General features: G+C 42.7%; 3 protein-coding genes across 4 annotated transcripts; all 3 read right to left on the minus strand.

The window, feature by feature from the left end:
• Nucleotides 1-1,052: 1,052 nt before the first annotated feature.
• LOC121860101 (acid-sensing ion channel 2-like) lies at nt 1,053-9,402 on the minus strand. Its single transcript, XM_042357136.1, has 4 exons — nt 9,193-9,402; nt 8,651-8,780; nt 2,348-2,544; nt 1,053-1,967 (listed from the first exon to the last, which is right to left on the minus strand). Exons 1-4 carry the CDS (start codon nt 9,400-9,402, stop codon nt 1,803-1,805), a joined length of 702 nt encoding a protein of 233 aa, XP_042213070.1. The 3' UTR covers nt 1,053-1,802.
• Nucleotides 9,403-10,297: 895 nt separating this feature from the next.
• LOC121860102 lies at nt 10,298-25,705 on the minus strand. The gene is made up of 5 exons (XM_042357137.1): nt 25,610-25,705; nt 22,119-22,482; nt 11,726-12,088; nt 10,983-11,155; nt 10,298-10,567 (listed from the first exon to the last, which is right to left on the minus strand). The coding sequence occupies exons 1-5, from the start codon at nt 25,703-25,705 to the stop codon at nt 10,298-10,300; spliced, it is 1,266 nt and encodes a 421-aa protein (XP_042213071.1).
• Nucleotides 25,706-26,164: 459 nt separating this feature from the next.
• LOC121860099 (glutamate receptor-like) lies at nt 26,165-32,978 on the minus strand. 2 transcript variants are annotated; one of them, XM_042357133.1, is made up of 11 exons: nt 32,900-32,978; nt 32,540-32,640; nt 32,046-32,136; nt 31,649-31,807; nt 31,375-31,457; nt 30,065-30,171; nt 29,531-29,745; nt 28,466-28,621; nt 27,970-28,076; nt 27,314-27,477; nt 26,165-26,521 (listed from the first exon to the last, which is right to left on the minus strand). In XM_042357133.1, exons 1-11 carry the CDS (start codon nt 32,957-32,959, stop codon nt 26,436-26,438), a joined length of 1,329 nt encoding a protein of 442 aa, XP_042213067.1. In that variant the 5' UTR covers nt 32,960-32,978; the 3' UTR covers nt 26,165-26,435. The 2 variants fall into 2 exon arrangements, with proteins under 2 accessions (XP_042213067.1, XP_042213066.1); XM_042357132.1 differs by having other exon boundaries at nt 30,065-30,174.
• Between the last annotated feature and the right edge of the window lie 39,111 nt (nt 32,979-72,089).

The raw sequence follows: 72,089 nt of genomic DNA on the forward strand, positions 1-72,089 counted from the left end.
AAGCAGAGACTGGGATGGACAAATTAAATTGAAAACTGGGAGGATTGGTATAAATATTGTAGTTTGTATTAACATTTCTACCTATTGTGTAAAATATATCAAGATAAAATATATATAGAGAATAGAATAGATGTTCCAATGATTTTTTTTATAAGGGTTACATGAGTGACAGGTTATTCTCAGCACGACGCTTACATAAGTACATTGCTTAGTACAGTACCTAATGCATATAGTTCCCGCGTAAATGAAAATTCCACCAAGCGCCAGAGCCATAACAGCACTAGGCTTCATAGTGTCGTACAAGAGTTTAAGAATGATAGTGTGTGACTGTGAGGTTTACGTAGTACAATTATTGATTAAACCTTCATCGATTTTTGGCTCAGCTCTTCTTTGTGTTACTGGGCGGGTGAGAATTTTAGTCGATTTTATTTTTTTTTGCTTGTATATTTTAAGGATGTTTATAGATAATATTAGGATGTGTTTCTGTTTTATCATTCTTGAGGAAAATACACACTGTTTGTTTGATAATTTCAATACATATTGGTAATTGAGAATATGGATACACGGTAGTCGTTCATACATAAGCATAAACATTCGCCCGTAATTATTCAACTCGGTCATACATGATTATATAATTTACAATTATTTACACTCATCTATTATTCTCTCCAATATAAACACAGAGCGTTATTGGCGGTGATACTGAATTTTAACAATGAGTTTAATAACAAAAGCCACAATCATAAATATACTGTATATATACAAAACAGAAAAAAGCGCGCGCACACACACACACACACACCGCAAAAAACACAAATGATAATGACATTGTGAACCAATGACAAAACAGCTGGCTTGCCAATAAGAACACACTGTAGTCGGGCACACTACAAGGAGTTCCACTTGACGGGTACGAGCACCCACTTCAGCTCCTTGTACTACCATGAAATGAGGGATTGAACGTAGGGTAGGGTAGGGTCGAGTAGGGTAGGGTAGGGTAGGGTCGAGTAGGGTAGGGTAGGGTCGAGTAGGGTAGGGTAGGGTCGGGTCGAGTAGGGTAGGGTAGGGTCGGGTCGAGTAGGGTAGGGTAGGGTAGGGTCGAGTAGGGTAGGGTAGGGTCGGGTCCCGTGGGCAACTAAACACAGATACAACAGGATAGTAGCGATAGACGGTACAGCAGCTAGACTAATGGACAGATGATGGGACTACTAGTAGCCTCAAGAGTTCCTGGGATCAACTGGCAAGCGAATACGGAGTCAGTGAGGTAGGAAGACCCACTACACGTCCCAGAGAGCGGCAGCCGAGCGAACCATACGCGGCCATAGCACCCCAGACCCTAGATCAAACTGGACTGAAGCTCTGGGTGGTGCGGGGAATAATAGGCGCCACACACACTCAGCTGTAGGATAATAAAGAAAGTGGCACACAGGTACTTATACGTTCACTGAGGATTGAATTGAACGACCTCTGGCTAATGAGTGTATACCAGTTTTGGTCTGATGGAATGAGATCACTTCACACAAAACTTCTCCTCCATCTCTCGAACGTCCATGACCCAAATACACAGAACTAATCCATTATAATGAATACGAATTTCCTGACAATATTCATGTAACACATACGTACAGACAGAAACAGACAGACAGACACACACACACACACACACGTATGTACCCTTTCTTTGTTGTCATGTAAATACAAGGCTTTTTATGAGGAGCCTGACACCGTATGCGTTTAAAACCAACTTATGACTCTCTCTCTCTCTCTCTCTCTCTCTCTCTCTCTCTCTCTCTCTCTCTCTCCTAGGCCCGCCAACGTCGCAGGAGCTTCATCCACAGGACCTCTAGGAATTCTATGAAGGTGAGGACAGAGGCCCCCAGCAGTAGGCCCAGCGTCCCGCCAATGTCACACAGCAGAGCGATGGCGTCGTAAGCTATCTCCTCCGACACCTCATCGTAAGTCAGGTCCTGTAAGATAACCGGGAGGACGATTAAGAGAGTAGACTTGTAGATAATCCCATATAATCATCCTTATTATTATTAGTAGTAGTAGTAGTAATAATAGTAGTAGTAGTAGTAGTAGTAGTAGTAGTAGTAGTAGTAGTAGTATTGAAGGAATGGATAGAATAGATATAGCTCTCACATCCTGTTCTAAAAGTCGGTGGTTCGATCCCGGGCTATAACTGGGTACCTAACTTTACCAAACAATGCAAGTGAAGGCGGTTTGAGTACAATGTCGGCCCCATTGTCTACTTGTGCACCAAGGGTTTAGTATACAATGCACTGTATCCACACTGACCCTAATGGAACAGTTCAGTATCACAGTCACTTAAAACAGTTTACATTACCTGGAAGAAAACCCTGAGCTTAGCGGAGGTGTTGAAGGCCATGGCCGCCTCAGTAAACACGGAGTAGATGTCTTCATTACACTGTTTCAGACACACACACTGGTTATGGGTCCAGCCGCCGTGGAATAACAACTTCTGTTCTCCAATCAGCGAGTTCTTGTATTGGTCCGGCGTCGTGCAAGGCTTACCGCTGATCCCTGAGGGTTCACGGAGGAGAGAAAGAAGGATGGATGGAGGAGTGTTGATACTTGATGCACGTAGAGGAAGAAAAGAGAAGAGGGAATTTTTAACAGGGAGATGACTGAGGGAAAGAAGACAGAGATTGGCAAGTCTTTGAGACGTATATGCATGCAGGGATTGGTACTATAAACAAAACTGAGTGTGACCGAGGACAGACAGACAGACAGACTTTCAGGTGGACAGACTTACTATGCATATAGGGCATGAGACGACTGGTGTGGTTGTGGTCAGAGAAACTTAACAGACAGAGAGGAGAAACGCGCATGCGTGCGTAGTGTCAACAAAGGCTGTAAGAGACTGCTCCTTAAAATTCGTATTTCTGACGAATTCAGAGAGTCTACCAATCCCAGCCTGTGTAGACAACTACAGTAAGACCCAGTTATCAGCACAGTGGCATATATTTTTTTGTTACTTTTGGACTTTGTCATTTTTTGGGGATAAAACATCTGGTCCTACCACCCGATCCCTCTGAGCAAAGTTTTCAAGTTTGCGCATGCGCAGTGTGATAGTGTGACGTCATTACCACTCCACCTGACTGCAGTGTTGCCAACGTGTCCTATGCCCGCCGTTAAACGCTCCCGTTCGTTGGAAACGGCGGCAGTAGGTGACAGTGATGCTGACGACTTTCTTCTTGAAGACACGTCAAAGAAGAAGCAGAAACCTCAGAAGTCAGGGTCTCCAGCAGGGGCCACGGCTCCCCCTTGCACCCCTTCTGGGGCTGTAGAGGGTGGACTCCTGTCATCGGGGTCCCCAAGTGAGCCTACATGTGGCTCAATGACCGACCCTCCGCCGACGATGGACATAGGGGATTCCCTTTGTCTCCCTGCCCCGTCGCGCCTTCGTCGTCTCGCCTTCCCTCGGGACTTGCCTCTGAGCACACGGACGACCTGGTTCTTCCGTCACTGCTCTCCACTTCAGGACTCAACACTTCGCCTCCGCCGAGGTCCCACAGCCGTGATAGTCACCACACAAATGGACGAGACGGTACGCCTGCTCACTCAGGTGGGCTTTCCTGCTCCCCAGGGGGAGGTGATGCTGAAGTTCACCATCATCACCCCAGAAACTCGTCGTACCAAGGTAATGGTTCGCCACGTACCCTGGGAGATCCCTATCGACGATCTTCGCCCTCTTCTCCCACAACTACTGGACATGGAGCGCCGCATCAACCCGGTCTCCAAACATCCATCCAACGAACTCATCGGCTGGTGGGTGGGCCCCCTCCCCCCGAAGGTGAATGTAGGACCAATTCACAACTGTCCTCTCGACCGATTTATCGGAACCCCGAAAATCTGTGGTCGTTGCCAATCGTGGAAACACCGCACCTGGGAGTGCACGAGGATGGTCGCCTGCGGTTTCTGTGCAGGTCCTCACGACACAGTGGAATGCAAATCGAAAATTCAGAACAAAATCCCAGTTATTCCACGGTGCGTCAATTGCCATGGCAGTCACCACGCCTGGAATGCCAATTGCCCACAGCGTCCTGGCACTCGCCCGGGGAAAACTTACCTTGTACCACCGCCCTCGTCTCTGACGAAGCCCCTGTCAACCAAACCTCAATCCTATCCACCACCGCCTCTTCCATCCACCAAGGATTTCCCATTGATCTCCTCTCCTCTACCACCCCCTCCATCACCCCTACCACCCATCCTTTCTCCCCTCCCTCCCTCTCCCTACCGTTCTTGGAACAAGGTCGTTGCCGGCCCTGCCACACAGTCACCACCATCTCCTGCCCACCCGGACCCCCGCTGTCTCTCACCAGCACCACCACCTCTTACTCAACTGAACCCTCACCGTCCCTCTCCGTCGCTACCACCACCACATGCCCAGTCGGGCCCTCGGCAATCCTCGCCGCCACCTCCAGCTCATGCACAGGTACACCAAGTTGGTTCTATGGAAACAATCACTCTCCGTCTGGATCGCCACTCCAAGCAAATCAACCTTCTCTCAACCCAACTCGACTTGTTTGTGAAAACAATTGCGACATTGCAGAAGCAACAACAACTCATTCTGGACACCCTGACCCAACAGGGGCGCGCTTTGCAAGCCCTGATGACCCGCCTCCTTCCATCTCCCGAGATGGAGGATCCATCCCTCGCTCTCCCACTCCTCCCTCTCCATTTCTCTCAACAGAATTTGGTACCTCCTCTGGAGCCCTGTCTAGCCCCTCCGACTCATCTCACACCGGAGGCCGTTCCCTCCTCTTCTTACAATGGAACATCCAGGGACTTAGACCTCGCCGGACAGACCTCGCCCAGTTTGTGCTCTCCCATCAAGTAGATGTTGCTCTACTTCAGGAAACCATCACAGACGATGTTACTCCACTCCGCCTCTCTGGCTATTCTGTTTACACCCTGCCTCGGTACCGTGGGCAGGCTCGTGGCCTCCTCACCCTTGTGCGTAACACCATTCCATCTGTTCGTCTCCCTTCACCTGACTCACATGGACCCCCGTCTGAATTACTTTCTGTCTCCCTTACTCTTGGTGACCGGACCCTTCGTGTAGTCAATGTTCATTTCAAGAGTGATTCTCTGGACCCCCAGGTTCTTCACGACCTCCATGATGGGGTTCCCACTATTGTTCTTGGCGACTTTAATGCCCGCCATCCCACTCTTACTCCGGATCATCCCACTCCATGTACCCTTAATGGATCACATCTCTCACAGTTTCTTAATGGGGATGATGATGTTCGCTTTCTTTGTCCTGACGATCCTACTCGCCTCCCCCATAGTTTCCTTGATGTTGGCTTACTATTGAACGGTCATACTTCCTTTCATCCTACCGTCTGCACCGAGCCTGCTCTGTATAGTGACCATCTTGCCGTTACTACCCATCTCAGGCTCTCCTTCTCTGCCCCGACATCAACTCCTTATCGATCCCCTCGCCTTCGTCTCACACAAGATGCTGTTCCTTCCTTTACCCAATACCTTTCTACCTGGGCGGATTCCTATGTTGTCCCTCAGTCCCTTGACTCTTACAGCGCTGATTTTGTTGATGCCGTGTATGACTCTGTCAATCGCGCTACCCCTCCACGCCCTCCCCGTCACCCCAGAAGTGCCACCAACTACTGGTATCGTATCCCTGCCATGAGACATCTCCGGCAGGTAACCCGTGATCTCCACTCTGCCATACGGAGGTCTCGGTCTCCAGAGGACTGGGAAGACTTTCAAAAATTGGTGCTCCTTTGCAACTCAGGAGCGCCGTCGGATACGTGAGGCGGACTGGCTATCCTTCACGGGGTCTCTATCGTTCCAGTCGTCACCCTCTTATGTATGGAATCGGATTAATGCTATACGGGGTACTCGACGGAGGCCTCCTCCCCACCCTGATCCCGCCTCCCTTGCCTGCTCTTTAATGGAGGACTGGGCACGAGCTTCCTCCCCAGAGGCACTTCCAGATCCAATGCAGGAGGCAGTGCAGGCCCGCATCGATGCGTCTGAGCCTGTTGTTCGTGCTGCTCTTACCTCCCCTGCCCCCACTGATCATCCCATCACACAGTTCGAGCTTGACAGTGCTCGTCGCTCTAGAAAAGACACCTCTCCTGGGGATGATCAGATAACCTACTCCGTCCTCAACGCCTGTACTAATATTCTTAACGGCCCCTTGCTTGCTCTCTACAATATGTCTTATGAACATGGGGTTCTCCCGTCCAACTGGAAAAATGCCACTATTATCCCCATCCCTAAGCCGGGAGATCCTGGGAAATATCGACCCATTAGTCTTACCTCCTGTGTTTGCAAGATGATGGAGAGGATACTCCATCGTCGCCTTCTTCACACCATAGGCGGCTTCCACAACTCCCTCAATGGTTTCATTCAACATCGCAGCACAGCACACTCCATTGCTTCCTTTTATTGCAATCAGACTGCCCGCGTCTCCGTCTTCCTTGATATCAAGGGAGCCTTTGATACGGCTCAGCCTGCCCTCATTTTAGCTGAACTTGCACGGTTAGGGGTTAAAGGGAGACTTCTACAATGGATCGCCTCTTACCTCACTGGACGTCAGGCCCGGGTTCGCGTAGAAGGCTCTATGTCTCCTGTTCAAGAAATGAACCTCGGCACCCCTCAAGGTGGAGTCCTGAGTCCCACCTTGTTTAACACTCTCATGCACTCCATTGCATCACTCCCGTGGCCGACAGAAGTTGTCCACTCAGGATATGCCGACGATGTCCTCCTCCAAGCCCCTGACTACCTCAGCATGCAGGAAGCCCTTGATCTGGTCTCCAGAGAGTGTGATTCACTTGGTTTCCTTCTTTCAACTGCGAAAACAAAAGCCATGTGGCACGGTCGTGTTGTACCTCCACCCCTTTTCTTATCAGGAACGCCCTTGGACTGGGTTAATGAGACAAAATACCTGGGTGTGTATGTAACTCGCACACGTTGTCAGATCCCTGAAGTCCGCTATCTTCGAGACATATGTTTTCGGCGTCTCGCTCCCCTCTCTACCATGTGCAGGGGTTCCCTTGGTGCCAGCATCCCTGTACTTCTCACCATGTACAAGTCTTTTGTCCGTTCCTGTGTCGACTACGCCGCCCCTGCCCTCGTCAACATTAGTCGGACTGCTGTCAACCGTCTCGAAGTTATCCAGAGGAAAGCTGCTCGTATCATCCTTGGGGCTCCTCAGTGGACACGCTCTACTTCTCTATATAACGAACTTGGTCTTTCCCCCTTACAGGATCGTGTCCAGGAGTTTTACCTAAAAACTGCCGTTTCCATTCTACGGGATCCTAGGGGCAACTATGTCCAAACCAACTTGACTACTGCTGTCCGAGACCGACCTCCATCTAGAAGACAGTGGCGAGGGTCACTCATCCGAGCCCTTCAGGAACACGACCTCCTGCCTGATATTGTTGTCACCCCTGCTGTTGGTTCGTCTCCTTCTCCCTGGCTGGATTTTCAACCTGAAGTGATTGCCCTCGGTGGACCGCTCCCGAAATCCCAGGTGAACCCTGTTATTCTCTGCAAATACCACCTCTCCAGGATCGCTCACTGGTCCCCAGGTAGGGTCGTCCTCTACACTGATGGTTCTGTTGACCCCGCTACAGGTAGGGCCGGGGCTGGTGTCTACATCTCCCGTCCTCATGCCCCTGAGCCTATCAAACTGTCTCTCAGAGTTTCTGACGGGGCATCCTCCACTCAGGCTGAACTAATAGCCCTCCTTGCTGCCCTTCTCGCTGAGGAAGAAGCAGATGGTTTCTGCCCCTTGCTTGTCTGCTGCGATTCCAGGTCTGCTCTCGACGGGATCGCATTTGGATCTGGGGAAAATAAGGACCTCATCCTCCGAATACGAGGGTTAACATCCACACTTCAGGATGAAGGCCGTCCTGTGACATTCCTATGGATACCTAGTCATGTCGGTATCTTGGGGAATGAGGCAGCAGATGACCTTGCCAAGACTGGCTGCAACAAGGCCACACCTGACTACGTTGTTCCTCGAACACTCTTACAGATTAGGACCCAAATCCGCCGCAAACAGAGAGAAGCTCGGGAAGCAGCCATCCCCCTGGACTCCCCGCCCACATGGTACGATGTCCTCCGTAAACTTCCTGACTTCTCGTACGTCTACGGGAAAGGGTCGCGGAAGGGGGACGTGATTGCTGCCCGTATCATCATCGGGTATGACTTTGCTTGGGAGATTGGTATCCCCACATCCCCTGAGCAACGCTCTTGTGCGTTATGCAGAAGACCCGACAGCCGCACCCTTATCCACTACCTCCTAAGATGTCCCCACACACAACGCTTCCGTGACGCCTGCTGGACCACCACTCCACGACCCCCTGACGGAGACACGATGATCCTCCCAATACTGGCCAGATATTTTGTAAATAATATTAATTATGTGTTAAAGGAACATCCTTCCTTCCTTAGGCTTTAGTAAGCCCCTTTATAATATTTATACTGTATATACTTTTCACACTTGCCAGATGATTCTGGTGTCATTGTACAGGGGTACCTAGTGACAGCACTAGGATCCCGCTTCCTCTATCAAGGAATAAACAATTGAAATTGAAATTGAAAGACAGACAGAGATAGACCTACAGCTAGACAGACTTCCAGAGAGACTCACCGTGCATATAGGGCATGAGGCAGCTGGTGTGGTTGTAGAGGGCCTGGATGAAGCACTGGGAGATGCACTGGGAGGAGGAGTAGCTGGTGTTACGGATACACGGCCAGCGTTGAGTTGGTATCGTCTTGAACTGACTCCAGACGCGCCGTGTACCATAGGGATAAGCATATCTCAGTTATATTATGAAGCTTTGAGGATCACATGAATTATAGCCCCCTCCCCTCAACTTCTTTCATCTTAAGGTTATTTACCTAAACTCTAACCTAACCTAACCTAAATTACATAACCTAACCTAACCTAACTCATCGTAACCTGATCTAACCTAACCTATTTTGGCTATTACAGTTAGGGCTCAACAAGACTAAGCTCTAATTAGTTGTGTTAGGATAATTTGAATTAGATTAGGTTAAGTTAGGTAAGGTTCAGTTAGATTAGGTTAGGTTAGGTAGGGATAAATTTCCTTAGGTTAGGTTAGGTTAGGTTAGGTTAGGTTGGGACCCATTAAGACTGAAACCCCCGATGAACACTGAACTTGGCCTCACCTCCCTAACAGCCACTCTGACGTCTTTGCCCCATCCCTCCTCCAGTGTAGTGCCGTGGGTCCTTAGGTCAATAACAGGGTCATCTCGGGGGTCATGGATAAGGATCTTGAAGCCTCGATCATCGTTATACGCCTCCTGTTCTGTGTCCTTCAGCCGTAAGTACATGTTGTTGAAGATCCCAGAGGTTCCTACTGGCTTGTCTTGCAACATGCATTAGTATTCATAAAATGTAAAGCTATAATAGTGGTGATAATGTGACTGATAATGAGACGAATAATGAAGATGATAATGACGATGATGGTAATAAGGATGAAAACTTAATAATAATAATATTATTAATAATAATAATAAGGGCCAAGTTAATTTAAACCTTATGCTAATTATAACTCATATAATTCACACGTGCAAGTTGTTAATAAGAATGGAACAGAATGTTTTATACTGTACTGTGTATGTAGGTTCAGGTATTTCAGATACTGTCAGCTTAGGTGTCTGGGATAGAAGTCGGATAGTGTGGATGAGTGTGGAAGCTTACTGTGGATAATTATTGCATTTGGATAATATTGTGGGTATTTCAGATATAGTGGATGGGAGGGTTGGTGAACTGTGGGTAACTGATGTGTTTAGATAGCTTTGTTGATGGAGTAGTATAATGTGGATTATAACAGGTGTTGAGGATAGTCGGATGGTGTGGATAAGTAGGTTACTCACGGACTCTGTACTGGTAACAGATGCCAAGGACTGTGTGGACAGTTGACCAAGCGCCCACCTCCTCACACCTGCCGCCTCGCGTGAACCAACACTACTCGGGGTGGAGGAGAGAGACCTGCAGTTAATCATGCTATGGAAGACACGTGTTACCGTCTTTAAGAATATTACCAGTATATAGCCTCACCAGGGACACTACTTGGCCAATATCTTTCTCAGTAGATGTCTTTAGGGACGTTAGGTTAGGTTAGGAAACGTCTTTAAGAACATCGTCTTTTTAGGAAAGTATTTTTTAAGGACATCTCTTTAGGTAGGTTTCTGTAGGTATGGCCTCTGGGACTCCTTAACGAGACCTGATTAGAAATGATTCTGGCTATACCACCTTAGAGAGACTTCCTCAAGGATACCTATCGAAGAAGACTTCCCCACACAGACGGGACCACACACATACTATACCCACCTCTTCCACCATCAGCTCGAGTTTGTGCTTGATATAGACCCACAGTTGGCTGGCGTCCATGCCGTTTGTGCCCACCAGTTGAGAGATGTCCCACGAAGAGATCACGGATGCATTGGTCTCTCCTAGGAGGGCGGCACGCTGTTCCTGAAGCTCCTTTACCGCTGTCATGTTGAACTGGTTCTTGTTACAGAAGGAGACGATGGGGAACTGTGTGTGTGTGTGTGGGAGGAAAGAACATCAGTGTTTGGTTGTGTTTATTTTTACGGCTAAAACTAGAACTTGTTCCTTGGGATAGTGATTGTAGTTCTCGTCTGTGTGTTGTGGATAAGTTTAAGACATATAATGGGGAACCTGTACTGTGGTGGTGGTAGTATTGTAAAGATGATAGTAGGAGTGATAGTAGTAGTGGTAGTGGTAGTGATAGTAGTAGTAGTGGTAATGGTAGTAGTAGTGGTAGTATTATAAGGATTATAGCAATAGTGATAGTAGTAATGGTGGTAGTAGTGGTGGTGGTAGTATTGTAAGGATGATATTAATAGTGGTAGTAGTAGTAGCAGTAGTAGTGGTGGTGGTAGTAATAAATGTCAACACGGGGTGGACTTGGTAGTGGCGCAGTACTAACCCTAAGTGTCTGGTTTCTGGTGACTCGCACGTTGACGGTAACAGGTGTAGACAGGTAGTAGGTGAGACGGTCCCACACCTGAGCCGACATGAGGGCCGTACAGGTGAGCAGTACCAGCGACCACGCCCACCTCTGCCAGCGAGGACACCCCGCTCCACACACACGAGACATACCTGAAACACACATATACCATACGTAAACACCGACACACACACACACACACATAATCTGTACATGGCGACTCTAGACACGTACAAGTACATCTCCAGTGATGTTCAACTCGGTGACCTGATCCTCGACTAAGTTACAACTCAGATACACCAACAGACGGATCTTTGGGTCCCCTTCACCTTGTTTATCCAGCGGTCAAACACCAACACCACACTCGGCTAGAGAGCGCCCTTCAGCCAGGTTCTGAATGGTTGGATCGTTGACATGACTTTCTGACAATAATTCAGGGATGACGCAGCAGACTCTACGTAAACTAATCAAACTTGACTTAAATGCTGTAGGTCTGGTGAGGTTACATGAATCTAGGTGAGCTTCGGTTAACTTTTGGAGAGACTGGTTATGTTTGGGGAGCTTTGGTTGTTAGGTCTTATCTTGAATCATGACGTCTTAACTAATCAGTCTCTCTAGTTGCATACCCACTAATAGGTAACAGGTGACCCCAGGTAAATCAGTAGGCTACACTTAGGTCAGTAAGCTCCAGGTAGGTCAGTAGGCTCCAGTACGTCACTCACCTGCGATAGAGACGTCTGCTAGCCGTCTTCCCGGAACACTGTGTTGGGCTGTCATAGGGGCGGCCTTCTTCGTCTTCTCCCCTCCATCTAGATAGTCCCGCAACTCCATTACCTTGCTCCTTGCCTCCCTCACACCCATACCCGCTTCCTTCACGCCCACGCCTTCTCCTTTCACGCTGGTGTCTGTGAAGCTAGGGGCGATGCCATTAAAGGGCTCCTCTTCACCCAGGAAGTCCCTCAGCTCCATTAACTCTCTGTCTCCTTCAGATGTACTTATCGTTCTCTCACTTCCTCGTCTGCTTTCTTCACGTCTTCGACCTCTTCTTTCAAACACACAAATACTTCCTTCATGAATACCTGCACCTGAAAAGCACAACAGGTGTTTTTGCCTCAGACGCCAAGGAATGATAGTGACTAAAGTCTTCATTTGGAATATTAACCTGAGACACCCCAATCCCTAGCACCTGAGATGAGGGACCGGGGTGTGGTGGGGTAGGGGGAGAAGCGGTGAGTAATTTTTTTTTATGGGATATCCCACCCGGGCACAGGACACTGACCCACATCAGGGCCTGGGAGGCAAAAATGTAATGATGATAATAATAATAATAATAATAATAATAATAATACTAATAATAATAATAATAATAATAATAATAATAATTCAGATAAGTAAAATTAATAATAAAAAAAAATAAATAAAAATAACAAAATGATAATGATAACAATAATAATAATAATAATAATAATAATAATAATAATAATAATAATAATAATAATAATAATAAAGAACCATAAAGAAATAAAAAAAAATAAAAAAAAAGATCAAGAGTGAGAAACAATATATTTATGTTGTGTTGTCAATGGTAAGAAAAACAATTGAGACCCTGCAATTGTGTGTAAAAAAGGCAAAAAGTCAGATCAGCAACCTGGGACTTGGTTAAAAATTTCGTGATGCCATATGGCAGCAGGGTCTACCATTAGACAACACATTATGCTTCCAATATCTTCCCAGGCGGTAGTACCTCCCTGTTTGGTAGCTGCCTACTACCTGTGTGTGTTATGTACTGTATGGCTTTAAAAATTTGTTAAGACTACCATATCATCAATGCCGTGCTTTCTAATACACGTTTACTTGAAACACCAAGTTGTTGACATAAATCTAACTTGTCGTCTCCTCCTAGTGAGTTTATCTACAGTCTGTATAACACATTAGTACAACATTAAAGTGAATCACAAGAATATAAGGATAATATTGTATAGTTTGTTTTGTTGTTTTGGTGGTGAGCTGTGTTGGTAGCCCTGCCTGGTGGACGTCTTCGAAAGCGTTAATTTGACGAAAAATGGCTTCTTTTGTCACTTGTTAACGATATAAATTATGAAGATGATGTTATTGTGTATTGTGTTTTATCTCATTATGTGTTTATGTTTTATTTTCATTTATTGAGTTAATAAACTCACCTAAGCAAAATAAGAACCAAATTGTCAAAGTTTCTTCACAGTTGACTGATATTTTGAGACACCGATGACGACAGAGTTCGAAAGTGTTGTTTCAGTGGTTCATGACCAGCCGTTTCGTATGGGTCAGAATTTGGCCATTTATATGAAGACGCCAGTGGTCCTGAGGGAAACCTCCCTGGATATGCCCCTAGAGAGAGAGAGAGAGAGAGAGAGAGAACTGAAGTCTTCTCACAGTAAAGCGACAGATTTATTGAGTCCCATGATCCGACACATGCTTCGAGATGTTTTATGAATCAGTGTCATAAACTACAACAGCATATCAGTGTACCTGTTGTCGTGTTAAGAAGTGTTACAGTGTGATCATTGTAAGAGATTATAATATCAAGAGGTAAGTGATGGTTAACACGGGTTGTATCTGTTTGGGGGTTAATGTGTTAGATAAGAGGATGTACAGCACACTAGGCTACACGGTGGTGGGCGAGGATGTAGTTGTTGTGGACCGGACCTGACTCGACCCATAAGCCAATCAACTGCTAAAACCATATAACATTACTTTATTCCCCTTCACTGAAAACTCTTACCAATCACCCAGCAAAAACCGCATATAGCACCTCGCATGGACTTAGTTGGCGGTGTATAGATATATTGTTATAATTAAATGGGAAATAAGTAAATTTGTTTGCCTGTGTTTACAATATGGCGTCTCGGTCCATCCACTGGTTGCGAAAACATAAGAAAAGGATTGTAGATGTTTCTTTACAATAGGTTAAATTGTTTTAAATACGATTCAAATATTATCTTTTTTAGGAATTATGCAGAAGGGAGTGTTTGAATCATTAACTTTTTCACATCTGAAATTACCCTCCCCCCTCCTTATATTCACATTGTTAACTGACGGGGTAAGAGGCGAAAATATTATAAACAGGAATTGAAAAACAGTTTGTGAATAGTTTAGAAGGACACGTAGCATATTTTTAGCATGGACCCAAAGAAACCTAACCAAGTAGCTGTATTATAAATTTTAGTTAGGTAGGTCAGGTCAGGTTAGGTTTGGTTCGTTTGTCGTCATTAATGGTTTCATCAGATATGACCACAAACACGACTTCCTAACAATCGGGTTGGACACTACGAGACTAAATAATTTCAAACAATAGAAAAATATCTATTTGATCTTAATCTAATCTAACATAACTTATCCTAACCTAACCATGCTGACCCACCATTAAGGACTGACTTGTATTACTTTGAAGTTAGTGTTAGATTTGTTACTTTCTTCAGTAAAGTTGTAGGAGACTCCCGCTTAGTTTAAGCTTTGCAGGAAAATTAAGCTATATTTTGTGTTGAGTTTCGTCCGTAAACCAACTTTATCCAGCTGATTATATATTGAAGACAACTTCCCCCTAACTTCAAGAACAAGCAAATTGGTTGTAGGAATTGCAGTATTTTTATTTTGTTTTTCCAAATAAATATATTTTTTTCACTATAAATAATGGACTTAGAAACATAAGGTGAACCAAGCTAACCTAACATTCTCCGGATAAAATTATATTATATTTTTGCTGTAAGCGTTTGGCCATTGGTAAACATTCATATGTAAAGAAACAATCAGTGATGGACGGACGTGACTCGTGTCTTAAAGTAAAAATTTACCAACTTTTTGTACTTCGCTGTGCCAAGTTATATCGAGGAGCTGTACTGATCCTTGTTGAGGGATGGAAGTATCCACCATCTCTTATGTTATATGTTATTTTATATATAATTTTGGTTTAAATACAAATGAAGTTGTATATTATTATAGGAATAAAAGCAGATCTGTGGCCTCATTCATGAATGTTGTTTCAGGCAGGATGGTCCCTGGCCCAAGACAAGACTGGTGATGCCAAGGCTTCCTCTACCACCAGGGCAAAGTAAGTAATACTACTCCTGCCTTTATTAGGACACATATCTATTAGTTTTTGGTGTTAACTAAGAACATTCTGGTTGTTCCTGTTAATTGAAGAATACAGGTAAAGGGCTATGATAGGGTCGCTATCTTATCATGAAAATTCCCCCAGGAAGGTTAAAAACATTAACTCTAAACCATTAATGATGACAGCAAATGCTAACCAACTAAACCAAACTTAATGATCTTCCGTAATTTAGTGATATTGTTAGGTTAGGTTAGGTTTTAATTCCTTTACGCCATTGTTTCATGCTCTTTTAAGTCATTTTTCCATCGAACATCATGCATAGTCTTAGAACTGGCATGTTTCCCAGTGTTTCTTGTGATTACCAAAGATCGGATCTAGATTGAATCACAATATGTACAATAAGTTTTTCATTGTACTTATTGCAATACGGGATTGAATATTGGTTCAGTCAGATCTTGGTGATCCTTCCTGGAATGAGGAGGACGCCTCTTAGTTATCCAGTTCTTCCTTTAAGATATCCATCCAGTGCTGGTAGTTATTGGGGCCAATTGCAAGATCAGCCGTGGTGTATACCATGTTGTAGTAGCCCCATGTTTGTTGTGCAAGAAGCGTTTTTGGATAAAAAAAAAATATGTACGATTCGTTATTGGAACGTGAGGAAATTTCGTGGTACACATACCCCCCCCGCCCGATGATCACTACGATGGAACTATTTTTGGAACCAAAAGAAAGAAAATTGATTTGGATGCACATAAAATGTATAAATCTGCAAAGGAATAATATTTTTTATACGATGTACTCCCTATAGAACAGCACATGCAGAATTGTATTGTTCTTTTTAAAAGCGGTCCATGTTTGTATACGAAAAATGCCGCCAGCCTCTACTTGTCTCATCGCCGTTTATATCCTCCAAATTCGCCTAACCATCATAAAAGGTAAGCCTTTAAGATAATTAATACAACTAATTTATGTGTAGACATGTATGGAAATCAAATTAAGCTAAAAAAAAGTCGTAAATGGTCTATTTGAAGAGTGGTGAGAACAGCTTCCTCTGGGATGGTGAATGACGTCCTTTATCAGAATTAATATCGACCCAATTTTCGTAATGAGCGCAATTAATAACAGTCCAGCACTACCAAAATAATTATTTCCTTAGTATAATTACTTATTTGCCTAGATTTCATATTTTAATAAGTCCAAATATGCCAGGTAACTAGTGCTAGGTACTTTCCAGGCATGTTTCATTTGTGTATCAGTTTAACCACAATTTGCTACTAATAAGATAAATTCAGTGACCTAAATTCATGTTTTATTTTTTTTATTCCCTTAGTGACTCGATGTATTACAAGAACTACTACTTTACGACTTGTTTGGGCCAACAGTTGGAATGGTGATATTAATTAACTTTGCCATTGACAGTGGTGGAATCAAATGTAGATATATTGGCTTTGTATGTCCATGATTTCAACGAAAATGAATAAGTCCTTCTAAAGTAAATGGAATTGGTGGTATTATTATCTTTTTGGCCATCCAGCGAATTGAATGATTTTGAGTTGACCGATTTTTACCAGTTAAGTTAGGTTACGTTAGATTAGTTAAATTGGGTTAGGTTACGTTTGGTGACATTGAAATTATGTTTTTTCAAATGCCAAGTAGGTGGATAACCTAAACATTCATTTTACCAAATTGATTATGAGTAGATCAAAAACATTAGTTTTGTTTCTTTTACAAATTCAGACTCCGTACAGTTCAAATGACAATCACTTCATGATAGATGTTTCACCCTATACACTAAAGCTACTTTATGTAAGAGGAAAAATTAGCACCAAATTGTATTGTTTAATACCAAAAGAAGTCATTGATGAAAATATTTAATAACAATATTTCAGGTATTACGACCTGGTCGTCGGGACGGAACACCGTCGTAAGTCGAGAAGAGACACTACAATTTCATCTTTAAACTCCTTGTATCTTACCCAACTCACCTTGCTGCTGTAAACCCAGCTATCCTGGGTGCAGCTCTCTTCTGGGTGCTGGACGTGTAAGGCTCTTGTAAACCAATTACATCAATGTTAAAAACTTTAACAAACCATTGTAGGTCATTAATTCTGCGGTTAACACTCCGGATGTTCCATGAAATGAACCTAAGCGTTCGTGTTACTCGTTCCATCTTGAATTGAGCAGAGAGAGTTGTGCGGGGGAAGGAGCAGAAGGGCGGGGAAGAGAGGTAGAGAGGAGAGATGGTGGTCACAGGAGACAGCGATTATGTCTTGTGTTTGTCTCAACTTTTACCACAGAGAGAAAACTTTTTTTATCAGAGAGAGAGAGAGAGAGAGAGAGTAACTTTCCATGGTATCTATATGTAGAGTCCTCTTTGTACAGAAATAAGTGACAGTTGCCTCTTGATATTGAAAACTTTGTAGGTCACGCCCAGCTCACTCCTGGGTGGCGAGGGAAGGATTGGGTGTCAGTGTTTGTTCCTGCCTAGACAAGGTTGACGGAAGCTCTGGTAACATTTTGGTGTGAATATTTTTTTGTTTGGTTGGACAAATTCATCTCCAACCAAAACCCGAGGAACATTATATAAAGAAAATCCTGGAGCTGACGAGATTGCTGGTTTTATTATCGTTTTGGTTGGATTTTCCTCTGTGGAAATAACGTCTGTTGGGTTTTGTCAAATCACTTTATTAACGGGATTTTGTTCAGCAGGGAATCGTGTGTAGACATTTTCTTAGGATTTTATTTATTGAACAAAACTCAAATGGGATTTTATCAATTAAAAAAATCTGGTGAAATGTGAAAAAATCGATAGGTTTTTTATTGTCAATGGAAAAAAATCCAGTGTTTTTTAATTGAAAATAAAATGTGTAATGGGATTTTATTAACTTAAGTAAAGCAAGTAGCGGCATTTGAGGACCACAAGGGCATAGAGAAGGTGAGTCAGGTAATAGCCAGAAGTAATTACCGAGACAAAAGAAATTAACGGAATTGTATATTACACAAAATAGCGCTGACCTCAGGGGATATTATCTCTCACTTATAATGGTGGTAGAATGTTGGCGGTTCAAACTGGTGAATGTTGGTGGTTCAAACTGATGAATGTTGGTGGCTCAAACTGATGAATGTTGGTGGTTCAAACTGATGAATGTTGGTGGTTCAAACTGGTGAATGTTGGTGGTTCAAACTGGTGAATGTTGGTGGTTCAAACTGGTGAATGTTGGTGGCTCAAACTGATGAATGTTGGTGGTTCAAACTGGTGAATGTTGGTGGTTCAAACTGGTGAATGTTGGTGGTTCAAACTGATGAATGTTGGTGGCTCAAACTGATGAATGTTGGTGGTTCAAACTGGTGAATGTTGGTGGTTCAAACTGGTGAATGTTGGTGGTTCAAACTGGTGAATGTTGGTGGTTCAAACTGGTGAATGTTGGTGGTTCAAACTGATGAATGTTGGTGGTTCAAACTGGTGAATGTTGGTGGTTCAAACTGATGAATGTTGGTGGTTCAAACTGATGAATGTTGGTGGTTCAAACTGATGAATGTTGGTGGTTCAAACTGATGACCATGCTACTTTGAATTAACTACATAACAGTAACAGGGGCAGTACTTTAACGGCCTAATGAGCTATGACAATACATCATGAAAACAGTGACATATACCCGTACAGCAATATGTCATCGTGTAGTATGCAATTTTGTATACAACTGTGGGAATACGAGCGAAGGTGTGAGTTATACAGAAGTGTTCATGCGAAGAAATGAGATGAGTGAGTGAGGGCGTCAGTGGGGCGGGGTCGTGGGGGACAGCTGGGTGATGCGGGTGGGTGGGTGGGTGGGTGTTATTGTCTGACGTCACCGATATATTCCCGCCCAAAAATATCCCTCTACGTAATTTTCCCCTTTAACGAAATATATTCTCACCTCCACCAACTGTCTCTTTACCACATCACATTGAGACTCCAGACACAAGTATTCGTGAAGTGTAAATGTTGACGTATTTCGTAATTTGATATGAATTGTATTTTACGTTAGGTGAGATCGATAAAATATTGAATTCCTTCCTTTTTGTCTTTTAACCCAAGGATGGCATTTATCTGGAGTTAATTTTCTGCGTAAAGAGGAGGCGGTGTAGAGAATTTTATAGAAACACATAGAGATACTTGTTATGTCTATACAATGTTTGTTTTCAGTGTTATATTTGAAGTTTGTTTTATAAGCAGTTAAGTTAGTGGATGTTTGTTATGACTAAGGTACCTGGAAGTAATTGTGTTATAGTGGAGAGGTAGCTTGTGGTGGTGGGAGGGGGGTGATGTCCTGCGTACCTGAAAACTATGTTGACTCATTAAGTATGTATGTACTGTATGTATGTATGTATGACAACAAAATGTTAATCGTCTAAGTTTATTAACATTTGCCTTTATGTAGAAGAGTCGCCTGAGAGGAAGAGATTAATCAGTAGAACACTTAAGCCAGGTAATAATGACTGCTGGGACAACAAGGCGCCGTGATGAGCTGTGAACACGGGGTAAAAATTCTGGACGTTGATAATTTGTTTTATTTCTTGTTTATTTACTTTTTTTTTTATTTTATTTTATCTTGATGCGAAATGTTACGCTTTTTAATATTTCTATGTATCTTATCTTTTATAAATATGTTGCTCTGTCGGGAAAGGTGTTGATCAAGAACTATTGAAAACGACTGCATGAATTACTGTTTGCTGTGATGTACAAATGTCTTATATTTGATTTACACAGCCTCTGGACTAGCTGCCCCTCACCCAAGCCTCCACCGCCATTAAATAATATTATCACGTGCAGTTTATGGACTAAGTAATGGTTTTGTAATTTGAGCTAAAAGCCTTCAGGGGAACCTCCCATTTTCCACTCAGGCGGCGCGACAATAACAAATTAATCTAGGCACCTCTCACCATGATATACTCCAATGGGGAGTGACAGTCTGGCATAGCCTATGGAGCTCTTCCTGCCACCCGGCCCCGTAGTCTGTTGTTACTACCTGGTTCACGCCCTAGTTTGTCCTTGTGATGATGACTGACGGTTAGTACGCCCTGTGAGGTCTCACCCAAGTCTGTAGTGGTATTCATTATGGCTTTTAACTTACTTCTTGGGCGGCTGTTCTTCATTATAACTTTATCGTTTTTGAAACATTTGAGTGAGCAGCTGGTGGATTTTGTACTGTCTAGACGAAGTGAGTAGGCAGGTATGGTGGTAAGACTAGACTGAACAGCACAAGATCAATGAAACAAGAGGTCAATACACAGCAACAAGTGGGTAAGCGTTTGTTGTCCAGACACTGTGAACTTTTTACTGTTGTCAGCTCGTGGCCGAGACTCAGGGTGGTGGCACCCACTCAACAGGTGTCATGTTACACAGCTGACGGTATTCTTAAAATAAACGATAAGTTTTTTTAGTTTGAATGACTATATAAATAAAGTACACTACTGTATATCTGTCTTGAAACTGTGCTGTCATCATACTGCACTGTTGATAATGCAGACAATTTGTTTTGAAGGGAAGCTTCTGCTTTGTTGCGTGTTTTAACTGCATTTTAATCCATCTTGGAATGCAAAAAATATAACGTCCATAAGTGGCGCCCCACACACGGATCAATTAATAATAACTGCAGTTTTAATGTGTTTATACTGTAAGATAAAGCCCAAATTAGTACCGATAAAAGGAATGTCAGCCATCACAATTAATCAAAGTTATTTGTAGGTATACATGTACTAACGGCCCTCTTAACTCGGTGATTTGTGTGATATAATTTTCAAAGACTAATTACCTACAAGAGGAAAACACTCGGAGGTAAACATGGTGTCATAATTATCGCCTCTAAACATTGTTAATGATCTTGTATGTGGACTCTGACACAAAGTAAATATTTTCTCGCCCTTGTGTGGTAGTGTTGCTGGTAAACGAAAGTAAGAAACTTGATCACTCCCCAGCGGTGTTTTTACAGACACCAATAGCACAGTAAGTAACTCTAATATACGAATGAATTAAACCTAACAACTGCGTCACCAACCGGCCGTACAGCTGGCGGGTGGTCTAGTAGTAATGACAGTCATCATCAACGACATAATGACACATGCTGGGGTGTTATGCATGGTGCCTTTATAGTCCCCATCAAACTGTTGGCTGCAGAGAACAGACAGACACACGCTCAGGTGGTTAACACGAGAATAGAAGATTACATTATTGTCTCCCTCACAAGTTTTCTCTGCTGCCTGTAATCCTCACGTCAAAATTAACCGTGAACCTGTGAACACCGGTCACTGTAGACCTTTAGGCTAGACCAAAGGTGGCCTCATTTTGCAGTAATTACCAAGATTAGCCTTAGCTCTCACGCACATGTGTACGTTAGGCGTGTATGTATGTGCGTGCGTGTTTGATAGTCATCACCACACCCACACATGTGCGTCATTCGTGTAGTGCCACACCTACAGGCTAATTGGCGGGTGTTCCGTCTCCGCGATGGTGGATAAGAATCTCTCTCTCTCGCTAAACTTTTGTGGTAGGCCCTGCTTTAATCAGGGTAATCTCTTATGGACACCCTGTATGTTAGGTTCCATTAAGCGTCCTTATGTGTAATTCGGTTTAGTTTGGTTTATTAGCTGCCTCCTGTCCATTCCGGTGTCAAGATTTGTAATGTCTCAACGTTCAGGGAAGCCCGGAGCGTTAGTCACACATTTACTCTCTCTCTCTCTCTCTGTTACGTAGCATGTAACATAGGGCATACAGGCATATAACAATGCATACAGATGCTTACTAACATACGACATACAGGCATATAACAAGGCATACAGATGCTTACTAACATAAGACATACAGGCATATTTACACCTTGTTATGGTTTGGAGGAAGATCTTGTATGAGACAGCAGACAACACTGATCCTTTATTGAAATACCCAAGAGACTAACCGGCGCGTCTTGGTGACGGCTGTGTGTGTGTGTGTGTGTGTGTGTGTGTGTGTGTGTGCTTAGTTCTGGTAGACCCCAGTTCTGGTAGACCCCAATTCTTGTAGACCCCAATTCTTGTAGACCCCAGTTCTGGTAGACCCCAGTCCTCGTAGGCCCCAGTCCCCGTAGACCCCAGTCCTCGTAGACCCCAGTTCTGGTGGACTCCCAGTTCTGGTAAACCCCCAGTTACGGTGGAACCCAGTTCTGGTAGACCCCACTGCTGGTAGACCCTAGAGACCCCAGTCTCCCCCAGTTCTGGTGGACTCAGTTCTGGTAGACCCCAGTTCTGGTAGACCCCAATTCTTGTAGACCCCAATTCTTGTAGACCCCAGTTCTGGTAGACCCCAGTCCTCGTAGGCCCCAGTCCCCGTAGACCCCAGTCCTCGTAGACCCCAGTTCTGGTGGACTCCCAGTTCTGGTAAACCCCCAGTTACGGTGGAACCCAGTTCTGGTAGACCCCACTGCTGGTAGACCCTAGTTCTGGTAGACCCCAGTCTTCGTAGACTGAGGTCTAGGCAGCAGTGCAATCCGATCCTGTCTGTGCGACTGAGCAGCCCTTTCGGGGAGCCTCTTTGCTCACCCCACATGGGGAGGGGACTAGAAAAGGTGCCCTAAACATAGCCTGCCTAAAGACCCAACCTGACTGGGAAGCCCTCTGATGGACCCTCAGCCGTTTTGGCTGCCCACCAAAATTCATCGCCATTGTGAGGCAACTCCACGATGGCATGAACGGCAGTGTCCTGCACAACGGCACCCAGTCTGAGTTCTTCCCCATCCAAACGGGGGTTAAACAAGGGTGTGTACTGGCACCAATTCTCTTCTCCATCTTCTTGGCTACCTTCCTTACTTATGCCAGTGCCAATTTAGCTAGCGTGGTGAACATCAAGTACCGGGTGAAGGGGGGTCTTTTCAACATAAGACGACTCCAGGCAAGAACAAAGGTGTCGGCAGCTTCCATTACTGAACTTCAGTATGCAGACGACCTTACGCTTGTTGCTCACACTGAACACGACCTACAGGAGATCCTGAACACCCACGCTGACGCGTATGCACACTTTTGCCTTGAGGTGAATGTACGTAAGACTCAGATTCTCTTTCAACCTGCCCCTGGTTCAGACACACCTCCACCATCCATCCAGCTTAACGGTACTGCCCTCTCTAATGTTGCTCACTTTCGTTATCTCGGCTCCCACCTGTCCACCACCGCGGACATCGATGAAGAGATTCAGCATCGGATCAGATGTGCATCTCAAGCCTTTGGCAGACTCCGAAATCGTGTCTTCAGCTGTAGGGAGCTGAAATTATCTACAAAACTGCACGTATATCGAGCAGTGGTCCTCCCCACCCTGCTATACGGCAGTGAGACGGGTCACATACAGGAGGCACCTCAAGGCACTTGAAAACTTTCACCAAAGTAGTCTACGTTCCATCCTCCGAGTTCGCTGGGAAGACAAGAGAACAATTGCCAGTATTCTCGCTGACACCAACTGTAGGAGCATCGAGGCTACCATTATCCATGAACAACTACGTTGGATTGGCCATGTTACCCGCATGGACGACAGTAGACTGCCAAAGCAGCTACTTTGCAGTCACATAACGAATAGTAAATGTAACGCCGGCGGGCAATTGAAAAGGTATAAGGATAGTCTTAAGATAAACCCTGAAAAAGTGCCAAATCGACCCCCTCACCTGGGAGTCGATTACTCCACATCGTAACGCTTGTAGGAGCACCGCACGAGTAGGTGTCAATGCTTTCGAGTTAGCCCGACTGCAAACCGAGGCAGACAAGCGCCAACGCCGGAAAGACGCTGCCACCGCCTCTCCCGCAGTAGATGGAGTCCTCCACATGTCAACGAATGTGGACGACGCTGCAGGTCCCGTATCGGCCTCTTTAGTCACCTCAAAACTCATAAACCAAGGTGACATCTCCTAATAACTCATTTTATTGTATCATAGCTGGATGATCGTCATGCTCAATTCCGAGTGACAGCAAAGTAGTAGTGTGTATGTGTTTGTGTGTTTGTTTGTTTGTTCGTGTAGACTGTAGAGGGTGTAGACTTGTGTGTGTTTGTGTAGAGGGTGTAGACGCGTGTGTGTGGTGGCGCACCTCAGCTCTTTATAGGCAGTTTAATGTGCCTGGTAACGACCGCCGCCTGCTGTTACCTTGAACCTCTCAATTATCATCAAGCACTCGGGCCTGATGACATCCCTACCCTCTAACTGCACAATCTTCAGTGAATCACCTTAAAATGATTGTCAATGATTGGTAGCTGGGTGCAATAAACCAGTTATAATTGTAAAGATTGCAAATTCTTCAGCATACATATCACAAAGTACGGGAAAAAACTGTCGTGGTGTTTGTTATGACAGGAAATAGACTACTAAGACGGGTTTAATTTCCTTCGTAAGCATTAAACCTAGACTCCCCCGCCATCATTAGTTGGCAAGACGGCCTCCAGGGGGATATCTCAACACAATACGCAACACCCTTTAGGAGAAATACTCGCAGCCATTGTAAATTTATTATACTTAATATTATATACAATTACAGGACTATTTCTTCAACTGCTATACCTTTTCTTGTAAAAATAACATAAAACAAGATACAGGATAATACCTTCTTAATCAGTAGTGCTAATTATTTTTATTTTCAGTTCGAGGAAATTTGTCATCACAACTACGTATAAAATTAAAACATGCTGAAGATATTTAACTCTTTGTTGGATATGTTTTTACCGAGTGTCGAATTGTAGCACTTTTATGTCACCTGAAGATTAATCACCCTGACTCTACCTTGGGCGTGGGGGGGGGGGGGTAATCTTAAGGTGGTACAAGTTAGGTTGTTTAATATTCGATTAATCCGAGTTTTTCTTACCTTTGTTGTGTTGACGGTCCCATGTTGTGAGTTAGTGTGTGTGTTGTTTCAAGTGGCACAATTATTTACACTGTTTTTAATGGTTCAATCACCTGGTTATTTCTTTTCTTTCCAGTTTTAGGTTTAATTGTGTTCAGTGTCACTTTTTTTGTTTTAGATTATTGTAATATGTAACAGTAACTAATGGCAGCTGTGGAAATGGGTTTAACTAGTAACAAAATCTACTCCCGGTATAATTGGCTTATGATATTCTTATAAGGTTCAATGTTTTTGGTTAATCGATTCTGAAACTGTCAAACAAGGTAATTGGTTTTATGGTTTCCACGCGAGGTTTCGGTTACGCGTAGATAATGAAGTACATCTGTATTAGGGAGACGAGGTTGTACAAGAGTGGCGTTATGGAGTATAAATATCACTGTGGGGAAGCTTGTATCAGAGGGTCGCTGTAGTGTGGAGAGTTCAAGCTTGCAACAGGTGCTTGAGGTGTGGTCACTGGAGACGGGAGGGAGGCCACCACGAGGCCGGTGTGCGGGGCGCGGCCACCCTGGACACTGTGGCCGGGAACTACTACTCCACACGCCTCCCCCCCCCCCTTATACGCCTGCGTGTTTATATCTCTGTCACCATATCTCTTCCCTCCCACCCCCCTCCCCTACGATTCGTACACCGAGGGCGCTTGCTCCCGCAAAGGACTCCACTCCGTCTCCTCGACTGGTGGTGCTGACGCCGCTGGGTATCGGCCCGAGGGTTCACACAAACGCATATCGACGAGCCACCACCCTCCTCGGAAAGGTTGTCACCGCCTTGATACCACTGCCAACTCGCCTGGTCACACCGCCAACCAGGTCTCCCAAGATCCAAACCAAAGTGACAGTGACAGTAGTGACTATACGGTGGAGCGACAACACCTGGAATAAGATTATAGTCGTATTCTTAAATAAAAATGTTGGGACCCCCATAATTGTGGCGTCTCCCTACACCAGGAAGGAGATCTTGCAATGTGCAACAGCTTTTATACCAAGGAAGAGACCTCCCTACCATTATCTTTGGTCTCTGCCTTTATTCCTTGCAGTAGACCTTATCGCTCGTGTGTTCATGTTTTATTCAGATAGTGGAGGATGACCTTCGTCTTGCTGCACTAGGAGCCGTCCTCACCCACTTTAATTTATTATCTTACTTGGCTTCACAGCGTCTCTGATCCTCTTTAGTAAAAATAAGTAGCTATATTTGCATACATTTATTGCGATAATGTGTTAGGTGATGACATACAATAACCACTCCAGTAATGTTCGATAGCCATGTGGATACGATAACATCAACACATTAATGTTATTACCATATACCACTGGACACCGACGTTCTGGAAAAGACAACACACACTGTATGGAAGAGCATCTCATTGGCTTCAGGACTCACAAAGCAAGTAGATTGTGGGTAGTGTAGCTCTTTCTTTATAGATTTTGGTCTTATACGGCAGATCTCTCTCTCTCTCTCTATTTTGTTGATTCAGGAGCTGACCAAACTTTGTGAGATCCGAGTGCCAGTTCAAGAAGGAACACGCCAGCGGCAGTCACCATCCCTGTGAAGGAACAACACTGAATGGTACCTTGAAAGACATAACTAAACAGCTATTAACCACGATGACAAACTCCAAGGACGACAAGAATATAAGAATGGAGGAAACTGCAGCGGGCCTATTGGCTCATACTGGGCAGTCCCATTTACACCCAACCCTTATTGCTCATATATCCATCCAACCTATGTTTAAAGCTATCCGGCGTATTCGAGTTAATGATGATATTTGGTAACTTGTTCCACTCGTCCACTACTCTATTTCCAAACCAATGTTTACCTATCTCGCGCCTAAATCTGAATTCTTCTAATTTAAAACCATTGTTACGAGTTCGCTCCTGGTTGGAAGTTTGAGTACCTTTGTAATGTCCCCTTTGTTGAGCCCCGACTTCCATTTATACACCTCTATCATATCGCCCCACACTCTACGTCTCTCCGGGGAGTGCAAATTAAGATGCTTTAACCTGTCTCTGTACTGAAGGTTCCTAATGCCCGGGATTAGCCTTGTCATTCTAAAGCAGCGTCAGGCAGTCAGCTCTTTTCCCTCCACACTTCCCTAATGTAAACAAACTATGATGTCATTGTTTACATCTGCCACGTTCCCATACTCTGCCCATTACTTGATATCAACTCACATTTACCGTCTTTTACAGTATACGTCAAGCTCGTCTATGACTTGGCCAATATACTAAGTCAGTCGTAAATTTAATTCGGCTACATATGACCTAAGCTATTGCGTCACCAGGGATGTAATTACCTCAATCAATCAATCGTAACCTACACGCGGGCCTTCACTCACCTCCGCCGTAAACGAAAAAGACTCCGTAGAAGTCCTCGAGATCAAGTGAGCGGCGGTTGTTGTTCGGTTTACTGAAGGACTCTGGCTTGAGGCAGTATTGAGCGTTCTGTACTTCTCTCTGGAACATGTACTCTAGGATACCGAACTCTTTCAGGTTCCTTATGCTGTAAAATAGAGATGATATTTTCCTTTTATTGTTACAACTTGATGGAAATGTCCTGTTTTATTGAAGTCGTTGTTTGCACCTCATGAGATAGCTAGGTGACGTGAGGTGAAGTTAGGTTAGGTGACGTGAGGTGAAGTTAGGTTAGGTGACGTGAGGTGAAGTTAGGTTAGGTGACTTGAGGTGAAGTTAGGTTAGGTGACGTGAGGTGAAGTTAGGTTAGGTGACGTGATTTAAAGTTATGTGACGTGACGTGAGGTGAAGTGATTTAAGGTTAGGTGACGTGAGGTTAGGTTAGGCTAACTTAAGTGAATTTTTCCATAGGTAATAGAAGTATAAAAACTAACAAAAGCATCTGATAAAATTCTGTTCATGCGTAAAACTTCGTCAAAATACTAATGAATCACGAGACTACACCTTATCTTCCTCATCTCCTTTATATCTCAAGTATGGTTTACTGGAAGACATACTGCAGGGGATAAATAAGACTCACATTGGATCAAATTTGTGTTTAAGAGGCGATCCTTTAGGGAAGGCGAAGCTCAGGCTAGTGGCGCCTAAGTAGGTCTCTGAGGCCACGTAGAGTAAACACTTTCCCTCCTGTAAAATAAATCACAATCTTGAGAAAATTCATAGTGTTTGTCTGTCTGGTTAGGTTAGGTTGTCACTTGGAGTCGAGTATGACGATCATCCAGTGACCTCACAATTATATGAATTATTCGTGATGTCACCCTCGTTAGTAAGCTCTGAGGTGACTCGAGAGGCCGTTTCGGGTTTGGACCAGCGACCCTTAGGAAAGAGGATGATCTCTGTATCCACTCAGCCACCGCAAGAGGAATCTGTTTAATGATGTACTTATGCTCTCACGATTGTTAATATCTCAGGAATCATCATACTTCTGCAAATACAAATGTTACACCTAACTTAATCTAACTTAACCTAAATTACGATTTTGTTTAAGCTAAAGCAATAAACCCGACGATACTTACTTTCATGTAAGTTTGTTGGATGAAAGAGACAGTTGTGTGTTTGTCAAGGAAAGCAGCCTCGACTCCTTGCACCAGGTTACGTTCGGCCTTGGCTACGTTGATGTGTATGTTGGCCTGTTGTTGTAACTTGTGCAGCACCGAGCCGACAGCGCTGCCCTGGGGACGTAACACTGTCAAGTCCTTTCCAAAATATCATTCACTGTCCAATCATAGTAAGTGTACATATAGCACTAATCTGTAGGGAGGGAGGGGGTGCGCTAGAGAATGTATAGTATTTTGACAATATTATAACAAAGAGAAAATTAAGTTTCGAGAAAAAATATAAGTATTACTGGAAGACTTACTTAACCTTACACTGTTCACATTTAGTAAGAATATTCGGGTTTGAATCTTCAGTTCGAAATCGCAGCATTGATTGTAACATATATACATTTCGCTTAACTGACTCTATGTTTGTGTTTTTTTCCTATTCAAATTAACTAAAACTTCAGAATAATTACAATTCTAACACAAATTATTCTATGTATCACACAGTATCTTATTCGGGTGTTTTATAGTGAAGTTTCTTTTTATTTTTTTTTAATAAAGTGTTTATGTTTTGGTGTTATAATACAGCAGTGACGTCGTGAAGGGGGGAACTGGGAGGGTGGCTCCCCTCGAATAATTTTGCTTGTGGGTACAACCGTTCAAGGTACAAAATACAAAAAACAAATGCCAATGAAAAAATGAGAAAATTTCCCCAGAATTCTAAAAATCACGGAAATGGTTCCCACAAGAGTACTGTGCTCACACCTCCCCCAGTCAGTACCTTCCAGCGGCCTTACTGGATGCGTTCAGGTTCTCTACACAGTGTTCTAAAATTTCTTAACTCTGCTTACTAAGGGTTACCCGCAGGTGAATATAATCGTCTGGCATTGGTTAGAATAAAATTCTTAAAAGTCGTTCATAACACTCAAGGGGTCAACCTGGTGTTTTAAAGTGTCATGCTATGGGGTTTTGTTATAAAGTAATAGTATTGTTATCTCTCTACGGTGTGAGATGAATAAATAAACCTTTGTCCCTTACCATTACTGCTTGTTCCAAGGCGCTCCCGGATACTATGAATGTTGTTATGCCAGCGTCAATCAGCTCCTCCATGTTGTCAAAGGGTCGCCGTAACTTAGGTAGGATCAACATGGCCTTCAGATTGGAGCGGTAGACGGTGCCCAGAACGAAAGCCATCGTCAGCCACAGACCAGTGATGAGTCGGAGAGAGTCCCGCCGCGGCAGCCAGGGACAAGCTGCATCAGTAACTACATTGTTGAAGACTACCACGAACACCTCCCTGCAACCATATCTGGCCAGACGACACGAACCAAACTATACAGAGCGTTTTCTAACTTGATAAACCTGTCCTAACGATAGTAGAGTAGTTTTGGCTGGACTTTGTTGATGTGACTTCTGCTGTACAAGAAGGTTTTGTTAAGGAGTTCTGTTGGTAGTATAGTATTTGTTCAATATCTTGCTTGTGTATAAGTTGTGTTTTTTTGTGGCTCTGCGTGTCTGTGTGTTTTTGAGGGTGTATGCCTGTGTTTGCTTACTCATGTAAAGGTAACTCACACTGCGCTAAGAGCACAGAGATGGTCCACTGCCAGGACGCCCACATCCGGCTGTTCTGGCTGCCGGGCCGCCCTCCCTCACGCCTGGCGCCTCTCACACACGCTGACCTACTGCCAAATTGTGATTAATAAGATAAATAAAGAAGACTGATGACTGAACCGAGCGAGAGGGATGAATGACACATATTGACAAGAGAAGAGTATGAGAATAGAACAATGTTACATATAAAGCACATTGGGGGTGACCTTGCCTGACGTTGACCTTATAGTGTTATTATTAAGGTGCTTCAACAACTATGGTCTTCAAGAACACAACAAGATTAGTAATTACACTCGTCCATCAATAGGTAAAGATAATGAGAAATATAACTCGATTTTGCGTGACACAACCCAGCAGCTGTTGTATAGGACGCCACAAAAACACAAAAGATGATTTACACAACAGAAGAAACTGTAATAATAACACGTTAGATTTTCATATAACTTGCCCTGGGAACCTCTTATCTGTTAGCCTCTAATGTGTTTTATATTCCTGGTTTACTGTAAATGGTTTATTTAGTATACCTAACGACTATCATAACTACTGATGGTCACGTCTGGGGAGTGTAAATTATCATTACTTTTACACCGCGTTGACAGAGTAAATGTATTTAATCATTTATTTTTTGTTTATGGAGATAAATTTTCTCTCTAAATCAATACAAAATATAATTAAACAACACAAGATAATTCTGATATATCTCACACTAGCAGCCTACATCTGAAGGTTTCTAAAAGTTAAAAATACTTTCTATTTGGGAAAAGTAAATTAAATATGAAAGGTTTTAGTAAGTTGTCTTGGTTAGCGTGTACAGTATGACTCGTCTTCCTTGTACAGTGGCTGGTATTGTCATCCACACATAACAATCTATCTGTTTATCTTATACGGGGGGAATGTGCCATCGTGTGTACTAAGAAATATTACAAATAGATATCTTGCGAAATATGAAAGTTTTATAACAACTGTCTAACGTTATTTAAAGTCAATGGAAATTAATTTTATTTGCGAAGCCCAGGAGAGGTTGGCAAGTCTCTCAGAGTGATGGTAAAAAGCGGGCACACTAATTTCACCTTATACCCACACAAGCGTTTCTCCGCGCTCATATATTAGCGCGAGTTCAAGTGTCATTTTGAGAGAGATTCCTGGTTTAGCATATCGAGGACTCTCCGTGTGTGGTGATGGGAGAAGGAGAATGACAGTCTATGCTATGCAAGTTGTCAAGTCTGTATAAAAATAATAACAGAGACATAAAGGTATTGTACGTCCTTTACCGTGGTGGTCGGGGCTCAGCCTGGTGGATGAAGAGGATGCTGCCGAATATCACCACCAGCGTCACCAGCAACACATTCCACAGCTGTAAGGATGATAGCAGGAGTAATTGTCAGAAACATTAATCTGTGTGGAGACAATGAAGCTCTCCGGACAATTGGTTTCTGACCCTGTTTTTGTTCACATTACCCATACATAACTCGTATGTTTGTCTGTGTTTATTTAATACATAAAATTATTCATAACTTATCTATTAATGAATACCTTGATACTGACCTCTATTGTATAAGGCTTCACAAACCCTGCGATGTCGGGCGTTAAGTCAGGACGCTTGTATGAGAGGACGTGCTCGTTCATATAAAGCGGAACACTGAAGTCGATGACCCTAGCACGCTCTTCGCCCACCGTGAAGATCACCCCGGACATGTCCACCTCCTGTAGGTGAACCTCGAGGTGGCCGCTCTCAACAGTTACATTATGAATATCGTGTAACAAAGGCGAGGAGTGTTAATGGCTCCTCAGTGATAAATACTACACAATAAAATATACGCACATAAATAAACAAGTATTTACTACTTTGAAATTATCAAATCATCAATATTACGCAATTATTAATATATTAAAATTTTAATCGGCGAAAGTTAGGGAAGGTGTCCAACAGCCTGACACAAACCTTACGAAGGAGGAGGCCCATCATGCCCGTCCAGGTGCCATTTTCTAACTCGGTGCCAAATTGTCGGTCCACTGGCACTATGTATTCCGAGCTGCAACAAACACACATGTCGGCGTCAACATCACTGACTCAGTCGCCCCCATGAACTTAATATTCGCGACACTTTACCAGAACACATGGGCGCTAACCTCAAGGTACAGAAAATCTTAATTACTTTGAATATTTTTACAACTTATTTTCGTAGTTTTTATTTACATTTCTATTCTGATCTGATTTACGATTCCCAACTCAAATGTCACCGCCACAACAAGACATTTAGGTGTTTATCTCAACATCTACGGACAAAAACGTGAAGCAAATGATATTAAAAACTTTGACTAAATTAAGACAAAAACACAATACGGTAAGAAAAACACACAACACGGTAACACACACAACACGGTAACACACACAACACGGTAAGACAAACACACAAAGAACGAACTACAACTCACCAGAAATTGAGTTTGTCAGTCATTATCTTCATCAGCTCGACCATTGGGCCAACGAGACGGTAGGGTGGTGACTTACCCAGCACGAAGAGATGCGGCCACCACTGTCAACACACACACACGCCATTATTTTTAGTATTGCTAGAGAAAAAAAAATGGAGAGGAAACTGAAAAAAAAAACTCAGCCATGACATGAATTAAAGAATTTATACCAGAGAATGAGGAAGACTTAGAGGTCAAGAAGTAACCAGTTGATAACCATTGAAGGAAACAACATGAAGGTCCCAAGCGCTATCGTGTATTTCACATCTTGAGAAGTGAAGGATTACCGAGTGATCTGTATTCTTCATCGCTTAAGCTTACCCTGTCGACACAGAGCTTAAGGCAACGCTGATGGTGGCTCTGGTTGGCCATGGTGGTCATCCTCACCCCACGCTACACCACACGCTTCTGAACTAAATTACAGTATAGCCATCATCCACCACTTGGAGAATCATTAATTCCTGCCTCCCAGCCTAATGGATCAGACAGCGTTGATTGGTATCAAATAACCTTTTGTGAGCTGCATGTTTGAACGATGGAATACCGAGGCATCAGTCCATTATATTCCACTGATTTCGTATTTTCTTTTTTTCCATTTACATTACATGTAATCTCAGAAAAGCAATGGCTTTCGGACAAAAGTAACTTAAAACTCTGACACGATGACACTCATTAGTTATGTCCCCGGTGGCCAGCTTATAGTAATGAGAACCACCATCCAAAAATTTGCTTATCACATGAATGTGTGGGTCCTTCTTACAGACGAGGTTCAGTCCCCGCTCTGCCTGAAGGTGTAGTAGGCGGATATTGCTGACGATGGTCTCCACGTACTGGCAGCTCTTAGGACCACCAGGGGATCTGTTTTTCCTTCTTCGTCGTTATTTTATTTATAATATTACAAAGAAACTTTCCCGAGGTCTTCGTCAGCTTATACTACAGATATGTGCAAGAAATATGTTCGTGTGAGATCTTTTTTAGTCGATACATCTTGTTTGAAAAGTGTACAACGATTACCCAAAGATCTTACCTAACTTCTTCCTTTATCTTGGGACGCTGTGTGGTGGTCACCCAGCGTACTGTATATACAACATTATCTAAACAAAATCGGGTGAGTAAATATGAGCTCACAAGAGGTTTAGTGTTATGAGTTTTGCTTGGCATTTTATTACATGTTTTAGGCAAGAAGAATTAGGTCAGGTGATGGCAAGAGATATTGTCGAGGTGTCACCAAATAATTATGTTGCTGTTTATCCATCCGTCGGTACACCTGGGAAACCACAAACATCTTGAGTGTCGTTTAGTTTAATTCAGTTACATTATGTTTCGGCACATCAGTTAATGTATCCTCAGAGCAGAGATTAAAGGGACAGCGTTCTTCAGTTACATGTGTATAGTTCACACGAGGTCATATTACTGACAACAGGTTAGGTTAGGTTAGGATTTATATGAGAAAAGATAGGTAGAACAGTCTCGTTGCTGGTCTACAGTTAGCACACGTAGACTAGTGATGACTGTAGTGGGGCGCGGGTAGAGGGTGAGAGGAACTGGGACGTGTGGGAAGGAAATAGAGGGTTGATATTTTATACTTTAATTATCTCTCATCGCCTTCCTCACTGTCTCTCACTACCAAACAGGGAGGTACTACCGCCTGGGAAGATATTGGAAGCATAATGTGTTGTCTAATGGCATCACAAAAACTGTGACCAAGTCCCAGGTTGCTGATCTGTCTTTCTGCCTCATTTACACACAATTGCAGGGTCTCAATTGTTTCTCTTACTTGACATCACAACATATGTAAATCGTTGCTCACTATTGATCTTTTTCTTAAATTTTTGCATTTATTTATTATTATTATTATTATTATTATTATTATTATTATTATTATTATTATTATTATTATTATTATTATTATTATTATTATTATTATTATTATTATTATTTCACCCCCAGGCCCTGATGTGGGTCATTGACTTGTACCCGGGTGGGCTAATTCCACAAAAAACAAACAGGTGACTGAAAACCTAACTGTGTACAAGGGGAGGTTGTTCAATTCGCCTTTGTTGCTATACCGTTAACTGTGCTTCAACAACTAAGATATTTTAAGTGTTAAACTAGGTTAGTAATTACACCAATCATCAACATTCTGGGAAGTACGACTGTGTGGTTCTCTCCTCGCTATACAAGCTGTACAACATGTGCCTCTGTTGCCATGACTCAGTTAAATGGGTGAATGTTATTGTTTACATAGAAAGTTATACAATTCCACTTTATGCTTGTCCTGCCCTGTAACTCCAACCTCTTGCTCTGCTCTGTACCCTGACCCCTTGCCCTACTCTGTACCGTGATCCCTTGCCCTGCCCTGTACCACGAACCCTTGCCCTGCCCTGTACCCCGACCAGTTGCCCTTCTCTGTACCCTAACCCCCTGTCCTGCTCTGTAACTCCAAATCTGTTGCCCTGCCCTGTAATCCCAACCTCTTGCCCTGCTCTGAAATCCTGACCCCTTGCCCTACTCTGTACCACCATCACCACCCTGCCACAACCAACACCCACCACCATCACCCTCTCTACCACCATCACCCACCACCATCACCCTCTCTACCACCATCACCCACCACCATCACCATCACCCTCTCTTCCACCATCAACAATAACAAAAAACATTACCACCTTTACTACCAATCAACAGGACTACCATACACAACACATCTCTTCGTAAAAAAATTAAAACATTATGGGTGAGGACAGGGATCGTATCGTTGCCCTATGCCGTTTTTAATGTTTTTTTTTTCATACTTTTGTTGAGGTAAGTAAAGGAAAGATCTCTAGTGACGTGAGTTATAGAGTCTGTAAAGGTCGAGACGTAATTAACCTTCTGATCTGTATGAGGTTGTGAGTAATTAACTTATGTGGCCTTTCACAATGGTCTACATTACTCTTTAACAAACAGAGAAATTTATTTGAGATCATATTTTGTAATTCTTGTTTTACTTCGAGTGGAAATGATTGGTCAGTAGACTGGCAAATGAATTTTAATACTGATAAATGCAAGGTACTACAGATAGGGAAGACGAATACAAACGTTAAGTATAAACTAGGTAACACGGAAATAGAAAACTCAGTTTGTGAAAAAGATCTAGGTGTATTTGTTAGCAACGACTTGAAACCTATAAAACAATGTATTAGCGTTCGCAACAAGGCAAACAGGATTCTTGGGTTCATATCTAGGTCTGTGAGTAACAGAACTGCTGACGTTATCTTGAAACTGTACCTAGCATTAGTGAGGCCACACATGGATTATGCGGTTCAGTTCTGGTGTCCTTATTATAGAATGGACATAGATTCTTTGGAGAGAGTACAAAGAAGAATGACAAAAATGATCCATAATATTAGAAACCTTCCATATGAAAAAGACTGAAAAGCTTAGGCTTACATTCATTAGAGGTGTAGAGTTAGGGGAGATATGATGAGAGGTGTACAAAGTGGGTAAGTGGGATTAACAAGGGTAAAATGGAAGATGTTCTGAGGCTCAGTAATAACGAAATAACTAGAACAAATGGCTTTAAATTAGATAAATTCCGATTCAGAAAGGATATAGGCAAGCACTGGTTTGGTAATAGAGTTGTGGATATGTGGAATAGGCTACCGAGTGCTATAGTAGGATCGGGGACGCTAGGGAGCTTCAAGACGAAGTTGGATAGGCACATGGAAGTGCTGGGATGGGTGTGAAAGGGATCTGCCCTGTATGGGCCAGTCGGCCTCCTGCAGTATCCCACTTTCTTATGTTCTTAAGTCATATCGTACATTGTTTTGGGTAATTATGTCACGGTATATATATATGGTCTTGGCGCTGAGTGTACTGATAATGAAAGTTAAATCTGTACCTGAACAAACAAGAATATAGAAGTCCCAGAAAAATGTCCCTGCCTGTCTCCCACCCTCCCTGTTTGCTCCCTGCCTGTTCGCTGCCTGTCTCCCACCCTCCCTGTTTCCCTCCATACCTGTCTGCTCCCTGCCTGTTCGCTGCCTGTCTCTGTTTCCCTCCATACCTGTCTGCTCCCTCCCTGTGCCCTGCCTCCCTCCCCCTACCTCCTTCCAACTCTCAGTGTCTCAGGGAACAGGCAAGGCAGGCAGGGAGGCAGGCAGGGACATTTTTCTGGACACCTTATATATTTAAGCATGGGTTGAGGGTTGAGGTATGAGAAGTGTATGTAATGGTCTTGTTGTACCTTGACTGAAATATGACGAGGCTTGTGGAGTTGAGCGAGGAGATTCAATAGGCTGTGTAGGTTCTTCAGCATTGCATGTCCACAGGTCCTTAATAAGCACCTCGAGGACTACCTGCCATATATCGTACTGAGATTTTCAGCATAATCTATTTTTGGGTCTGAAAAACCTCCACGGGACTAAACTCATCAAGCCTTACGTAACCCCAGTAAGCATCACGTAAACTAACCTAACCGTATGTAACCCCCACCAAGCGTAATGGAACTTTACATAACCCCAATTGAGATTAGAAAGGATAAAACTCTGTGTTGCTTGAGTTTTCTAATTGATGTAGATAATATTGCTTCAAGTCTTTCCGCGATGCAGGGATAATTTGTTGTCTTTGAGCCATATTTTATGTTTAATTGTTTATTTAATTGACTTATTAAATTATTAAGTAAAGAAATTAGTAAATAATACTTGTATTACTAAATAACTGAATACATTTTCTTATAACTAAAGACACTACTGAATAACTATATAAGGCAAGTTTAGTTTAGTTTTCGTCAAGTTGTCTGTTTTCTGTACCGAGACAACCAAAGAAAATGATGACCTTTATAACGATAACTAAACTAAGCTTTTGTTATACGCTATTCAGTTAATCAACTAATAAGTTATTAAGGTAGTTCTTTATTTAGCTAATTAGTAGTTATTTATCTAGTTATTTATATATTTAGTAAACAAGTGAAAGAACTGAAAACCTTTTCATGCCATGCTCTCTCTCTCTCTCTCTCTCTCTCTCTCTCTCTCTCTCTCTCTCTCTCTCTCTCTCTCTCTCTCTCTCTCTCTCTCTCTCTCTCATTTATTCCTCTTATCTATATGACTTCCTCCCTAAAGATGTAACAGTGTCTAAGCATTTAATATTATCAAGGTAGTCACACATGTTGTCATTGATGAACTCTCGTTATGGTGGATCTACGTGACAAGATAGGATGAGTTGTATAACTTTTCGAGCAATCGTTTTCACAATTTTTAGACACAAAGGTAAAGAGCACTGACGAAATCATGGGATTGACGCATAGATGGACAACACGAACAGACGCAGAGAGGGATTCTAGAACACACAAACAAATACAAGGTTAAATGTACAGACGGACATGTATTCCTAAGTCCCCTTCCCAGGATAGCGGAAGACAACAATAATTTAAGCATTGTTATCGAGAAACATTAAAACAACAACAAGGAAATACATTATCATCCGGAAGAATAGTTCTCCCCTTCTTCAGGAGCGCCACCAATTTCCAGGGATTCCCAGCAGTCAACCGACATCAATTCCCGTCAATTTGTGTCGATGGAAATAACTATTCCCAAAAGTTTTGCACATTGTTTTCTGTACCAATAGAACGCTTTTTCTGTCATTCACCGACTTGGAGTTTCAATAAGAAGTTCAAATCTTTGTCTGATTGGTACGGCGACATCCATTACGGCCGGGATGGCGCGCGGGCTGATGTCACAATGTATCGTCGTGCGAAACACAGAGAAAAGGAATATCTCTTCGTTCAACACTGTGGGGGAATCAATGAAAAACATATGGTTGTGTCCTTCTGTAGGCGCCCTCAGTATAGAAGAGGGCAAGAACAACACATGTTAAATACAGTTTATGAAATGACGTGTAAGAAAGTTTACCTAATATTTAACTTTCACAACAGAGAACACTTCCCGTGCCGCCATGAGAGGCCAGTGTAATATTTGGACGTTCCCGGGACTGAGAACCAGCCAAGTGAAATTCATTGATCGTTTTTCCATTTTCATCAAAACGAAAATATTGAACATCAAAAGTAACTCGTCGGCTGTAGGTTTAGATGAACAACAAGACTTGGCACACATCTTCACTCCTCTTGATTTTTTTTCTCGATAAATGACGAATTTGTAGAATATAATGTTTCGCTGGTATTATTTGTGAGAAAAACTCATCGCGTATAAGATCTTTTCTTTTGGCTTCGTACAGTATAACCACCACCCTCCATCACTACCACCACCCTCCATCACTACCACCACCCTCCATCAATACCACCACCCTCCATCACTACCACCACCCTCCATCACTACCACCACCCTCCATCAATACCACCACCCTCCATCACTACCACCACCCTCCATCACTACCACCACCATCCTACCTCCATCACCACCATCACCCACCACCTCCATCACTGCCACCACCCTCCATCACTGCCACCACCTCCATCACTACCACCACCCCATCCCACCACCACCATCACCCTCCATCACCATCACCCTCCATCACTACCACCACCCTCCATCACCACCACCACCCTCCATCACCACCAATAACACCAGGTCCATCACCACCACCATAATCAAACGTATAAAGTAATACCTCTGAAGTCGTTAAACAGAAAATACACACCTGGAGACAACTTTAAAACACCAGGAGTACCCCAGGATGGTATCTTGCCTCCCTAACTTTTTAAAGCAGTGTTAGAGAAAGTATTTAATCCTTAAGCCTCTCAGGATAATTGTAAGTAATGAAGTTAGAACAGAAGGTAAAAAAAAAATAAAATAAATGGTACTGTATAAAAAAATAATTAGAACAACTAGAGGGAAGTTTAATGTGAATTTAGAGGGAAAAAATAGTACAAAATTATCTAAAAAAAAGTAGTTTGGAAAGGTGGAAGAATCTCGTAAGTATGAGAGCAAGAAGGATATAAGCTCACGGTGGAAATTGGATGGGGGAGAAATAGTTTTTGAAGTTTTAGGAGTTGATCATAAGTCCATTTGTAACGCACCGACGGGGACTTGTTGATTGGTGGAAAGCTCATTGTAACTATTAATGTTGTATAGATGATGTTCACAGAGGAGCCTGACACTTAGGAGCACTTGAGAGAGAGAGAGAGAGAGAGAGAGAGAGAGAGAGCACGAATTCTTCTCAGAGTCCGGTATCATTAATGAGTGAGTTGGGTGAGTGTGAAAGCCCCGAGAGACTACAGTACTCCTAGCTCCCCACAAGGCTGACTGGTAGGTAGGAGGTGTTTTTGCCTTCACTAATCACCATCGAGGAAGACACAGCGGATATATACTAAACACACAATGGTTTCATGTATCTCATTGTAAGCGGCGTGACCTTTACAGTGTTGTGGTCACTCCAGAAAGGTCATAAAAGGTTATAGTTGTCTCGAGTGTAAAGTTATCTGAGATCTTATTGGAAGAATGTTATAACTATGATTAAAAGCGGGTATATAACAGACAGACAGACAGACAGACAGACAGATATAAACCCACAGACAGAAAGACAACGCCAGTTCTCTCATAACGAAATATAGACAATTAGTCGAAAAGGAGAAGCTAATTTAAGTTCCTCATTTATAAAGTAAGTTGAGAGATTACTGGAAGGAAGGTAACTACTCACCTGTACGCCAAGTGTGTTAAGTTGCTCTACATTCTGTTAATGACCAACACTTGAAAACTTTTAAAATCACTTCTTAAGACACTTTTCTACCACGACTGACCCAGACTAACTGCTCTACCGTCATTCCAGGTCAACAGCTCTACGTTAACGAGGTTGGAGAGAACTTCAGTAAGGGTGGCTTACGTCCCTACAGATAAGTCTATTGGATGATCCGTCTTTCATCCATCAGTTTAATGGATTATAGAGTCATCCAGGCTGACATTCAATTATCAGCCTGGGAGTGGACACCTTCTTAGGGGCGCGTTTCCCTTGCTCGATCCCTGACTTTGGGACCTTTATCGGCACGGGTCATTGACTGAGTCCTACTAGAATCACACAGTAGAAGTGCCTGAGTCAGGATAGTGCTAGGCCCCTCACTCACTAAGGTTGATATTGTATATAGATAAATGTACGACTTTGAGTCTTATACGCCTGACCCAAATACCATTTGGGTTTCTGGTTGGTGTAAAGACGGCATGTTTCACCTCCCCAGCGTGAGTGTATACAAGTCCAGCTTCTTGGGTTTCTTTGCCTTAGTGAATGAAAAGAGATCAGTAGTGTAAGAGGTGTGTGTGTGTGTGTGTGTGTGTGTGTGTGTGTGTGTGTGTGTGTGTGTGTGTGTGTGTGTGTGTGTGTGTGTGTGTGTGTGTGTGTGTGTGTGTGTGTGTGTGTGTGTGTGTGTGTGTGTGTGTGTGTGTGTGTGTGTGTGTGTGTGTGTGAAGGGGACAACATCAATGTCCACTTCATGATATATTTATGTCAGGCAACTGGAATGAAAAGTAACTTTCTGGCCAAATAATTTCATTTTATTCTTGCCAGAGTAGAGAGAAATGGTGGATGGTGGACACGGTATTACCTGTCATAAGAGCGACACACACACTCGATTAATGAGTTCAATGAAAAATGGAAACAGTAAATCGAGGACTGTCTGTACTGTTCACACGAAACAAATGTACAGAAACAAAAGTTTTGCCGACAGGCGGGAGGTGATGGTCACGCTGGGGGGACAGTGTTGAGGTCATCAACAATTCTGAAATCAATTAAAAATTTGTTCAGTGGATCGGGTAAGGTAATAGTCATGACGAATTAAAATGGTAACATATAACTCATATTAGACGCAGCTGATAACACACACACACACACACACACACACACACACACACACACACACACACTCTCTCTCTCTCTATCCTTAGGGTAAATAATCCCAATTTTACTTGAACAATCTCTATTTTCTTATCTGTGGCGAAAGGTCTCCTAAACACAAGCAACCAGAGGTGGTACACTATATATATATATATATATATATATATATATATATATATATATATATATATATATATATATATATATATATATATATATATATATATATATATATATATATATATATACTGTATATATATCTGTGTTGGTCATTAATACGAGGTAAGCAGTAAGCAGGTAAAGGCCATTAATTTTATACACCCGCCTGTCCACCTGACATCAGTAACCTTTAGCCACCAACATGGAGTGATATTTGTCGTCATTTACTCCGTCCACAGCTTTTACTTTTAACTTGTTATTTCCGACTTTGGATTTGTTGTCAAGACATTAACGCGAAGTTGTGTCTGATTTTTCTTAACTTGTTTCAATAGAATATGACCTAAAGTTTAAGAAGCGTATATCTTTACTACCACTGGTAAGACGTTATCGCCACTCAGAAGCCATTAAGGTAATTTCACGCCAGCAGTTTTTAATGCTAAACGTTACAACAATCTGAGGAAAATGTTAAAAAAAACTCTAAAATAAACACGAGACTAACTCTCCCCTTGGACTAACAACTGACCATTTTCAACTATAACTTTTCGGGTTATTTTCTTATTATCTCTTCTCCTTGACGTATCACAAAGGATGCCGTATTAATAATTTGGAGGAAATCTAAGACCGCGGGGAGGAGGACTGACGTGGCGACATTCAGCCGGTTCCGCCCTCTCCCCGCCTCTCACTACCCCCTCCTCCCGCGTCGACAGCTTTTCCTGACAAATTCAACAAGATGAAAAAGTTTGGTTACTCTTTTTTATGAGAAACTAGTGAAGACTTCAACTACGTCAACCACTTAATCTGTGTTTTGGTCAGTTACTGATTCCAGAATCCACATATAGGTCTGTTAATATTCCAGATTTGCAGGTGAGAATTTAGTTCACAATAAGTAGAAAAGTTTAGTGGTTATTCCAGTACACTGTTAGGAATTAATGTCAAGGGAAGCTGATCATTCCAGCGAACAACTAAGAATCACTTTCTTGGTCTAGTACGAATTAAAAATCATAATGTAGTTTATTGTTGATTGCTAAGGCACACTGGGTCGTGTCCGGGGCAGCTCGTGAAGGGTGTTGTGTTTCCAATCCTTAATGATGTTGATAATATTACCTGGTGTTTATCAGATACCAGTGCTCCTGTTCTCTCACCTTGGGCCTTGTGAGTGACGATCTAATCAACCTGTCTGTCACTCCTTCCCGCTGGCACAACAACTACCTGTTTGACAAGGAAACTTCTGAAGAAATTAATCAAATTATCTTGTGAAGTTCTACGCTTGTCCTCTGAAGTTATGGATTAAAATAACCTTTAATGTGTAGAGGATAGCGGGGGTTATTGGTGACGTTGGGGGTGCCGGCGGAAGTAGTGGTGATGGTGGTGAAGACTCTTAAGATAACCCCAAGGTGAGGCAGAGTTGGCAGGTGTGCAGGAAGACTCACCTGGGGTTGACTGTGTACCGAGGTTGAGACCATTCATCTTGATCCAACGTCGAGGCAGAAGGGGACTAACACACCCACATAATCTTGGTGCTTGTTGTCCCTCCGGCTGGACTCTGGATATATCTTAAGATGCCTGAGGACATTAGCTGCTGAGATGTGCGAGTATCAGTTCTTGATTAACTTGTCGAGTGTGTGTATAGGTTTACATTACAACTAAATATTTTAAGATTCTCAAAAGGTCGTTCGTTATTTCCCTCTTAAACTGGGAAGTAACAATAGGTCCAAAAAAATTGCATCAAAGTTACACTAACCTCTACCGTCTCTCTCTCGGTGTAAGCTGGATGATAAAATGCGTCTCGACTTTTCAGGAGAATTTCTAATATTCCACCATAAGACTCCCCTGTACAGTACCTTATGCTCACCACAAGTTATAGCTCTGTTATATATATTCATCTCCCGAACGAGTAAAGACGGGTGAGCGTTTCTGCCACAATGACAGAAATGATAGTACATTTCTACTCACTCCACCGCCTTTTCTTTCTGGATGACCGTAGCTACATTATGACAAACGCCTTGGCCACCTTTGTTCCTGGACAGAAAAAAAAACGTGTTTACTGTAATCCTGTAGTGTTGATATTCTCTTTCGTTTTCACATTACTCTATACCTAATTCATTGACACATAATTGATCTCAAAACTAGTGGAATCAAAGTGACTATGAGCTTGGGGGGGGGGTGTTATGTGGTGTAGGTCAGTGTATGGTGGTGTTGGTGATAGTGTCTTTCTCTCACTATTTACTGTACAATTTTCTTGGACCTTGAACCTGCGAGAGAAGAGAAAGACTAATACAAAAAAAAAGTGTTTTCCATTAAGGTGTGTGAGTTCCCCCCGGCGGCGTCCTAACAGTGTCCAAGGCGCCATAACTCTGGACTGGGATTCTTAAATGTCCTTACGTCGAATTTTCCTTGTAACTAGGAGAGGGAGAACACACTTAACTCACTGACTTACGCTGTGGTGTAAACATAAATTATGAAACTTGGGTTATCTTGTTGCTCAGGAAGAATGAGACCCAGTAACAGTGGGACTCAAATAGAATGAAACCCAATAGGAATGCAATACGGTATAGAAGTGGCAGCCAAAAGAATGAAACCCAGTAGGAATATTGGGGCCTATATAGATAGACTGAGTCACCTCTCTGATGCACTAATACACTGCTGTCTGTTTGTATAGCGGACCCCTTGCAGTTAGACACCCCACCCACACCACCCCCACCACACCCCACCCCACCCACACCACCCCACCCCACCCACCCCTCCCCACCCACCACCCACACCCCACCCCCACCCACACCCCACCCCACCCCCACCCACACCCCACCCCCCCCACCCACACACCCCACCCCACCCACACCCACCCCACCCACACACCACCCCACCCACCCCACACCCACACCCCACCCCACCCACACCCCCACCCACCCACACCCACACCCCACCCACTCACTCACCTCCAGCAATTTCATTAAGGTGATCTGTCGTCGCCACACAGGTTGGTCACCCCGGTACTGGATGACAGAATCCCTGTTAATGTTCCCAATGAGACTTTTTCGCCCGTGTCCTTTCTCTTATCCTGCCCTCCAGTATTGGCGCACCCCTGACTCTCTCTCTCTCTCTCTGGTCTTCTCTTTCCCCCGTATTTAACACCTCTCAGTCTTCCTTTCATCTCCTACCAATATTGCTTCCAGCTGAGAGTTTTCGTTTTTCATCGTATTCTCTGTCCCTGGTCCCCCTTTCATTACAAACGGTGTATTTGTGCCTTTCATCAGGATGTCGGTGTTAATCAAACCTCCTTGTATAAATTCTCTCTCTCTGAGTTTCACAATGAACTTAAATAAAATGGAGGCAAATCAGAGTCAAATCTCATTAATTACATTCACTATACATAAAAACCACACCAGTAACATATCTGAAACTACTGTCACGTACAATGATCATTATAAAGAAACCAAGTGTTATATAACTCTCTGGTCTCCTCAAGTTGTGTCATTATCATCCTAAAACAGATTACACAGACCTGCATCTAAGGTGTAAAACGTGATGGTGGATGATATCAACACGGGGTCAGAAAACAGAATGGAAGTGGTGAATATACTTTGAGCTTCTATGCAACAAAGATATTCCTATATACAATAAGTTATACCACAATAGGCACTCCTTACTCGCCATTAGGAATTACGAGGACACACACACACACACACACACACACACACACACACACACACACACACAGAATTAATACTGGTACTAGAAACTGGGGAAAAGGAAAGCAGGCGCTCTCAGATACGATATTAATGATGTAGCAAATGTTTCTCAATCTATGAAGGATCCTGGAAATAATAAAAACAAATGAAGCCACAATAACTGCATCTACAGTTGTGGGTTATGGCTTCTAAATACAGTACAGTATACACGCGGGGTAGGGTGTGTTTTAGGACCTACTTTACTGTATATACACTGAGGATATAATCTATAAGGAGGATAAATGTTAAATAATAGACTTGTCAACAGAGTGGGACTACGATACATCACAAAGACACGAATCATAGTCTAATTCTCTTAGTTTACGGATATGAGACACACCTTGGCCACTCATTTAGATTATCCAATATTAAGGAATATAATCGAAACTTATCTTCTGTTAGACAATAAAAAAAATGCAAGTTATATATTTGTTGTTTGTTAATTGGGCAATGTTGTTATAGCACACGTCTCGTTTTGTCGAAGTTGGTGGTGGTGGCCAAGATGTTATTTCTGGAAGGAAGACAAAGGGCCAGCTACCAGAGCTCTTAACTACAACAATCCGGGGCCTTAATACAAAGAGATTTTCAGAGGGGAAGTGTGTTGACTTTGGGGAGATCCTCGTACGTCCTGCTGTAGCGTTAATACTCCTAGGTGCTGCAGAGATGTGTTGCGCCACTATATAATGTCACTTGATACTCCCAGTTCACTATATGGAGTCAGCTAACACTCCAACCTCACTATATGGAGTCAGCTAACACCCCAATCTCACTATATGGTGTCAGCTAACACTCCAACCTCACTATATGGAGTCAGCTAACACTCCAACCTCACTATATGGAGTCAGCTAACACTCCAACCTCACTATATGGAGTCAGCTAACACTCCAACCTCACTATATGGAGTCAGCTAACACTCCAACCTCACTATATGGAGTCAGCTAACACTCCAACCTCACTATATGGAGTCAGCTAACACTCCCACCTCACTATATGGAGTCAGCTAACACTCCCACCTCACTATATGGAGTCAGCTAACACTCCAACCTCACTATATGGAGTCAGCTAACACTCCAACCTCACTATATGGAGTCAGCTAACACTCCCACCTCACTTCAGATCCATTATACCTCCTACACACACACATTGACTCCCTCATTAGCCAGACTACTCAGAGGTCTAATCATTAGCCCCCTTACGCCCCCCCGCCATTAGATACAGGTGTGTGGCAAGTAACCCGATCTGTATTGGTTGTCGATGAGACTTACCGAGCGTAGAACTTGGCGTAGTCAGTGGTTGGTTGTTGTTACGCTTCGTCTCCGTTCATTTGACTATGAGAGAGAGAGAGAGAGAGAGAGAGAGAGAGAGAGAGAGAGAGTACAGACCTAAATTAAAACATCCTTATCTCTTTTTATTTACATGAACTAATATGAAGCGTTGGCGGTGAGTTTCAATGGTAATGAATCATTATGAATACTGTATAAGTTGAGGACGTGAATAAGTACATGTGTGTGGAAATTTCTACTTAATGTGAGTCTTTTTTTTTTTAATTTATGCTTATTTTGCAGCAGTGTCCCCCATTGTTCTCGTTTCTCACACACACACACACACACACACACACACACACACACACACACACACACACATTTAAAGTGGAAGAAGTAAAGAAAACAAACAGGTAAATAGATTCGATTAAATAATATATTCCCCAAGACATATACAAATTATATAAGTATTCCTATTATAACATAGAAGGGTCACACTTATACTGTATATACACCACACATTCACCTCTACCTGCACGGCTTACTCCACAACCACCCAAACTACTCGTTACCAACAGAGCAACGAGATAAACAAAGAGACAGGGGTTGGTTCCTGATTGACGGAAAACCTTGCCGGCTTTTGAGGGGCAGGTGATGTCTCCTCTAGGCACCTGGGCCCAGTCAGTTGAGCACCACAAGCGGCTACTTGCCTCTCCCTGTTTCTCTGTTCATTAATTTTCACCCTTGTATATATTTGTTTTGTGTTTGTTTAGGATAATTATTGTATTTAAAAATAACTTGCATATTTGTCCTGTCCTATTTACTTATACTGTGTTGGGTAATGTCGTATATCAACCCTGAGTGTGGTATCTACTATTTCAATTAAGACAAGTAATGATATATAACTAATCCTACAGTAAAGTCACTAGTAAAGTTTACAATACAAACAGATTGTCACTTGGTACGTAATTGGTCAGGAGTTACACAAAAAAAAGTTACAAGGTATTATGACTAAATTATTTCAGCCATAAAGCTCCTAGACACATACACAGGTAAAGAAATTACTTAAATTTTGAGATTAAAATAAACGGTAAAGCAACTTAAGACTTTCTTGATTGTTCAGTTTCTGTAACACTATATAATATTTATACTTAGTTATATATTCCCTATCATCTATGGAATGAGTTATATATATGTTAATAATACGTGTATAATTAGTTATATATTCATTTTTATATTAGAAAATAGTTAATGATTTATATATCCTTTGTAAAGCTTAATGAGAGGTAATATTAACACGGATGATTAGGACGAGTGCTGACTGATTTTTCCTATGTAACCAAACTTAACCTAACCTAACCTAACCTAACCAAACCTAACCTAACCTAACCTAACCAAACCTAACCTAACCTAACCAAACCAAACCTATGAACAGTTGTTTCTTACTCTTGTTTGTCTTGTGTCTAGTCAACCACAACCAACCATCATCATCATGCCAAAGTTACCAAAGAAATACTTGTGAAAATTAACATAAATTTAGTATTGAAGTAGCAGGAAAACCCGGCTGGGGTCCACACAAAGGAGAGAATAGAAAAAGGTGGTGTAAGGAACCAAGGAATTACGGGGAGAGAGAGGGAGATAGAGAGAGGGAGATAGAGAGAGAGGGAAATAGAGGGAGGGGGAGAGGGAAAGCGCTACAAGGGAACAGTCTTGCCCGGGAGTGTCTGGCCGGGATTAAGGGGATGAAGCACTCGAGGTAGGAGAGAGAGAGAGAGAGAGAGAGAGAGAGAGAGAGAGAGAGAGAACTATTGCGGCTCCTTCATGGAACAAATTAATCTAACCTAACCAAACTCAAACTAACTGTACCCAATAAGATGGAGTAAGGGAGAAAATAAACACGAGAATAATCCAAATACATAAGAAAGGAAAGAAAGAAGAAAAATAATAAAACACAGTTAACAAGTTGGATAAGTTTAGGTTTAGGAGGGAGATAGGAAGAAACTGGTTCACAAATAGGGTGGTGGACGAGTGGAACAAGCTTAGCAACTTTGTAGTAAGTGCTGGAACGCTGGAAAGTTTCAAAAGGAGGCTAGATAGATTCATGGATGATAGAGAGTGGTAGTAACTCTCGACAGGAGCTGCCATGCACAGGCCAACCGGTCTATTGCAGATTCCTTATTTTCTTAAGTTCTTATGTAACAATAATAGTGAGTAAATTCCCCGCTGCGCCACAACAAATTTCAATGGGCCATAACTTGACACAACAAATGACACAAAAAACAACAACACTGATATGGTATTTGTCCGAGAATTTGTTTTTGTTAGACTATATTGATGTTTGTTTTGAAGCGTCGTGTTTACATCTCTTATCAGGACGAACATGTACACAGACGCACGAACGGATATTATGTATTAGTAATGGTCACTTACCTGAGCTGGGGGGGTGGGGGCAGATGAGAGAGGAACCAGGTGGGAGAGGTCGAGAACAATAATAATTCAGATGAGACGACAATTGATTTCAGTTGAAAGGGAAAAACAGGAATTAAAATAAAGAACAAAAAGGAGGAGGAGAATGGGAAGACAAGTTAGAATGAAGAGGAGAGAGAGAGAGGAGGAGGAAGAGAGAGGAAGGGGGGTGTCCTGGAGTTGGGGTGAAGAGGAGAAAAGGAGGAGGGCAAGAAGAGAAGGGTGGGGGTGGAGAGGGGTTGGGGGGTTGGGTAAGGAGAGGAGGAGAAGAGGGAGGTTGTGTGGTGGTGGTGGTGGTAGTGGTGACGGGGCCAGGCTGGGTGTTCAGGTGTAACAGAGCTTCACCATCCATCTTGAGGTGACGGCTCCAATATCGCCAGCCCCCCCCCCGTGGGACCCTCTGACCAGTGGCCGGCTCGCTAGCAAACCCTGTACCTCGCTTTTTCCTTCCTCCTCCCTGAAAGTGGTTCGATGGCATAGTAATTGAAGCCGCAGGGAAGTGAGGAGGATAAATAAAACCCATTAAGGGATTAAAAAAAAAAGTAACTTAACTGGTTGGTGTTGACGGGAAAAAGTACCCTATAGTGTCTCGTCAATAAGTCTCCCCCGTCACGCCACGGCTCAGTCTATAGGGTCGTAACTCTAGGCAATAAAGATGGGACATTTCAGTTGTTGATTTCCTCTGAGGTTTAGTTATGGAGTTTGGGTTATTGTTTTCATCATTAACTCGAAATTGTTTAGGTGCCAAAGTAGAGTTGCCTGGCAAGGGGACTCTTTGTGGCAACCTTTATCGCTTCATTGAGTATAAACACGAGCGGACAGTGAGATGGCGTCACGAGCGAGAGGTTTCCTGTTTCAGTGGTGGTAGTGCAGGTAGGGCGAGTATGCTCTCTCTGATTGTCTTGTTTGTATGGGTTGAATATGTTACCTTTCTTTGGAGTTGGTTGTATGTTAGCATCTGTCCATGAACAGTGGAAGTGCAGAAGTGCGAAGAGAACGTCTGCGAATAGTTTGAAGATTACAAATAGGGCTTCTCATATTTTAGCCTTGGGACCATTTTAGTGATCAGAACATCCATAATATTTCTAGTTTATTAGTCGCGTGATTATCTAGGTTGCTGGAGCATCAACTCTGTCTTGTTTACTGAGACCTATGTGAGAGGGGATCCGCCACACCTTAGTCATGACACCTCCGTCCACAAGGCATGGGTGTTAAGAGCCAGTAGTGAGGATAATGAGTCAGCAATGATGAGACTATCTGAGGTAGTTTCAGGACTTTGAGTATGACAGAATGTTAAGTTTGTAAAGCGGGTGTCTCTAGAACTTTAGATGAATGAGGTGGGGTGAGACCTGGGTGTAGGGGAGTAAGGAGACACCTAGGGGGGAGTGGGGAGAAGAGTTTATGTGAATGGGGAGAGAGTGTCGGAGAGAGGTGTTGTAAAAAAGGGCGTGTGGGTTTGGTAAAAGGATGTATGGGGAGGGGAGGGACATTTATGGGGTAGTAGGTAGAGAAGAACGTGGAGGAGTGTGAGGGGGAAGAGTGGGGTGGTGGTGGTGGTGGCGGTGAGAGGAGGAAGTAGGGAAGGTGAGCAAGATAAGGTGGAAAGAAAGCGTTGTCAGTGTCGGGATTAACGTAACTTCTCGTAAACCTGTTGAGTGTTGCTGACTTGAACAGTTAACATAAACTTAATCTTTATTTATACATACCTATAGATAGATAGATAGATAGATAGATAGATAGATAGATAGATAGATAGATTCTACAGCTAAAATCCCCAAGGAAATATACTAATGAAATATACTCATGAAATATGCTATTGAAATATGCTATCCACATTCTGCACCAGTTGAACACCATTGAGACGAGGACCCTCAGAATAACACACTAATGAAGTAAGCTGTATGTAAAGGCTCATTATAGAAGAATCCTTTTGCTGCTTAGGATATTAATATACGCCTCCTTTTAATGAATCCTTGTACTACACAGGGATATTATGTGACGCTCTCAATAGTTCACTCACTCTCAGAATTAAGTTTGAACTATTGTGAGACAGGTACGGGGCTTAATTCAGCAGAGGCTTTTCACGGTAAAGTTTATTCGAGTTATTGAAAGAGAAATGAGTTGTTTGTGGGTGGGTGGGTGGTTGGTGTGGGTACAGGTGTGAGGTGTGTGAGGGTCCCCGGGGAGGGTCGCCAGGTGAGCACCATAATATTTTGTTACCAACACTCTGAAAGCCTGTCAGGGAGGAGGAGGTTGTCCCGGTGTCTCCCAACTCTAGCACCAGTCAGGACCACTGGACCACGACAAGAGTGTAGGACCGGTGTAGCATGGCAGCAGGACCACTGGACCACGACAAGAGTGTAGGACCGGTGTAGCATGGCAGCAGGACCACTGGACCAGTCAGAACCACAGGACCAAGCAGGACCACTGGACCACGAGAAGAGTGTAGGACCAATGAACCAGATGTAGTATGACACATAGGACCACTGGACCAAGCAGGACAATGCTGGGACACGGATATTCTTTTAAATATGTTGATCAGGGTCTCCAGAATTAGATAGCGTCGCGTTTTATTAATATATCAAGATGACATCCTCGTCTTCCTCAGTACTGTAATGTGGCGCCGAGAATCTAGCTTTTAAATGTTCTAATCCATCTTCAGTCTTCCTCTGGCTATTTTATCTTCACATATCTCTACCTCATCCACCTCATCCAATATCACAGATTATCTTAGTTCCCTTTGATATCAGTTACCAGTGTTGTTGTTCTTGGTAAACCTAGTACTGTTTTAACTGTTTCATAGACGATACCAAATGTTAGTAATATTAATTCAGAAAAAAAAGGAAATTTTCTGTCTACTGTGAACAACTTTCTGAATTTGTTTAAAGTTTAGGTAAATAATTTTATTTTGAAGATGTTGATTTAGCTTAATGTATGTATGTATGTATGTATGTATGTATGTATGTATGTATGTATGTATGTATGTATGTATGTATGTATGTATGAGTATGTACAGATCAGTTTATAATGCTCCTCAGTATAATAAACACAATCCTTATACACAAAGAAATATGATGGAAGCATTAGTCAACAGAACACACAAACCCACTGACATATTGTTAATGTATAAAACGAATATCTTTTTATTATTATTGGTATTATAACTTATCTTTGTGGTTATCCCAGGCTCACTTTACCTCATTATGGGATATTGATTTTTGAGGAAGCGATTCGTTTCATGTTGCAGGAATAGTTGGTAGAATAAGCCCAGGAAAAACATTAGCATTCCAATAGGATTCGTTTTATTCAATATAATGGTTTAATGGTTTAATGGTTTAGTGGTTTAATGGTTTAATGGTTTAGTGGTTTAATGGTTTTGTACAGCTCAAGATCACATGTTATGGGTAAATCATTCTATATTAATTTGTTTCTTATTGGGATTACATCATTATATTTTAGTTTGAATCTCAGTAAAGGATTTTTTTTTTAGATGACGGGGGTGTGGAGACAGACAGACAGACAGACAGACACAGATAGACAGACACACAGACAGACAGACACAGACAGACAGACAGACACAGACAGACAGACACCTTTGTTGACGATGAAAACAGTGTATAGATGGTCACTTTATAGCTCAATCCATGTAGGATCTATTAGTGAGTGAACAAGTGGGTGTGGAGGTAATTAGGCAAGTGAAACATTTACCACCGAGTAATTAACTCCTACACAGTATACGGATCTGCTTAATTGCTCCGAGTTGTTTAATGAGTTGTTGAGCTGGCAATTATCTCTCGCTGACTATTTGAGTGTGAGAAGCTGGTCCGTGTAGAGCTGGTCCATGTAGAGCTGGTCCATGTAGAGCTATGGCGTGAAGAACTGGTCCATTTAGAGCTGTTGTATGCAGAGCTAATCCTTGTAGAGCTAACGCATGTGCAGCTGGTCCTTGTAGAGCCAACACACGTAGAGCTGGTCCTTGTAGAGCCAACACACGTACAGTAGAGCTGGTCCTTGTAGAGCCAACACACGTAGAGCTGGTCCTTGTAGAACTGGTCCTTGTAGAGCTAATCCTTGTAGAGCTGATGTTTGTCGAGCATTAGACAAGGATTATGGAATAGCAATTTATCTAGGATGCAGCAGTTAGGGTTCTCACATTCTCGTTAAAGTCTAGTACCCTCAGCCTCCCACTCTCTCCCTAGGAACAAAATATGAGATCTGTTCCCAATAGTTTGAATGCCTATAGAAGAGAGGGAATGCTTGTCTGGCTCACGAAGGCATAGATTGCATTAATTCATAACTAACATACCAATGAAATGAAAGAAATGCCTCCACTTTCACCTGGTGGTCTTGTGCAGGCATTCAACTGAAGTAATCTACACGTGTGCTTTGACAACATCATTATTCGCTAAGTGAGAAGAGATATTTTAGTTATTTATTTTTATCGTTTGTGTTATCAGGGTAGATTTGAGTGAATATTATGGGATTAGTTGTCTAGTAGTGTGTAAAATTATGTTTCTTTGAGTAATTATATGGGGTCATTTGTGTTATTTTGAGCTTATAGAAATATCACACTTAATCTTTTATTGTTAGTATGTGTTAGTTTCTGTACGTGTGTTAATAAAGAATTCTTGTGAAATATTTAATTTTCTTTATATCTCTCTATCTTTCTTCCTCCTCATCCTCCTATTCCCCATTATCTCTTTCTCCTTCTTCCCCTCTTCGTCTTGCCTCCCTTTTCCCGTCTTCTCAACCTTCTTTTCCTCCACTCTTCCTTCCGCTTATTTTCTCTTCCCTTATCCTTACCTTATCCTCCCTACTTTCTCTTAATTCCTTCTGCCTCTTGCACCTCGATCTTCATTATCATCCTCTCTCTCTCTCTCTTTTTAGTTACCTGTATCTCCCCTCCTTACTCTCTCTCTCTCTCTCTCTCTCTCTCTCTCTCTCTCTCTCTCTCTCTCTCTCTCTCTCTCTCTCTCTCTCTCTCTCTCTCTCTTCACCTCACTATCTCCCTTCCCTCACCTGCCTCTCTCCACTATCTCCCTTCCCTCACCTGACCGCCTCCCAAGTGTGGTTGTGGGGATCTGGCGGTCACATAGTAAATCGAGCCCCTGTGTGGATGTGGATGGCTGGGGAGGAGGGAGAGGGGTGGGGAGAGGGGAGCTTATTGTCCCCACCCCTCTCCCCCTCGCCCCCTCACTCCTCTCATTTCTTTGGATTACCTTAGTAGTATTTTGCATCCCTCTTCCCAACCTTGATTGTGAGCGAAGGTGTGGCGGGCTGGTGACGGAGGGGTGGTAGTGGTGATGTTGGTAGTGGTAGTAGTGGTGCTGGTGGTAGTAGTGGTGGTAGTAGTAGCAGTAGACGAAGTAGAGAGAGTGGTAGTGATAGTAGGAAGAGTGGGTGGTGGTAGTAGAAGTGGTAATAGGAAGACTAGTGCGGGAGTGACAGTAGAAAGACACAACATGAGAGGGCGAGGGAACAAATAGTGAGTGGGATGAGTGAGTGGGAAGGAGACAGGAGGAACAAAAGAGAGATAGAAGAAGGAAAAGCGTTGGATCATCACCTGTTGAGAAAGATGTAGGGAGGTAATACAGATGTGCTGCACTACACGGTCACCAGTGTGTGTGTGTGTGTGTGTGTAGTGTGTGTGTGTGTGTGTGTGTGTGTGTAGTGTAGTGTAGTGTAGTGTAGTGTAGTGTAGTGTAGTGTCCTCTGGTCATCAGGTACACCATGTTGACTCTCGTGAACTGTGATTCTCAAAACTCATAGGTTAAGATTTCCCAGTAATTGGAGATGAGAAAGTTTTTAACCCGTAGTGAAGGACTCAAATAAACTACATCACTAAAGTCGTAAGATACTCCGGAAGTCTTAAATTTCCTGAAGTTGTTTAATCGTTGACGTATTATTTTTGGTTTGGTGTTTTTAGAAGATTCAATTGAGTCTGTGTTTAGGAATTTCCCAGAATCCTTAAAATATTAATGAGTTTCACGTAATGGCGAAGATCATCCAGCCATTACGTGACTTTTTTAACCTAACCATGAACCACGTTGTTTGATCAGGTTAGCTACACGTCTCCGGTATTACAAACACATTAGCTGATATGAAATTAGGGATTTTGGGGAATATAATTATGAAGTTCCTAGTTACGTAGATTCCGCGTAAGATATATAGCTCAGGTAAGAGGCATTTCCTGGCACAACACTAGAGATCTTTTATTCACTCTCCATAACTAAAAAAATGTCAGCCAGTTAGACCGTAAGGACTCATCAGGTCTAATACGATGGTCTGAGTCGTACACCCGCGATTCTTCTCTAATGCTCTAAGAATAACAGCAGTCCATTCTCTTGGATATGCCGCCACGACAGTTCGACCTACTGAACGAGGGAAGTTGCGTTCTTAGGAGCGGACAAGAACCTCATTCTCCTGTATTGATGGTTGTCACAGGATGTCCACACTCATGATGGAGCCAACTTTTCTTGTCTCGATTTCGTTCCCAAGGACTTAGAAAGAACAGAGTCTTTTATAGGGATCCACTCTGATCTTCCAGGTCACTTCAGCTTTTACGATGTATTTTGTCTGCTTGAGAATCCATACCAGACGACAGAGGACGAGGATAAAACAGAGGAGAGGTGGGTGGGGGGAGGGGGAGCATGGTAGGTGAGAACATGTCAGTCACACCACTATTTTTCGTAAATCGTTTCGATAATTTAATACAAAAATGATTATCGATAGGTCAAAATAAGCGAGAAGTAGACAGTCAATAATACACACAGTCGCTGATCAAGAAATTAGAGCAGCTGCAGCACCTCGGGTAAAATAACGAAAATTGGAAGAAGAAACGGACTAATCCCGCTTCGGTCTTCACAACACAAGTTATCAGCATTAACTCTCAGGCTTCCGCTCTTGGTCACTTTTTGGAAGACACAGGACCCGTGAACGAGGCCTTGTACGGTCACCACAGAGACGGTAAATCAACTACTGGAAGATATATGAGAGAGAGAGATTCTTTTATCGCTAAGAGACAAGATGGAGGATCTGTTTTTTTTATTATTCTGTGGTCAAGACATTGGTTATGGCTTAAACATTTATAGTGGCTGAAAATAAGTAACCGTATGTTTATGGTGTCCACAAATTTTGCCCTGAAAATTACCATACGAGTTTTTATGGTGCTTTGATGTGATATTATGGAGATCAAGACTTTAACCTCTAAGCTGCTCTGGAGGTCACGAATGGTGGCTGATCATCACCGTTCGGCCTCCTACTTGATCGCTGGCTGGCAGGTCACGTTCCTAATACGTGACGTCAGTTTATGTCCTGATTGCCCATCACTGTCCCTTGTCACCAGGCTATTGTCTCCAGCTGCCACGACAATCATTTGGGGTTCATGAAATGATTTTTGATTGGAACGAATAGTGTTTAGTGGTATATTTTGAGTCCGTTATAGTCTCTGGGTAACGGTGTCATCATATATGTCAAGATGGGTAATATGCTTGTTCTTGGATGAAGTATTTGGGAGAAACCGTTCACACACACACACACACACACACACACACACACACACACACACACACACACACACACACACACACACACACACACACACACTGAAAAAGTCTATTATTTTACTAGATGGATATAAGAAATTTTGATACTAGAGGCTGGCAGGAAACTATGCACGTAATTCCTGCTAAAACATTACGGTCGTATTATCGTGAGTCTTAAGATAATGACCATCATCAAAATATTCCTGGCAACCCGACCTGCTATCACTCCCTCAGAACTTTACACGTCGTAAGCCTGTAGGGTAAAATACTCCTGTGTTCCTTAATGTAACTTTTACCCATGTTACCTCCTGAGTATAGCACTGTCTACACCAACATCCCGCCAATTTCCCCGGTTGACCAGACATGTTTGGTTGTTTATGGGAAAGTCATAGGTCGATTTTTTTTTTACGAGTTTATTTTCATGGTTTGAACTATATTCTTAGTTCTATATTATTCTTACACATAAAAGATTGAGGTTCAAGAATGTAAGGATATTAATCTAGCAAAATATATTAACCAAGATTTATAGTTCTAGGTCTTTTAACTGTCGCAGTGTTGAAGTGTGGTACATTGTTGTGTGTGTATGTGTGTGTGTGGGCACCTAACCTAACCTACGCTGTACCACACACACACACACACACACACAAATCAACAAATAATTTCCAATGTTAACTTTGTATACGAGGAGAGGCAGCCGAAGTCCGCCCCAGTGGAGGGATGCTGCAGCCGTCTTCCTAATGACCGCCTTCGTCAATAGCGCCTCAACCTCGACGCTCCACATATTGTGATTCTTCACGTGTGTGTAAACTCCTCGACGCACCCATGATTAGTGGAGGCAGGAGGCATGACAGGACGATGAGGAGGGGGAGAAGGAGGAGGAGGGGGGGTGAGGAGGAGGAGGGGGAGGGGGGAAAGAAAAAGAAGAAGAGGAAGAAAAGGTGGAGGTGGCTGGAGGAAACGGAGAGGGAAGATAAGCGGAAGGTTGAAGGAGGAGGAAGAGTAGGAGGAGGGTGGGAAAGAAGAGGAGCAGGAAAGGAAGAAACAGGGCAGGAGGAACGGGAGGAGGAAGAGAAACCACCTAAAAATGGGAAGGGTCTGAAATGGGATAGAAAACCGTCAACTGAAGATGGAAAGAGAAAAGTCCTAGGGAAAAAGTTTACAGAGAGGAAAGGGACGGGAAAGGGTATAGGTCAAGATCCCGGAAAAGGAAAGAGTTGTGGGATGGTTGGAGGAGGAGGAGGAGGAGGAGGAGGTTGAAGGAAGAGGAAGAGAAGAAGGTTGAAGGAAGAGGAGGAGGTTAGAGGAAGAGGACGCTGAAGAAGGAAGAGGAAGAGGAGAAGGGGGAGGAGGAGGAGGAGGAGGAAAGATCGGAAAAATTAACCCTGGTCGTGATGGTGAAGAAAAAGGAAGAATGTATAGCGTGATGCAGAAGACCATGATATACCAAACTTGTAGATAAACTGGAAGAGGAGTAGGTCAGGATAAATGAGAGAGATAGGAGACGATGAGAGATAGAAAGAAGGATTATCTCCCCCATCACCACGTTCTCCCCCTCTTCCACCCCCACCAACTCCCTCCCTCCCTCCCTCTCACCACCCCCACCACCCTCCCTCCCTCCCTCTCACCACCCCCACTTACAAATGATTACAATAAAATCACCTCTCTAAACGTGATTTTACCGGAGGAGACAAAAATCATGCGATGAGAGAGAGAGAGAGAGGGAGAGGCAGAGAGGGAGACGATGGAGAGGGAGGGGGAGAGGGGGAGAGAGGGAGAGGACGTGTGGTACAGATAATTCTCACACGACCTCCTCACTTTAATTAGGGAAGACACTCATTCATGGGACACAGTTTAGAATTGCCGAGAGGATGTTTTCTGCTCATGATGTCAATTATAGGTTTTAAGAATGATTATTGCATTTAGAGAGAGAGAGAGAGAGAGAGAGAGAGAGAGAGAGAGAGAGAGAGAGAGAGATGCCATAAACCTCATCCACCGACGTAAGATTTCCTCAAAGGTTTTGCGGGTTGATGACCTGCTTCCGCGGCCTTTATAGACCTCGGAGTATACTCTTAGTCCCTTCCTTCCCCTCCCTTCCTTTTCCCCTTCCCCTTCCTTCCCCTTCCTTCCCTTCCTTCCTCCCCTTCCTTCCTTCCTTTCCCTCCCCTTCCCCTTCTCTTCTTTCTTCCTTTTCCCCTTCCCTCTCCTCGTTTTCCCCTCTCCTCCTCCCAAGCAACAACTACATCTGAATATTTTCCATCTTATTAGGTCAAAAGTTCAAACCAAAGGAAAAAAAAAAAAACTTTGTCCCCCCCAAAAAAATATCCAACCTCATAATAACACGACATATATATATAAAAAACCAAAATGACTGATTAATTTCCATTTTACATTGTGATAAATCCCCCAGTCAGATAAAGTTTGAAGTTTTTCACCATATGTAAAGTGAAAAATTATCATTCATTATTACTTTACACATAGGACATAGCGAATTCAAATGACTGATCAATTTCAGAATTTCATCAATGGCGCTGCGCTATCCCGGTATCCGTTCACAGTAGAAATTCTCATGAAACAGTACAAAGAAGAGTGTTTTATGGGGTAACAAGTTGATGTATAGTATCGTAGCTAACGTCCTATGTATAGTTAAGGTTACGTTAGAATAGGTTACATTAGAGAAGTAACAATGACTTATGAGGAGGCATTAGTCGTCACAGTTCATAGTGGTAAGGTGAGGTAAATATGAGACTAAGACGGATGCTCACACACACACACAGGAGGTCGACTTTTGAACTAGACACAGCCATTCGTCTCTGGGTTCTAGGTGACTCTCCTGGGAACCTAAAACTTCCCCCACCTCTTTCTCCTCACACAAACCTCTCCTCACTCAAATTTACCCCCCCCCCTCCTCACACAAAACTCCCCCTTACCCAAGTTGTCAATCTCTTGCCTGGGACTCCACACCTTGCTTCACCCACTTCAGATTCAACCAGAAGATAATAGACATAACATGAAGTTAATGTCAGTCGAGTCTCTACTTTTTTGCCTTTGAAATATATAATAAAAATAAATGTTATTATTATTTTTTCTCTCACTCTAATGGCTTTAGTGTTGTCGTCGAAGAGGGGGAGAAACGTCATGGAGGGCGGGGAAACGTTTTTATTCATATCTCTATATCTTCCCACGTTTTCTATCTCTCTCTCTCTTTGCGGTGTTTGTTTACCCCTTCCTTCCTTCCTTTCTTCCTTCCTTCCTTCCTTCCTCCACCACTACTTCTCACCCATCTCTCCCCTTCCCTTGAGAACCGAAGACTGCCTGCCGTACACATTCACAGGAAAGCTATATTTTCCGGGTTGCTGTTCCATTGGGCTGATGAAACGCCATTAATTCCACTTTGGTTGTTGTTTTATACAGCAAGGAGGCAGCAACACGACGACTCCCAAAAAATAACGACGCCTCCTACCACGCCACGAAGGACTCTTTTGAATAGGATCTCTTTCCTTATAATGCTTCGGTATAATTAGTGTCTCTATAATACTCCGGTGATATATAATACCTGGTGACTTCATAATACTTGTAAAGGAATTGGTTAATGTATGGATCTATCTGTAGAAAATATAATACTGGAAAGCATATTTGATTTGTAAGTTAATGATGCTTAGAGAAATATGTTTTGTAAGATTTAAAGAAATATTTGTATTTTTAATTTCTAAATATATTATGAATGTTGATTGTTTCTTGTTCGTTAACTTCGCAATAATATAGTTATTGCATTAGATAATTCCAAGCGTTATTAATTCTTCTATTTTTCCATACTTTCATTCTTCCATTTTCCATTTTTCCTAATTCATCAAATATTTCCACACTTTACCTGTACAAAATCCAATTAAGGAAACGTAACAAATGGCGTACCTCAAGGCTCAATCCTCGACCCATTACTCTTTATTATATACACATCTTCACTATCTCGGTTACGTGTGTGCTTAAAGGCCAATATATCAAAATGCATTAAAACACAAGAAGAAAAATACATTACTTAAGGTAACTTGTTCCTTGTTCAATTCCCTCCTTTCTCTCTCTCTCTCTCTCTCTCTACAATTGCAATCTGACTCTTTCAATCTCCATTACTTTTATCAATGTTCTCACAATTCTCCAACCTCTGAATACTCACAAACTCCCACCGTCCTTACTTCGATCGACTGCATGTATGTATGTATGTGCTCTCGGTGAAATATTTTGATAAACTCTCTTCCATCCATCTTCATTTTACACTTAGATCTTTCTTTCATTCTAATCATTATTGTCTTTGTTTAATCCTCTGTCATATCGATTCACGGTCAGCCATAGTCTCACTCTCCTCTTGAGCTGTGTTGTATGCCTTGTCTCTTGCAACACCGTAAAAAAAAAATATTAATGTGTTTGACAAGTTACGTTCTGGTGATTTTTTCTTCATTTTTCACTCACTATTGAATGATCTTCTTGCGTCTATAGATCGCACGTGTTTATGAATTCACTTAAGAGTTTCAAAGATGTACCGTCAAGGTGTAACGTCGTGTTGTTGTTTTTGAAGCCTTGTGTGACATCAGTTCCTTGTGGTTGAAGACTGTCTACTCTACTGAATGTGATCCCAAGAATAGTATGGACTCGTGGTAGTAGTGGTGGTAGTTGTGGTAGCAGTGGTGGTAGTTGTTCGTGAAGGTCTTGGTGGGACTTCGATAAATTTGATAATTCTAACTCGATGGTTTATATAAAGGACTTTAGAGAATAGTCGGGTTTATATTCTATGTTCGATGTTAAATAAACCCGTAAATAAAAAGTGTGATTTAAAAGTATATAATTCGTATCAATAACAAATGCAATAAGTGATGGGGTGAAGGGAGGAGAAGGAAGAAAATGGAAGATGACAGGAAAGATAAGCAATAAGGAGTTAAAGGAAAATAACAATAGGGGGATGAAGAGATGACAATAAAGTCAGTTACGAGGTTAATGATAACAAGGGAAAGGAGAGAGAGAGAGAGGGAGAGAGAGAGAGAGGAGAGAAGAGAGGAGAGAGAGAAGGGAGAGAGAGAGAGAGAAGGGGGAGAGAGATAGGAGAGAAGGGGAGAGAGAGAGAGGAGAAGGGGAGAGAGAGAGAGGAGAGAAGGAGAGAGAGAGAGAGAGAAGGGGAGAGAGAGAGAGAGAGGAGGGAGAGAGAGAGAGGAGAGAAGGGGAGAGAGAGAGAGAGAGAAGGGAGAGAGAGAGAGAAGGGGAGAGAGGAGGAGAGAGAAGGGGAGAGAGAGGAGATAAGGAGAGAGAGAGAGAGAAGGGGAGAGAGAGAGAGAAGGGAGAGAAAGGAGAGAAGGGAGAGAGAGGAGAGAGAGGGAGAGTAAGGGTAGAGAGAAGGGGAGAGAGAGAGAGAAGGAAGAGGAGAAAGGAATGTTACAGGACAGTGGGTGTGGAGAGATGGTACAATGAACATGCTTCTTTCCACTCTCAACACTTAACTCCAGTGTAAAATAATGAAGTGTTATGAAGCGGTGTGTGTGTGTGTGTGTGTGTGTGTGTGTGTGTGTGTGTGTGTGTGTGTGTGTGTACGTGTGTGTAGTGTGTGTGTATAAGAGAAACGCAAGCCTCTAACATTATGCCACACTAATATCGCAAGATGCATTCAAAAGCAAAAACAACAAAAAATAATAAAAAACAAAACAAAAAATAAAATCAAATCGCTCCACTCATACAATTAAATAAAACAAAACATTAACTCTCAAAAACACACACACAAAAAAACACTTGATTACATTCACATATACACTGTCAGTCCTCAGCTCGTCACAATCCACGATCAAGTCTCAGCTCAATTACAACTGGCCGGTTGATGGAGGAGGAGGAGAAGAGTCCGGCTAATGAAATTTCAATAGCGGTTCCTAGTTTTTTGTCCTCCGTCTTGATTTTTCTCCGGCCGGGCAAGTCCAACCCACCCAAGCCGCATGATTGGAGTTGAATAATACATGTAATTCTTGCGACGGGAAGGGAGTGTATTCATCTGCGAGACGAACACCGAGAAACAACTGGAGAGAGAGAGAGAGAGAGAGAGAGAGAGAGAGTGAAGGAGGAAAAGTTAGGGAGTTGATGGGGGAAGAAGTGTAAGTGATAAAGATGACATGAGAAACAGAGAAAGATGAAGAGAGAGAGAGAGAGGTAAGGGGCGTAGATAATCAAGTAGTGGCTATAACAGAGTGTAAATGAGAAGTAGGTGAGGAGGGAGGTGGAAGAGAAGAGGGTGGGGTGAGTTGAAGAGGATCGGAGTTCAATGAAGATGTGAGGTGAAATTTGAAGAACCTGAATGTATTGACACAGGATTTGAGAGAATTAACTTGAACTATGAATACAGTACACCTACACCCACGCCCACGCCCACACCCACGCCTACACCTATACCCACACCTACACCCACGCCCACACGTACACCTACACCTATACCCACGCCTACACCCACACCCACGCCTACACCTACACCCACGCCATCATATATGTGTCATGCTAAGTAGAAATAATCGCCGGTTAATCCTTACAAAAGCAATTAAAGTCTTTGCCAAATAGGGATAAATTTTTGTTTTATTGCTCTAACTTAATGGAAATAAGTTCGTATAGGGTAAAGGTTGTTATGGTTCATTTAAGGTTGGGTTAGGTTGGGTCGGGGAGGGCAGGGCAGGGCAGGGCAGGGCATTTGCAGGTTTTTTTTTTTTTTTTTTTTTTTACGGGGATTAGCCCACCCGGTCACAGGTCACTCACCCATATCGGGGCCTGGGGGGCGAAAATGAAATAATAATAATAATAATAATAATAATAATAATAATAATAATAATAATAATAATAATAATAATAATAATAATAATAATAAAGAATCATAAAGAAAAAAGATCAAGAGTGAGAAACAATATATGTATGTTGTGTTGTCAAGTAAGAGAAACAATTGAGACCCTGCAATTGTGTGTAAATGAGGCAGAAAGTCGGATCAGCAACCTGGGACTTGGTCACAATTTTGTGATGCCATATGGCAGCAGGGTCTACCATAGACAACACATTATGCTTCCAATATCTTCCCAGGCGGTAGTACCTCCCTGTTTGGTAGCTGCCTACTACCGGGTCGGGTTGGGTTAGGTTAGGTTAGGTTAGGTCAGATCAGGTTAGGTCAAGTAAGGGTAGGTCAGGTTAGGTCAGATCAGGTTAAGTCAAGTTAGGTTAGGTTAGACTCCAGTCGCAATTGACCTCAATCTGACCGGCAATCTTCCTCACAGGTTCCGATCCTAATAATCTCCAATCTTTATTAAACAAAGCATTAGATACTATTAAGACTAGATCACATTTGACCTATGCACGGATGAACCCCTGTGTAACGGACACCTGTGTAGCGGACGCCTGTGTAGCGGACACCTGTGTAACGGACACCTGTGTAGCCGTCACCTGTGTAGCGGACACTTAAGTTACGTAAACATCAACATTTCTTATTATCCTTTCGACTCTCCTAAATCAACATTCAGTCATATGGTTAAGAATAAAACATTTACCGCGTTAAATTGCACTTAAACACATTCCTCACACTCAGATAATATAACAGTCAGGTGAAGAAAGGCGGAAACTCATCTGTCATACACCCGTATTTTTGTATTCTCCCTCACAGAGATCTAAGACACATAGCTTAAGTACCGCGTTACCTATAGCGCGCCTTTCTCTACGTACGGAACACTTCCTCAGAACATAATGTCAATGGTCAGCCAGTAACACAAACCTAGTATTTCCTGACAAGTATCTTTTACCAATTAAGTTAGTACACTAATCCTGGAGGTAAATAACAAAATAAAAATAAGTTTGAAGAATTTAATCAGATGAAATAAACACACTTGTACTGCGACGTTTTTTTTTCTCCAATTTCAGATGTGTGTGATTTTGTGTTTATATAACTTAGTAAACAATACATACATCACAAGTAACACTCCAGGTTATTATTTGTTGGTTATGATAAAAATACGTAATAATTGTGTTTACATCAGTTACTAGTTGTGGAAGATGTAGACAACTAGGAGAGAAGCGAGTCATTAGTTACCGATCATCAGTGTACTCCATCGTTATCTACTGAAGTAAATTAATGTATCTCTGGCGACTATTAATCATGTGGTCATTTTCCTCTTTCTTCCTCGCTTTACTTCCGTCCATATGCCATTTCCTCTGCCCGGGTAGTCGATGATTAATGAGGCTGGGGAGAAATGATAACCTCTCCTCCATTGCCCTCTCGTGCACAGCTAGACTCTATCTTACTGGAGGCTGAGTGGGAGATTCCTCGTGATGGAGGGTAATAGTTTTCTAGTAAGTTTTTTCCTGACTTACTGACTGAGAAAGAAAAATTCCTTAGCATCCCTCACTCCTTCTCATCCCCGGCCTGTACTCAATACAACCTATACTCACTGACCTTACTGATGTTGCTTTCTTTTAGAGGATGTCGATATTGTTTTGATATAATGGTAACTGTATTGTACCAACCTGTTCCCTGGGTCATCTAGCTGCCGTGACGTGAACTCATTTGGTGTTCTATTTACCCCGTCTGCCAACAGTCGGAAAATATCACGGACTTTGCTCTTCCTCTTCGCGATCCTGGATACAGATGAAGGAGGAGGAGGAAGGAAGGTTAGCGGGGGTTAATGAGGGGGGGTAGAGAGTGGTAGGAAATGGAGGAGGCAAGACGGGGATGGGGGGCGAAGTAGGGTGGCAATACGCTGTCAGTGGATCAGTCAGTCAGTCAGTCAGTCACTGGTACCATAAATACATTTAATAACTCATAATGCTTGATCATAAATAAAGGAGAAATTAAGTACTACCCTCTATCGGATATGCTCGATTGAAAAGATTGACTGTATAGGTATGTAAGTTTGTTTTGAATTATTACTGGACACTTTTAGCCTTTATATGTAATTCAGTATTGTAGTTTATGAATACAATAGCAAGTGTCACTCCGGTTTATGATGGACAGTGAGATGTTCCCCTCGATATCTATACTGCATGGATACGTTCTATTAAAACAGGTTCTTGTCTGAGCTCACACACACACACACACACACACACACACACACACACACAAGTTAATACACTCATAAAGACACAGACAAACACACACACGCAGACTATAAATATAATGAAACAAATAAACTGTTTACTTTGTGTTAAGATCTGAGGAAGTTGAGGCTTTCGATGTGTCTCACCTCAAGATGGCCGCCTTTGTTATTGGCGGCTGTGGCCCGACAAAGGCTCAGTCTCCCTGGAACAGTCGCCAGTGTATCAAAAGGAGAAGAGGAACCTTTTCACAAACTCCTTGCCTGGGAAACTGTGGTGTTTGTTTAGTGTCCCAACTCTGTGATGCGGTATTGTCCCACTAAGAACAATATTTGATCAACAAATTCGAGGAGTTTCCAAACCAGGCTACTGAGATTCATGGATCTTGGCCTCCTCCTCTCTTTCCCTCTTCCGCTTCTTCTGCCCCCTTCTGCCTCCTCTCCTGCCTCCTCCTCTGCCTCCTCTTCTCTCTACGCCTCCTCCTCCTCTTTGGCTCAGAATACGTAGGAGTAGATAAAGGAGATTGTGGCTCCTCTCTCCAATCACCTTTTAGAATTACTTTGTTATATTCCTTTGTTGACATTTCACACACTTGTTGAACCTCACACCATGACTCCTATAAGCAGCCTATCCCTCGATGGTGTTTCTAAACCCATTGACTCGTGGTACACTCGACCTCACCCACAGTTTGACATAAATCTACGATGCTTCTACACCTATCGTACCATATAGATGTTCTTTTCATTACGTTATGTTTTGTTTATCAATTGTTTGCATCACGTAACGTATTGTTTTCTCATTGTTTTCACCGTCATTCCACTAAAGTAGTTTATGTGGAAGTTGTGGTGTGTTTGTGGCTTTGTTTACTCACCTCACAATAACTGGAGGACATATTTACCCAATCTGTTACAGAGCGAGAGCCGATACGAGAGTCTGTGGCCGGTAGGACGCTTCACAACTCCCGGCGTTCAATATATTTTTCTTTCCTCTTCCCTTTGTTGTCAATATATCATCACTTTGAAGCTATTTAATACTACACTTTTATTATTATTACGATTTTAGGTTTACAATCTATACGCCTGTATGTTTTCTAACGAGTGTATTAAAAGTATATTCATATGTAGTTTTAGGAAGCAATGTGGATATTAAGATTCTCTCTGGTTGTTACTTGAGGGATACAAACATTGGTGTGGAAATTGTTATTGTTTTTTTTTGCCTTAGTACTTTCCTGTTTCTTTCTACACCTGTCTGAATAGTGTGTATGTTGAGGGTAAGACATAGTTTATGGGGATAATTTTACTTGTAGTACTATTACACAACCTCTTCTAAATTTTTCTACAAGATAGATTAACCCCAAAACCTCAGCTCTCTCAGGACCGACACCAAACGATGACCTCAAGCTACGAACTCCATGAGCTTGTATGACTGTCGACCAAACCAACTTTCTGTGTCGTCTGGTAACGTCAGATACGACCAGGAGTCAATATCATGATCCCAAGTCAATAATCCATGTAATGAAAGCGCCAGGGTTCTCATACTCCCAAGAAGTTCAGATGGCAACGTTCTCGATTTTTCCAGGATGAAGGATTTTGTTGATAGTTTACCTGTCTCATAAACCAACAATTACATATGAGAAATAATGAGGATTGTTGACTAGAGAAGTGTGTTGCTGCTTCACAACATTACGAAGATCAACAAATTTCTTGTCGCTCAGATATCTATCCTGACTGCGATTTCCAGCAACTTAACTACCGTCCCTACTGGTTTCGGTATAAAATATACTACGTTGGTCGTGCTTCAGTTAGGGCAAGCCACCTCTACACTCCCCCAAGGAAGTACTTCAGCAACCCGGGAACTAACGCCCACAACCAACCAGCCTTAGGAGTAGTTAATAACCTCATCAACGTTCTAAAGAGCACCTACCAAACATACATGGCCTTACAGAAAATCGAGTCGTGTTGGATTAAGAGATACGATCGCACCTTATACCGCACTAGTACCCGGTTTAGTTTTTTGACTTCATAAGTAAACACTGACGGTAATACTGCCACTTGTGTTTATTTAGTACATTTAAGTAGAGATAAGGAGGTGGGGTGAAAACCTCTGCCGCTATTGAACTGATAGGAAATTAAACTGTACTAAAATGACGAGTACTAAATAATGTATACCACTTTAACTCGTGTATTATTAACTAGCAAGTGAGTGAGTTAGGTGTGGAGGCTGTTGTATGGTGGTACTCACTGCCCCCACCTTCACACACACACACACACACACACACACACACACACACACATGCACACACACACATAAACTGGTGTGTTTGTGTTTCTGTGTGTGTGTGTGTGTGTGTGTAAGATTGATCATAGTGGCATGTGGGAAAGGGGAATGTTTTAAACGGGAAGAAGAGTGCGTGAGAGTGGAAAGAGGGGTTTGTGGGACTAAGGGGAGACGACTCCAAGTGGGTGTGGTCACTTTGCCTCTTAAGACCAACACCTGTTAGGAGTAGGAGCTGAACCTGACGCAGCTATGGATGCTCAGGTCACTAGCGTGTATTACCGGTAACCTTTCGTAGAAAAGTCGATGGTTTAAAGCGTATATCAGTGATTTAAAAGACAATAAGCCTTACATCTGAAAGGCTGAATATGTTAACAGCCTTCACGGTACAGGAGTAATGGCCTGGAATGATTCAATGTTTTTTTGTTTTTGTTTTTTTTACTGACATTTCCGTCTTTTTGTGGATTGTTTATGGATGTTTCTTTGGTCAGTCTGTACTGCTGAAGGTTGTGTAATGTTAATGGTGGAGGAACAACAGTACTAGCGACCTCCAGCAGTGTCTCTGTGGCTTAAGGATTACCTTCTGGTGGAGTAGCCAGGTGGTGGGAGCCGCCGCCCTCAGCTGCTCACAATCTGTGGAGGAATTAGCATACAAATACAATTTGTTCAGTCCGCTGATTTTGAAGATAATGATCGCTGGTTTGTTCCATTTGTTCAAGTGTTTGACTTGAGACGCGCAACAAGTGTAGCTCTTTATTCACCCCACAACGGGCGTGTCATACGTTTTCGTCCACCTCTCGCTGCGGGGAACACCTGATCACAGCGGCTTGTGTCTTGTAGTAGTTCCATTGACTGATGGAATTTGTCAGACTGAAAAGATATGAAGCCAGAGTTTTGACATTTAGCGTAAAAAAATTCTACAATATAGACTTTTGTAATCGGATCTTTGGTTAATACAAACACGTACAGGATTGGGGAGCTTGACAACATACAACCATTCTCCGCAAGTTGGTCCTCGTGGCCAGCGCTGCCAACGACCCCACGATCCATGTATTTTGAGAGTTGGGAGGAGCCTTAACGAGTAAACCTGTACACAAAACACTTAGGAGGGGAAACTGGAAGAGCAAAGGACAAATTAACTTGATATTGTTAAGGTACTGTAAACCAGGTGGAGAACCGCGAAGGAGAAGAGAGCGAGGGAGGCGGGGTTGGCAGGGGTGTGGTATCAGCCAGCTTGAGTCAACAGGAGCGACAAAGACGGTCGCTCATACTCTGTGAGAATTATTCATGACGATATATTTACCTTCGGTTTCACTTTGATTTCCCGAGATCAAGTTTGCTACACCTCTGATTTGTGGCGGCGTAGCTGGCTGGCTCCTCTTCTCCCCCAGTTTAGGGTAATTTTTGCTTCTAATTATTTTTCCCCCCCCAAACATTTCACAACTTGAAGGAAGAAATTCTTGTACTGAGGGAAAGCAAATTTGCTGAAGCCACATTTTTATGCACTCTTTAAAAAATAAGGTTTCGGTTTAATTGTTAATGAAACTTTTCATAGACCCTCAGCGAAGTTCAGCCGATAAGAGTGAGTTGTGTTTATCGAAGCAGGAATTGTTAAACCTTACTGCACCTTACCTGTGGGTGAGGGAACACCTCATCACGGTAAACTGCAGGTGTGTAGCGCTGACTCATACCAACACCTAGACAACACTCGCTATAAAACCCTCAGTGATAAATGCTCTTTTTTGTAGATTTTTTGTATACAAGAAAAAATAAAGCAATTAACGATTTTAAAACGAAAAAAGTAAACAAGATTGTGTGATAAATATAAGGTTTACCAAAAATTGGCCACTAACCTCGTTAACTTAACACACTCTTGGAAAAAGTAAACAGCCCTCGCCCAGAAAAACATCCAGCTATCAGGTCAAGGAAGGCCGAAAATAAACTGCGTTGACTATAACTGCTACTCCGGTTGGGTTGGGTTAGGCAGAGTGGGTTGGGTTGGGTTGGGTTGGGTTAGGTTGGGTTGGGTTGGGTTAGGCAGGGTTGGGTTGGGTTGGTTTAGGTTGGGTTAGGTTAGGTTAAGTTAATACAGTAAAACACGACACAAAATATACTGTGTTGCTTATGGAATATTTAAATTTGATTTGTTATATTTATATAATATAAACTGTAACGTTCTAGGTAATATTAACACCTGTTTACAATAACTTGTCGTTGGTGACCATCAAATAGTGAGTTCCTCTTCCCTGATCACACATAACACCTGTGTTACACTGATCACACATAACACCTGTGCTACACTGATTACACATAACACCTGTGCTACACTGATCACACATAACACCTGTGCTACACTGATCACACATAACACCTGTGCTACACTGATCACACATAACATAACACCTGTGCTACACTGATCACACATAACACACACCTTGCACTGATCACACATAACTGCTGATCACACATAACACTGTGCTACACTGATCACACATAACACCTGTGCTACACTGATCACACTACACTGATCACACACCTGTGCTACACTGATCACACATAACACCTGTGCTACACTGATCACACATAACACCTGTGCTACACTGATCACACATAACATCTGTGCTACACTGATCACACATAACACCTGTGCTACACTGATCACACATAACACCTGTGCTACACTGATCACACATAACACCTGTGCTACACTGATCACACATAACACCTGTGCTACACTGATCACACATCTCTTAATGTTGTCTCCAGTGAAATAGATTTTCCGTCGTAAGATAATAAATACAAAACTTTCGACACAAGTTTTCTTAAACTTATTTGGAGACAACACAGCGGGTCTGTCGCCAGGTGTGTGTGTGTGTGTGTGTGTGTGTGTGTGTGTGTGTGTGTGTGTGTGTGTGTGTGTGTGTGTGGTTGTGTGTGTGTGTGCACAACTAATTACAGGACCAATGTCTAATAAGAACTATCGCCAGACAATATGTCTGGCACTTCGGGTCATCATGAACATTGGTGTTATGGCCGACAAGATCAATATCCAGTCACCGTGTTTCCTTTTCGAAGAAATCCAGCCAGACGGCTCTTCTGTGTCAGTTGCAAGAACCGGAAACCTTGTATTGATTTCCTTCTCCGGGACGCTGAAACCTTTCAGGAAGCTGTAGACAGTCGTGCTGACCAATCTTCTTGCTCCCATTTCCAGTGTATAGCCAGACTCTTGCCACCTCCTCCTCCACACACACACACACACACACACACACACACACACACACACACACACACCTCGCTCTCTGTCTCTCTCTCTCTCTCTCTTACGTCTTCAAAACTCTGTATTCGTTGCGTCCACCTGTTGTCTCCTTGATCAGAATTATGGTTTTGTGCAATTTTCATCTCCCAAACAACATTTGGTTGAATTCCCAAACATGTGAATGCCTGAGGGTGTCTTCGGTGAGTCTTGGCGTCGGTTGAGATTTTCTGGTTGCGTGCCTCCACTAAAGCAGCAATGGGGTGGCGTCGAGGCTCGTTGTGCGCTCTCTCACAATTGTGCAATATTCTTTCCTTTCACCAGTTTCAGTTTCTTTTGGCGTTACAAGTCTTTCTCGGTGAGTGTGATGAAAATATATAGCACATTATTTGCCTGTGTCTCCTTACACTCAGAGAAACTATGTTAGCATGTCTGTCAGGTCGTAGAAGGGTAGTTACTTATACTATGAAAATGTCGTAAAGATCAGTTTATAAATTTGTAATCTACAGTGACCTTAATCTGTGACCTTTGACCTAACGCTGGAGTAAGATGGTCAAGATGAATGTGATAGAATGTGTCAATCAAACTGCATTATTTACCTGGCGTCATCCTTCATCCTCAACTAATGCAAAGTTACACCTCGAATGACGCTAAATATTAAGAACCTCCCAATTCCAGAGATTTTTCAGGTTCTTCTCCTAACTGTTCATGTTGTGTGTGTTAAACTAGACCTTAGGAACTCCAATTACTTATGGTTTTCATCTATCTTAAGTCATCTCTTAGCTCCCTTATGTTAACGCTCACCCCCCCTCTTACCTCCTCTGCCTAGACTTAACGCTTCCTCAGTTCGTTTCTACTTTACCCATCAGTCCTCAACTTCCATCTTGTTTTTCGAGCTGGAAGAACCCACCTCATAACTGGATT

The sequence above is a fragment of the Homarus americanus genome, unplaced genomic scaffold, assembly GCF_018991925.1.
Source record: "Homarus americanus isolate GMGI-L3 unplaced genomic scaffold, GMGI_Hamer_2.0 scaffold58837, whole genome shotgun sequence".
NCBI classification, from domain to species: Eukaryota; Metazoa; Arthropoda; class Malacostraca; order Decapoda; family Nephropidae; genus Homarus; species Homarus americanus.

Bases quoted from the DNA above. Each gene is read 5' to 3' on its own strand.
- LOC121860102 (XM_042357137.1), bottom strand. From the start codon at position 25,705: ATGCGTTTGTGTGAACCCTCGGGCCGATACCCAGCGGCGTCAGCACCA. The intron at 22,483-25,609 runs GTGTACGAATCG...GGGGTTTACCAG, and splicing joins TGCGGGAGCAAGCGCCCTCG to AACTGGGAGTCCACCAGAAC. The intron at 10,568-10,982 runs GTTAGTACTGCG...ACACACACACAG, and splicing joins CCAGAAACCAGACACTTAGG to TTCCCCATCGTCTCCTTCTG.
- LOC121860101 (XM_042357136.1), bottom strand. From the start codon at position 9,402: ATGTTGCAAGACAAGCCAGTAGGAACCTCTGGGATCTTCAACAACATG. The intron at 8,781-9,192 runs GTGAGGCCAAGT...GTCTGGAGTCAG, and splicing joins TCAGAGTGGCTGTTAGGGAG to TTCAAGACGATACCAACTCA. The intron at 1,968-2,347 runs GTAATGTAAACT...GTTATCTTACAG, and splicing joins AGCTCAGGGTTTTCTTCCAG to GACCTGACTTACGATGAGGT.
- LOC121860099 (XM_042357132.1), bottom strand. From the start codon at position 32,959: ATGACCACCATGGCCAACCAGAGCCACCATCAGCGTTGCCTTAAGCTC. The intron at 32,641-32,899 runs GTAAGCTTAAGC...GTGTGTTGACAG, and splicing joins TTAAGCTCTGTGTCGACAGG to TGGTGGCCGCATCTCTTCGT. The intron at 31,808-32,045 runs GTTTGTGTCAGG...GTTCACCTACAG, and splicing joins TGGGCCTCCTCCTTCGTAAG to GAGGTGGACATGTCCGGGGT.